This window comes from Miscanthus floridulus, unplaced genomic scaffold, assembly GCF_019320115.1.
Source record: "Miscanthus floridulus cultivar M001 unplaced genomic scaffold, ASM1932011v1 fs_799_2_3, whole genome shotgun sequence".
NCBI classification, from domain to species: Eukaryota; Viridiplantae; Streptophyta; class Magnoliopsida; order Poales; family Poaceae; genus Miscanthus; species Miscanthus floridulus.
The window spans coordinates 1-60000 of NW_027097289.1; the positions used below are offsets into that span (position 1 = coordinate 1).

A 60000-nucleotide genomic window follows, 5' to 3' on the forward strand; every position below is an offset into this window, starting at 1 on the left:
GGAAGAGGAGTCTAGTAGAAGAGAGATGAGGTCAATACATGGAGGGGTGAGGGGGCTAGGAGGTCGGTGGAGAGGACTTATAGCAGAGAAAAGTGTGTATGCCGAGCTAAATATGCCCCCTCCGTCTCAAAATAAATAACTTTGAGGTTTTAATTTATCTAAAAAAATAACATTCTATAAAAACATGGGACATTGTTTTCTAATGCGGAACTAATTAATCATGGGTGCATAGAACCAGATCTAGCATATATCCTCTACAAAACAAAAGGAGATAAGGGTGTATATATGTGTGTCTTCTGCCAGCATTCCTTAGCCTGTCCGAAAATTTCGATAAAGTTATTTATTTCGAGACGGGGGAGTATGAGAAAGATATGGAGAGGTTAATTTGAAACTGAACTTAGGAGCATAGGAAAATATAAATATCTAGAGCTGGACTTTTTATTTGTGTTAAAATCTAGTAATAATAAGTATTCTTTTACATATTTTTGGGATATTACTTGGCCCGGCAGTGGATGCACGTGACGTAGCGGCGGAGACAAGGGGGGCAGACAGGGTCGTCCCCTCCCTTCTAAGGTTGCTTAGTACACACTAGTACTCCTCATTAGTTTACTAATCCTAGAAATTATAGGTAAAAATGACACCTCAACTAAGGTGACAAAAAGTTCAATTAGAAATAAAATACTTCTCTCAATTGTGTTTTTCTCAAGTTGTATCTTCTGATTGTATATATAATAACTCTATGTGGATATATAAGATAAATACAATGTGAACCGTTGGTTTTATGAACAACGTCGCTTTTTATCTTCAGTTTAAACAATTAGCACTTGTATGAAATGAAGGAAAAGAAAAGGATCAAAGATGATCTATAGTTTTTGAGCCAACATCGAGGTCAATAATTTTTTAAGGCAATATAAATGTTTGACGCTGGTATTCTAAAAATTTTTATTGACACTTAGGGACTGGCCCCTTATATTTGGATTATGTCTCTTCGGCCGCCCAGGAGTGACGTGCTGTGTGCTTTTCTCTATGGTGGCCAGGTGAGCGACTACGGGTTCATTTGTCGGCAGACATGCATGCATGCAACTTGATGCTGCAATCACACGGTGAGCTAGACTACTGGCAATCTATCCGGCCCGGACGTAACACACGTCGTCATCACCTGGAGGCTCGCTCGACCCGTGTGAGTCGTGACCAGCAGCACCTGTGTCTGTGTACGCACGTACTGTACGCAATACACGTGAGTCACGGGAAAATATCTACAAGTAGTAGCTGGTCCAGCCGGCCGGGCACGGGCAGATAGATAGATATATACTCCTACCTCACGAGTCGTACACCACCTGCTGCAGCTTGGTCGGCGCGGTCCTGCTGCACGTCTGCACCTCCTAGGATCCGTCATGTCGTCAGCACCTGATTTGTAACCACTCCCATTCACGGTCACGGGAGCCGGGAGGAGGAAACCGGTGTAGATCGATCGATCGATCGGCCGTGGGCCATCATCGGCCACTCATCCGTACGCACGTACGGCACACACTCAGACACGGCAATGAAGTCAATCAGCAGTGCTCAGGATTGCTATTTGATACTGTAATTAGTCATATACTATATATTTGGTCAGGTCAGGGTAGGTCGGCCATCAATCTCGCTCTGTTAATATGAGAGGCCTTGTGGTTTTGGATCTTGTGCTTCTGTCGTCGTCGGAGGAATAGCGTAATCTGAAGGACGATCTGCGACGCGATATCCTGCGGCATCCGGGGAGATGCTCCGCACTGTACGTACCACCTGCCCGGGTGGCGAGCTACTTCAACGACCGGGACAAATAATTGGGCCAGCCGATATATATACCAAATTAATGCTATAAATAGTTGTTGTTTACTAAGTCGCCAAATGTGCAGCAGTCGCAGCAACTGCTCATCGGCGTAAGCGGTGGAACACTAAAAAAGTTTTCGTGAAATGCGCCTCACTCTCAAGCGATTGCCAACACGACGACAACTTCTTTGTCCCGAGTTAGCATTTTCAAAGTCCTTTCGTAAAGGTTTTCTATACCTTCCTTTCCATGTCAGTCGATCTAAATATATCATGAGTTAGATTTCATCTAATGACACTATATATATATATATATATATAGGCCAACCCTATTTAGTACCCGGGTACTATTGAGTTATTCGGTACCCAGCGTCTTGTTCCAATAAAAAAAAGGATTCGGGCGTGCGCGCCTTCTTCCGAAAAAACACCACCGTGCGGTTGCTACTCCGAGCAGGAAGTCAATATCCCGGTTAAACACCACCGTGCGGTTGCTACGCCGTGCGGTTGCGGCCGCCCTGGCCTGACGAACGAGCGGGAGCCCTCGCCGTGCGCTCGCCGTGCCCCCTCCCGGCCTCGCGCGCCCACGCCGGCCTCACGCGCGCCATACCCGCGACCCAGCTGGCCTCCCGCGCCGCCGCGGAAGCCCGACGCCGCCACCGCTGCCGTCCCCTCCGGCCCTGCACGCGCCCGGCGGCCGGCACCCCCCGTTGGCCAGCGCCCGGTGCCCTCACCATCGGACAGCGAGGTCAGACCATGACCTTCTCTCTGTTTATCCTGTAGCTGCCCTGCTGCTGCGTTCATTTGCTTCATCTCTCCATCCTGGTTTCCTTTTTGCCTTACACGATCCTGTATGTTATCACTATGTAGTAGCATATACGTTCTTGATTAGTGCGAGATTCATTCGATGCATGAATAATCTGTGCTACCTTTGCTTTGGGGCCTAATATTGCACTGTAGAATCTTGGCTGTAGCAGTTGACCTGAGGATTTCGCTTCTCATTCATTCAAATCTTGCAACTTGATGTGCTTTTGATTGATTTCCAGTGACTAAATTTGTCACTCTATATATACGGATTGATTCACCAGTTTCCATGGATCAGCTATGAGGTCAAACTTTTGTCCTGATATTTTTTGTCAGTCGCTATCATACCATTAAGTTGCTTAAGGGAAAGAAAGCACCTTTCCGATACTAAATGCCACCATGGAGTCATACTGATAATCTTAGGTGAGGGGCACTTGCAGGGTAGTAAAGTCAGGGGAGGGTAATCACAGTTGATTGTTATTGACACTTTATATTTACTTTTGGGGTAGGGTAAATCACTGCTGGAAACCTTAGTCCTTGGATCTTCTCTGTTCAACATGTATGGGCAAGCTTTGAAAGAGATTGCAAGTCCAGTTTGGTTTTTCTGAATGTCACTGTCGCAAAAAGCGTCCATCAATTCAATAGGATTGAATGAACCGGCTCATTCAATAGGAGTGCATCCTGTACAATTTCTGGTCCATAATAACCTACATGATCATAAATTTGTTTTGGGGATTAGATTGTGGTATGAAAAATGAATTACATGTTCAGTGAATGGGACAGGCTCTTATCGATTCTTTTCCTGTTGATTGCATCCCCAATTTATAGATGCACTCTTATAGATTGTTGAACCAGTTCATTCAATGGGACTGATTGTTGACTAATTTGTGGAGATTAGTTTCTGCTCTGTGCATACACGTGCCATGTCTGAAATGACAACTGATCCCAATCAACCCAATTGAAGCCGGAGGTAGGAGCAAAGAAAGCAACATGGGAAAGAGAGATGGAAAATTAGATTTATAGAAACAATCCGATTGTTATGAAGGAAATTTATGAATCTGCATGCATCAATAGGCAAAAAAAATAATGAATTGCATAAGGAAAGAAAAATATAAGAGATTGAGACAAGGAAAGGAGAGGTGTAGGCTTCGAGAGTTTTTGTTTCCAAAATGTTTGACATTGAGTAATGATGAAAAATATGTACAATTGTCTTGAAGGGCCCTAGACATTTGTTGATCAGTGAATAAGGATGGCAACGAGAAGGCTGCAATTTGATGAAGTAGGAAAGAATAGATGTGTTGCAGAGATGAACGAAGAGGGTGTCGCTGTTGAAGAGGTGACAAGATGCAATATAGGGATGCAACAGGTTGACACTCCAGGCTGCAACTTTGTCTACCAAGGAATCCAAGGGAATGGTTCAAGTGAAAGAAGCACCGAAGGAAACCGCACACCGCAAGCATGCTGCCAAACCGAGGGTTAGTGTTTCAGATTTCAGTATTTTATTGTTTCAATTTTCAGTCTGAATATTTTCAGTCTTCAGTTGTGCTCCCTCTGAATTTTTCTCTCCACTATTTTGCTCTGTATTTCAGTCTGCAGTAATTTTCATTGCTGTCCAATCCTTCTTCGCAGTTGAATGTTACATTTTTTTTCCAAAGTAGACTAATCTGGGACCCACTTCAAGTGTTTCCTTGTGTTACTATGCTCCGTCATTGTCTACAGCAGATAACTTCAGTTCAGGTTATATGTACCACGAGTAATGCTAAAAGTTTCTGTTCTAGGCTTCTTGCAGCCAGAGCGCTCTTCCCTTTTCTGTCAGTGAACAAGAATCCATAATAGCAATATGGACAGTTCAGTTGTAATTCAAAAATCATTTTCCAGCACAGTATCTGTTGGCTACTATGTTTCTGGTGCCTTTTGACTGAAAAAGAAAGGAACCATCTCTGACTGCAAAGTTATTCAGATTCAGTAGCATGCATGTACCCAAGCTTTCAATTACACTGCAATTCTCTGGTTCAGAAATTGGTGCTCGATGGCCATAAATTATTAAATTTTTTAATTCTATCAATATTTATTTTATTGCTTGCATGATTTTTTTCAGTAATCGGTTCAATGATTTTGTGTCAGTGGTAAAAGGTGTGCTGGTTCTAAACTTTTGGTGTTTAGCAGCAGTATCTGTCTTTACAGTATTGCTTTTAGAATGTCCATTTCTGATCAGCAAATAGCACTTCTTTTCTTATCTTTGGCTCTATCTTCCTTCCTTTTATTCTTTTTTTATCTTGGCCTCCAAGATGATAAGTTTCAGTTAGCTTGCCAAAAGGAATCGGAGTGGTTGGATGTGTACAGAGGGCACGTGACTTTTCCTGTGAGTAGTTGCGTTTGGGCAGAGAGGGAGATTCTGGTTTGATTATTTTGTTACTTGTCAATCAGTTTTTTATTGCTCTGCATAGAAAATCTGGTTGATTTTATCATATTTTTCAAACATTGTTTCTGTGCCGTTTTATATACATATATCCTACCGATGACGTGTTTAATTATGATTGGCTAAAAAAGTGGATGATAACTGTATCAACTATCAACCGAGTGATGGGTAGTCACTCCCAATAATAATATGCAGTCTTTTTTTTAGAGGTGACAGATACAGATGCAGTTAGTGCTTGGTTATTCCATTTCAAGGTTTGTACAGCTTCATACATTTTAAGCTTTATTCTCATTCAGGTCAAGAAGGACGTAGCATAACTTTGTTCTCACCGCCTGAAACTGTTGACCCATCAGTGATTGTGACACCAGACGAAGAGCATAAATACAGCCATGTAAGTGTAATATTGGCCTTGCCGGTAATTTGAGTTGAGTAGATCTTAAAAACAGTCTATTTGTTTCAGTAGTGTAAATGGTAAGCATATAATTCTGAAATGGTTATGAGAATTATTTTTTTAGAACAGAAAGAAAACTTGGACCAAGCTTTGATTCCTAAAGTGGGTATGTGCTTCAAAACAGAGGATGAAGCACATAAATTCTACTGTACATATGCTGAGAGGGCAGGTTTCCAGCCAAAGAAGGCTAACAAAACAGATTATACTAGGTACTTAAGGTGCAATAATTATGGAATAGGTAAATACTACAAGGGGAACGAGGCAAAACGCGTCAGGGGCAAGACAACAAAGAAGACATCATGCCTGGCATTCATCAAGCTAAAGTTTAGATGTGACAAAGAAAATAGTGAAGAATTTGCAGAGATTACAGATGTCAGACTGAACCATAACCACGTGTTGCTCCCAAAACCTACAGAAACAAAACAGATGAGGGCGCACAAGTACAAGAATCCTTTGCTTCTAGAATATGTTGATGACTTACAATCAAATGATGTCCCTAACCATAGCATTAGAAACATATTAAGAGATATGCATGGAGGTGAGGAGAATATAGCGATGACAGATCGAGATTTGGAAAACCGGTGAGTGGCAAAACATAATATATTTTTCAATTCTTATCGATATGTGATGAGCTTATGTACGACTAACCTGCAGAAAGACGGCTAATATGAGGGCGGAGCATGCAAATGACGTCAACAAGCTGCTGGAATTCTTCAAAGACTGTGAGTTAGAAAACCCCCAATTCCGCTGGGAGGCAAAGGTTGACTTGAATGGATGTATACACACCATATTTTGGAGTCATGCCAGCATGCAAGGGGAATATGTAGATTTTGGAGATGCAATGTCATTTGATACAACCTATAAAACAAATGTTTATGATAAACCACTGGCTATGTTTGTTGGCTCTGACCATCACCTCCATAACACTGTTTTTGGATGTGCACTACTCGGAGATGAAACAACGGAAACATTCGAGTGGGTTTTCAGAGCATTTAAAAAATGCATGGGAAAAAACCGAACAAGATGCATTCTGACAGGTATCCAATTTTTTATATTTTGCATAAGTTTATTTATATGATAAATTTAGTTGCTTGGAATAACCAAGTGTAATGTGGTTTCGTGATATACTATCAATTTTCATGATTTAAATGAAAGCATGTGAAACAAAACTTGCAGACCAAGATTCAGCAATGGAAGCAGCAATCAAGAAGGAGTTTCCAGGGATAACTCACAAAATATGCAGGTGGCATGTAGTCAACAAGCTATCAGCCAACCTGAATGAATTGTATAGCATGTATGAGAAAGAAGACTTCAAGGAAAAATTTAATTCTGTGCTAAACCATCCACTAACACAAGGAGAGTTCGAGGAGGCATGGAAGGAACTAATAACAGAATTTAATCTAGAAAAAAATAGTGCACTTCAGAGCCTTTATGATCAACGCAGCAGGTATATCCCCGCGTATTTCAAAGGTGAATATTGTGGAAGAATGGCTTCTACACAGCGCAGCGAAAGCACTAATTTTATAATGAAAAAATGTTTTGTGGGAAAGAAAACAGCATTGCACCGGTTTGCAAAGCAAGTGCTGAATTTTGTGCATACAAGGAAGATGAAGGAATCTGCAGAGACTTACCAGGGAACGGTAAACAAATTTTGAACCCATAATATAAGAATGCATTATTGGTTTTAGTGAAATCTATAATGTAGGTGTGTTGTTTTCTGATGCAGAGCAAGACGCTTACGAAGAGCAAATGGGAATTTGAGATACAAATGGGAAGAATTTACACTAGAAATGTGTTTAAAGACTTTGAGAAGAAAGTAGTAGACTGCACTGCATATAAAATTGAGGACAACACTGAAGCAGGAAGGAATTGCTACCTAGTATGTCACACAAACAAGACTGCGAAGATAACATGGGGGCAACACAAATTCAAAGTAAGGGCAGACAAAGAGAAGGGTGATTTCAGTTGCGAGTGTAGAGAATGGGAACACACAGGTATCATAAATATTTGAACATTAGTTTTTGATCTCTTAATCTCGTACTGGTGTACTCTGCTAAGTCATAAGGATGTTGAAATCGTACCATGTAGGCCTATTTTGCGTGCATTTGCTGCGGACCTTCATTCACATTCAAGTTGATAAAATACCTGTGAAGTACATTTTTAAGCGATACACCAAGTTTGCAAGAAATGAATTGGCATTTAGCAGGGAAGACAAGCTTTTGACAGGAGCCGATGGCAACACAACAAGCTATAGAACAAAGTTGCTACTGACCAAGAGCACAAAAGTTGTGCAAGCAGGTACCATGTCGAATGCTGCGTTCCAAAGAGCAATTGAAGTAATGGATAGCCTGTTCAACGAAATAAAAGACGTCCCGCATGATATTGGGCCAAATTCAAATGCGACAGGAAGGAATACAACTGGACAGGTATTTGAATGGTGAATTGAGAGTGTATGGTAATGGTTCCAAGTTATAAAGTTTTTTACGAAAATTGTGGTAATGTTGGTGAAACACAGGAAACATTTAGGCAAGATGATAGGGAGAGGGGGGGTCAGCATGATGTGCGGGGGCACGAAGAGGGTACACAGGTAATTGATTTTTATTTGGGCCATCCAACAAGGTGGCATTGTTTGGCTAGATAATATGTTTTCAGTACCATTACATGTGAAATATGGTTTCAAGTTTCAGAGTCCGATCAGTTTTGAAAATTTATTTTGTTGTGAGTAATATCCTATTATTTCAGTTATTCAATATGCTATTCTATTTATTCTTGTTAATTGTTTGTTGTCTTATCTTGAACTTGGAAGGTTCAGTGTTTCATATTTCAGTATTTTATTGTTTCAATTTTCAGTCTGAATATTTTCAATCTTCAGTTGTGCTTCCTCTGAATTTTTCTCTCCACTATTTTGCTCTGGATTTCAGTCTACAGTAATTTTCATTGCTGTCAAATCCTTCTTCGCAGTTGAAAGTTGCAGGCTTCACTGGCCGTGACACACCAGCAACATTTCACAATTGAAATTGGGGATTAAATTTTCTTACATGGAAAAGGTCACCGTCCAGTAGTTGCAGCAACTAGTTGGCAAATTTGACTTGAAATCTCCCGCTCGTTCGTTTCTTTTTTAAAGCTTCATCAAGCTATTTTTTGTTTTCTGATCTTTGCTCGTGCTTGCTGCTAGGAGAGACTGAACAACCGTTTTTCAGCAGTGACCCATCCGTCAACAGCTTGTTTGGTTTTTTAGAACTGTAGATAGCTGCTGCTCAATCAGTTTTCAGTTGGGGTGTTTTTTTTTTCGTTTAGCACCGTGTCTGAAGAAATGCCAATGCTGACTTGCCCAGAACTCAAACATGGTCCATTTCTTCACACACGAACTCCTCTGTTGTTGCTGCGTGTGTTGGTTGTGCTTTCGTTTGTACAAGTGTGAACCGTTTCATTTCTTTTTTGCTGACCCACTTCAAGTGTTTCCTTGTGTTACTATGCTCCGTCATTGTCTCCAGCAGATAACTTCAGTTCAGGTTATATGTACCACAAGTAATGATAAAAGTTTCTGTTCTAGGCTTCTTGCAGCCAGAGCGCTCTTCCCTTTTCTGTCAGTGAACAAGAATCCATAATAGCAATATGGACAGTTCAGTTGTACTTCAAAAATCATTTTCCAGCACAGTATCTGTTGGCTACTATGTTTCTGGTGCCTTTTGACTGAAAAAGAAAGGAACCATCTCTGACTGCAAAGTTATTCAGATTCAGTAGCCTGCATATACCCAAGCTTTCAATTACACTGCAATTCTCTGGTTCAGAAATTGGTGCTCGATGGCCATAAATTATTAAATTTTTTAATTCTATCAATATTTATTTTATTGCTTGCATGATTTTTTCAGTAATCAGTTCAATGATTTTTTGTCAGTGGTATACGTGTGTGCTGGTTCTAAACTTTTGGTGTTTAGCAGCAGTATCTGTCTTTACAGTATTGCTTTTAGAATGTCCATTTCTGATCAGCAAATAGCACTTCTTTTCTTATCTTTGGCTCTATCTTCCTTCCTTTTATTTTTTTTTTCTTGGCCTCCAAGATGATAAGTTTCAGTTAGCTTGCCAAAAGGAATCGGAGTGGTTGGATGTGAACAGAGGGCACGTGACTTTTCCTGTGAGTAGTTGCGTTTGGGCAGAGAGGGAGAATCTGGTTTGATTATTTTGTTACTTGTCAATCAGTTTTTATTGCTCTGCATAGAAAATCTGGTTGATTTTATCATATTTTTCAATCATTGTTTCTGTGTCGTTTTATATACATATATCATACCGATGACGTGTTTAATTATGATTGGCTCAAAAAGTGGATGATAACTGTATCAACTATCAACCGAGTGATGGGTAGTCACTCCCAATAATAATATGCAGTCTTTTTTTTAGAGGTGACAGATACAGATGCAGTTAGTGCTTGGTTATTCCATTTTCAAGGTTTGTACAGCTAACTCTTCTGTCGTTGCTGCGTGTGTTGGTTGTGCTTTCGTTTGTACGAGTGTGAACCATTTCAGTTCTTTTTTGCTGAATCTCAGTTCAGATTAATAGAACCATGATGTGTCCTATACCTTGCGTCTCCGTACAATAGGCTTATTGCATACTGCAGAGGCCATCACCTCTGTCTCCATTTGATTTTTTTGAAGGACCTGCTTGGATAGGGTCTTGTTTGTTCCGTAAAAGACTGCAAAGTAAATAAGCTGATTAAATGGTGCCATAGATATATGGATGCTGTCAGTCTCTAGGATTTTCACTGGCTTGGTGAACCGCAGACACCAAGACCGAACTAGTACTTTGCATCCTTTGGAAGAGAGTAAAGTTATTCAAAATGTCATCTAGAGATTGTCAGTTATTTAAAATGTCTTTTTTTAGTTTGTTCCGGATATTAGTGTGTTTCAGTTTTTTTGTATTGTGAGTATGCTGTTATTTCCATGGTTTTCAGTATGCTATTCTATTGATTACAGGGGAGCAGGCAAACAAATAATGCACTTGGCACAGTAATTGACATATGTCATGATCATGTTGATAGAGTATCAGCAGAGGTAAATTCAAATTGGATGAAACTTGGAATTGGAGTGCATATAATAATTGTATGTGTCAAATTTTAACTGACAATGAGTAAATGATTATTGAACTGCAGGGAGTTGGAAAAGGAAGATGGGATGGGAGAGAGAATAGGGAGTCCAGTGTCCAGAACACTATAGGAGCACACAATGTGAGATAATCTGGGCAGTCACTAAAGAACTAATATTATATTATGGTTGAGCAAATTTTTATGATAAAAACATGGACAGGTCGGTGTAACACAGGAGACGGGGATTTCAATGGATCGACCACCTCAAGCAAAGACAAAGGGACGTTGCAAGACATCATCAGAAAAGAATAAAGTCACTCTTGGAGCACAAGGAGAGAAGAAGGGAAACAGAAGATGCAGCGTTTGTCACCTCTATTCAACACATAACTCAGTGACATGCCCAACGTTGGAAAAGAATAAAGACCGCCTTGAAGCGAAAAAGAATAAAAAGAGGGGCAGACCTGCAGGAGCAAATAACAAGAAAAACAAGTCTGATCATGGAAATGATAGAAACATGCAGGAGGAAAGGCCGATGGAAAGGAGGAGGCAGTTGGAAGACCGTTCTTACATAGAAAAACATAGAAATTCAGATGATGATGATGAATATGTTGATGATGAATATGTTGATGAGGCTGACCTAGTTTGAAAGTTAGTCACAATATGAACAGTAATTACATGCATACAATTGTGTATTGTTAAAGTAAACAACACGCCTTTCCATCTCCATCTTATAATCAATTACATGCATGAGTATTTATCTAACACTTATAATTAATTACATGCATGAGTATTTCACCCTTAAAAATTGTGTGGTCCGCAACCATCTGTGGTCCTTGAATGCAAATATTCTTTTTTACCATGCCTATTTCTGGCACTTCGCAACTGGATTTGGCACCCCCACGAGGCGATGACGATGATATTGACCGGGCGATTGGCGGATGGCGTCGGCGGCCACAACATTTACCTTTCAGTACATCAATGCACTTATTGGTCAAATTGTTTTGTCTATTTTATCTATTCTTCCGATTCTTACTTGTTGCCTCTTCCCCTTCCTCCTCTACTTCATCCTGCATGATTTTAATCAGCACCTACTGTTACCTCTCACGACCTCTATATAATATTCCCTTTAACTAACTAAAGCCTTGAGGATCACCACTCACCTTGGTTATCTGACCCTTGGTTGATCCATTCCGTGCCAAGAGTGGTGGTAACTCGCCGTCTACCAGGCATAGGTCCTCATAAATTTGTATTCCATGCCAGTTCCGCCAGTTGAATACATCTTTTTTCTTTATGATTTGAAACTTTGTTAGTATACTCATCACAAAACTCACAATCAAAACAAAACAAAATGGATTCATGCAAGCTATTACCTTCCCATCCTTTCCCTTGCCGATGCCCATTCCATTTTGCATTTTGTCTGCAATTTCATCCTTACAAGATTCCTTTCTAATACCCTCCATATCGTGTTGTCTGTGTACGAATGACTAACCAGGAAGTAGCAATGAAGTAATGTGATATGGATGCGTACTTGCAACCATTTGGTCTTGTTCATGCCTTCTTATAAGCACTCTGTAACATCTTGTTCGCACTCGCGCTGCTTCCACAGGCCCATGCAGGGGCGCAAGACCATGTCCGCGTGCTCATTCTCGTGCATGCCATGTCTTGATATCATGCATTGGCATAGGACCAAGCCATGGTCACACCGGCACAGGACCAAGGCGGGCTATAAAGGTGGATAAATTTCTATTCAAAGTACCATAAATAATTTTTTTAGGTAGATCCATTGCATGTGCTTTATTCCCAAGAGTTTGCATGGCTTGGTTCACTAGTGACAAAACATTTCCGGTTATTTCCCAAGAGTTATTTTCCCTAATTATTTTAAATAAAGAAGACCTAAATTGCCTTAACATTCTCTATACAGGAGTGGTAGTTAACTTAATTGCCAAAGGGTAAAACTGCTTAGCAAAGAGTTATCCGAGCTTCCCTGGAGGCATTTTTCTTATTCATGGTGCTATTAATTTCCATGTAAATTAAAGACGTCTGCAATAATGGGCATGCTGTATTAAGACGAGTTTGACTCGTTACATGTGATATATTCACTCGTTACTACTTGAAGCGAACCATATAAATGTGGGTCCTCACATTTTTCATTACAATATTTCCATATACAATTTCACATAATCCATCTGCCGAGACATGAACAATCCTTGTCTGATGTTTGTTTCCAACCATGTATTCTTTATACAATAAACACATCTGCATGGAAAAATTTTATTGCTTTTCCATTGATCAATCCATAATCAAAACAACAAAAATCTAGAAATTTTAAAATCAGATTTTGTGTGTGTCTATTACTCACATGACACATGTAGACACCTTCAAACACGTAACTCACATTATAGCACAAAAATATCTATTATTTCAAACACAAATGCCTACATTATCCAGACAAATTCTCAAACATGTGTTTGCACACACCGACTAACTCCATAAGCATCTTCCCTGGAGACTAACAATTTGCTGACTCATTGTCTTCGTTTCATCTCCATTTGGTAATTTCTTCATCTTCATTTGTCATTTCAAATCCTGCAAGTATGATACAAATTTACTCCCTTTGTGATAAAATTTTAGATTAAACTATTCGGATTGCTAATCAACTCACCTTTCCATCCGTGTGTGCATCATCCTTGTATTTAGGCCCATCCAAGGAAGTTATCTTTTGTAGGTCACCCATGCATTTCCTATAGTTATTTTTGGACTTACTTGCTTTGTTGACGATTTTCATGGCTTTTTCCATGAGCTTCCTTGCACGTGAATTCTTCACGTCATAATCAACCTCCTCCTCCCTGTAAGGCTCTACTTTTTTTCCTTTGTCACCCTCGCTTCTTCCTGCCATGTTGCCCCTCTTTTCTGCTTTTGACAAATGAATACGCTCCACCCACGAATATATATTCTTCTCTAAGCTGTACATGCAGCCATTCACTATTCTTTGCTATTTATAGACACCAAAACTTGGTGGTCTTGTTCGCACCCGCGTTGCTTGTACAGGAACATGCAACTGCACAGGACCAGCGTGCCCATTCTCACGCCCATGTAGCGGCTCAGGACCAAGCCACGCTCACGTCGGTACAGGACCAAGCCTTGATCACGCCATCTCTGGAAAACATGCAGCGGCAAAGGACCAAGCAAAAGGCAGGGCATCTCTGGAGCCCATGCAAAGGCATAGACCAAGCAGAGGATAGCTCTTTCTATATTTACCTCCCTCCTTTATTTGCTAACTCACCTTTCATCCGTATATTTGTTGCTTTCAACCACAAATTCAACCATGCCCAAGCCCCCTGGTATGTCTAACGAGGAGTACTGGGAGTACTATCGAAACCGTATGGCATTACATGAGCATGGAGCTAGGGATGCAACCTCATCGAATTCAAGGTACACAATGAGGAATCACAACAATTCAATTAACCCACCACCTAAAGGGCAGGTGAATCCTTCTCGCACGGAGGTAAATATAAACCCTCTTGCCGCTCCTAGGGAGAAAAATTTAGATCCTTTGACCATTGACAAGATCATCAAGAAACCTAAAAGGATCGACAATGATCCTTATGGTGATAGTAGTGATGAAGATTTTCCGACCCCTGAAGTGTCGGAAGAGTCTTCTGGCACCGAAGATGAAGGACAAGGCTCAAATGAAGTTAAGGGTCCAGTTCGCAAAGAGCCTAACAATGAGTCACATGAAAACGACGACACATCTAAACCTAAAGCCAAGAAGAAGTTGTTGTTCTAGTTCATTTGTTGTTTAGCATTATTGATTTATGCATTATATTCAAATAAGCTGAGTAGTGAAATGTTTGTTTGTTTACCATGCTCACGTTGGTTCCACACTACCATCAAATGTTATCATTCTTGTCTTGGACAATATAATTTTTTTTCATTATTTGTAAAGAGGAGCACATGAATTTAGTCATTTTTGTATGTTTTGATGCACTTATATGTGGTTATACAGCCCCTGTGCACGGGAAGACATCACTCTCAGTGAATACTATGCTTGGGGCCTCCACACAGCTTTGTTTTGGTTTCTGGTCTTTATTCTATTTAGGTTGGGTTGCTGTGCAGTACAAGTCTCCATGGCCTTGTCCACTTGTACTGTCCAGGCAGAGTAGCGGAAGCATGGTGCAAATCTTCATGTGGCCAATCCTTATGCATGAGATTTCAGGTGCTAATATGGATCATTTTCTAGTTTTAATTCAGGATAAGGGCCAATTGTTCACTCTTGATGCAATTTTCTCCAGCTTTTCAGTGGCCTTTTTGTTTTCCTAAATTTCAATGGATGCAGCAAGAAGCATATGCTATCTGTTATGCTGATAATGACCAATCATATTCTATCCTGCATAGTCCTAAATGAGCTAGGGCTGGGTGGTAATGTATCTATCTTTGAATCTAGTGACATGTCCTTGTGGCCATCATGGGTGCAGGGAGTCAAACAAAACCAACCATGGCCGACACCTGACGAACTAAGGTCGAAGAGTTGTGATGCTGAGTTACAGCCTACACCATGGCCGTCTTTCAACTTGGTAGAGAGGTGCTCTGTCAGGTGTTACACAAGATGGTGATAACTGATAGCAGAGTGGAGACTCCATGTGCTCAGTCAGGAAGAAAGGCAGCGAGAGTGTAGTGGGAATTGTGGGCAGTGTGTGCAAGGTATAGGTTTCCAAAAGCAATGTTGTGCTGCCCATGTTCTGGGGATGACAACAGTTAATAACAGTAGAAGTTGCTGCAACTTCTTTGATGGCATGTCCTTGTGGCCATCATGGGTGCAGGGAGTGAAACAAAACCAACCATGGCCGACACCTGACGAACTAAGGTCGAAGAGTTGTGATGCTGAGTTACAGCCTACACCATGGCCGTCTTTCAACTTGGTTGAGAGGTGCTCTGTCAGGTGTTACACAAGACGGTGATAACTGATAGCAGAGTGGAGACTCCATGTGCTCAGTCAGGAAGAAAGGCAGCGAGAGTGTAGTGGGAATTGTGGGCAGTGTGTGCAAGGCATAGGTTTCCTAAAGCAATGTTGTGCTGCCCATGTTCTGGGGATGACAACAGTTAATAACAGTAGAAGTTGCTGCAACTTCTTTGATGGCATGTCCTTGTGGCCATCATGGGTGCAGGGAGTGAAACAAAACCAACCATGGCCGACACCTGACGAACTAAGGTCGAAGAGTTGTGATGCTGAGTTACAGCCTACACCATGGCCGTCTTTCAACTTGGTTGAGAGGTGCTCTGTCAGGTGTTACACAAGACGGTGATAACTGATAGCAGAGTGGAGACTCGATGTGCTCAGTCAGGAAGAAAGGCAGCGAGAGTGTAGTGGAAATTGTGGGCAGTGTGTGCAAGGTATAGGTTTCCTAAAGCAATGTTGTGCTGCCCATGTTCTGGGGATGACAACAGTTAATAACAGTAGAAGTTGCTGCAACTTCTTTGATGGAGTGTCAACTTCTTTGATGGTGTCATTATTTCAGCTCCAGACATTATTAGTTGATGTATTACTTGTGCAGCTGAAAGTACTATCCATGATCCATTGTTGCTTGGTGCCACTAGAAGCTAGCAGTCTGATAAATTGTTTCAGTTTGTGAGAGATACTACACTTGCAATAGCCATAAGCAGATAGAAGTAAATGCATGAGTGGCAACAGTCAGAAGCTATGATGTGGTGCCGAATGAATATGGTACCTACTACTAAAAAGCGGTCGACCATAGCTAGCTAGCAGGGCCTTCATATAATTCAATAATTCAACATACACCAATTTGAGTAAGATTCAACTGCCAAATAGCTAATAAATCTGTAATTTTAAACAACAATTATCAGCTTTGGGATTCAAGAGCATATGAGCATCAGGTGCTCAGACATGCAATTGTCAAAAGCATACCACAATGATTAACAATAAGAAACCTTAAATCTATAATATGAACAAGTGCCTACATAGATCAAGATAGATAAATCATAAAAACAATACAAAATTTATGACTGGTGGAGACAGTGATAAGTCCAAGAAAGTGTAGGGCATTGTCCAGCATACCATTTTCATGCTATCGGCATGCCACTGTTGCTGATGGAGTGCAGAAGAAGAAGACGTCTCGTACTGGTGGAAAGCTAACTAAAATAACAAAAATCAGAAATAACTAGTGTTAATGGTTTCGAAGCTACAGCCGCCATAAACTAAATGTGTAAAATTGGAAAATTAGCAAGGCAGAAAAAGAAGTTAATTTCCAAAGGAATCAAATGCAATATTTATACTCTTGTAAATCTTCAACCATAATTAAGCACACAAACAAATCAGTAGAAGTAGAAGAAACTACCTATGTGAGTAATCATGGGGAGTAGATGGAGGATGCTTTGATGGCGAGCGCCTGAGATCTGCATAAAAAACAAAGAGTGAGAAAAGAGGATAAATAAGTTCTCCTAGCCTCTGTATTAGCTGAATGGATTACAATTAAACAGGATTCCATCCAATTTTTTTTGATGCATCAAACCTGATAAGCACAACATAGCATGTATATTGTTTTGATGCTTCTAAATTTACAAAAGCTGCTGATATGAACAAAAAGGCAAGACAGAACTACTCAATGCCTTGCTCAAAAGCTACATAGTGTAATGCAGTGTCCAAAAGTGTGACCAGCTAATTTTGTTGCATCTAAAATAACTTGGCTTCATCCTTAGAGTTTCATGTTGCTTCTTCACTTGCCACCTTGGTCGTCTTGATCTCCTTATCTGCTGCTGCCCAACCAGGCTTGGAATTAGTTGCAGATGGACTTCTCTTCTTGGAAAAGTGATGTTGGACAAAATAAATGCACATTCTGGGAGTGGACCTTGAGGCTGTGAAGGATTACAATGACGAGCATCTTCAGGAATAAAGCTGCCTTCCACTAATAAAAGAGAGGATGGAAAGAAGGATGGAACTCTCCAATACGGAATTGAAGAAGCTCAGGAGGAGCATGGACTTTGTTGGCAGTATGAAAGGCTAGATATTGTAGCATTTCTGCCCTCATCTCCTTTGATCGATCCTGCAAGGAAAAAAGGTTAGATAGAACAAAAAATAAAATGAGGGATATATTAAGAAGAAAAAGGATTCGTACCGGATCTATAGTAGTTTGCAGAGAACCATGGCCCTCACCGTCATAGAACTCAATAAACTTCATGGAGAATATGCCAGAGTCGCATATATTATTTTGAAATGGAACCCGAATTGGTACACGTCTCCAGTTTGCAAATTGGGGGAATTTGCGGGGTGCAGCTAAAGATAGTGCAGCACAAAGGCGTTCCATGAGTATTTGGCCCATAGGTGAATGATATGTATCCCATGTGAGCTCATTGTTAGAAGTATAGTTCATTGAGTCTAGGACATCGACACGGGATTGGCCAAGATTGATACAATATACAGACCAGTGACTAAGATGAGAAACCGGAAGAAATATCTGCAAGATGTGTATACGAAAGAAATACGATTTTAGCAGTATACTACTGGGATGAAAGCAAGAAAGAAAAAAGAATGTACTCGTGATACACATACCATCTTTGCCTTTTGTAAGTCAGTCGTGGGGAGGCATCGCTTGATAGTTTCTAGTACAATGTCCTGGCTGCACTGAGGCTGAGTTTTGTGAATACTGAAGGAGTCTGACTTAAGAATATCCTGTACAGTATGATTGGATTGTTATCAATGTTGTAATCAAAAAATAAAATTTGAAATGATTAGTTTGAAAAATGAGGGAGACGTACCGAGACAAGAGGTTGTAGGAATATTCTGAACCCATGGCATTCAGGACGAACATTAAAGTCATCTTCAGCTATGCATTTGACAAATGCATCCATGAACACAGGGTCTATGAATTTCCCAATACCAAAGGAAAGTGTAATATCTCGGCCAGTCAATGACTCTGTCCCAAAGTGCATCAAAGTTTTCCTGAATGGAATTCAATAAGCATTCTGGAGTATGGAAGGAAAAGAATAAAAGCTTGAAAATGAAATCAGAATGAACCTTTTCAATGGAGAGTCATCTGCACAAAGGAAGGCATGCATACGCAAAGAAAACTGTAAATTGGGTGGAGGACGAGACAAAATGCCATGCTTGAAGGGTGAATAAAATTTGGATGGCTTCTTGGTTAGTCTCTTTCCAGGAAACTTGAACATAGGCAGATCATCTAGAATCGGCCACTTTAATGCAGAAGTGGTGTCTTTTCCGATTGTTTTGTTACTGCATGCTTCAGGAAGTTCAGGAGCATAAGGAGAGTTATGCTCAGAACGGGAATGGTGGGAGGCAGATGAAGTAGGAATAGTTTCAGTATAAGAGAAGCCTTGTGGCTAAAAGAAGAAAAAAAGATAAGATAAGATTCTTGATCAGTATAATATAAAACTTGAAATAAAAGACTTTAGATTTATTGAGAGAACAAGAAGCTAAGTCAGTAAAATAGCAATGAAATAATAGTGTGCATGAAAAAAATCAAAAGAGGGGCTGACATTGAAATTGGAATTGAGACATCCATGATTAACTGAATAACAAATAGGAAAATGAAATAAGGTATGGTGGACAAATAATTGAATGTTCAAATAAAAACAGTAGAATAGTATTAGAAAATTGTTTTACAAGTTCAAAATCAAATGAAGGGTGCTGTCGACATTGACATGTCAATGAAAATGACTGTGCAGTAAATACAAGACAAAAGGTATCCCTTTTCAGATGAATCAGAAAACCAGAGACTTGTGGCAGTAAAATGTTATCTAGCAGCATACAAGATGGTGCCAAAAACACAAGCATGTATACAAAACTAATGTTATTGAATTAACAGATAGGTGCACTTACATGAATAATTCGGCCTCTATGTAAAGGAGGATCATTTTGTACCAACTCAGTCTACCAAAAAGAGAAAAATCAGGAAATTAGAAACAGATGCCACCTCAGGAATATTGAAACTAAGGAAATGATAGATGCTGTATAAATGTAATTTAGTTGTTAATTTAAAAATAAGGGTGGAATTAGTTTTGGAATAACGTTAGACGGACTAACATCTGTACGGCTGGTCACAATAGACGATGATTGTTGATGGCTTGATTGGTCCATTGTTGACAGAAAAAGTGGGGAATAATCGAACCCATAGGCTGAAAGTACATAGGATGAAAAATAGCAGACATAAAATTGAGGGAAAAACTATGAAACAAAAAACCGTGTGGAGAAGGTGTTGGGCTGCCGTCTTCCGAGGTGGTGCTTCGAACTGGAGCCATAATCGGAGTGTGAACTGGACTGTTAGGATGAACAGTAGGATCATTTGTGACAATGAAGGAACCTGTGTGGACGAAAAGGAAATAAAATATATAATTTTAGTTTGCTGTAAGAACTAAATTGTAAACAAGAAAAGGAGGCCGTGGACATACCTGAGGTGGGAAAAGAGTTAGGAGCATGTGAGAAAACTGAAGTATCAGTCAAGAGAAATCATAATAAAGGATAGTAAAAAAGTGATGCAGTTAGCACAATGGAACAATAGTCGAAAATATGAGGAAAAACAAACTATGAGGGGTGCACCAGAAACATCTTTTGAAGAGGTGCGCAACGGTGCAGTTGATGGACGAGGTAAGTCCTCAGAAATGTGAGGGGGTGATACTACACAATGAACAGGGGAGCCAAATGGGCCTGTCGGTGAAGTGGGGTTAAATGAACTAGGACCTACAAATGTAGAAGACAAGAAACGTAACGAAAATGACATAACAAAAAAAATAGAAATAGCAAGGAATGGAGATAAAAAAGCATGCAATCGGGGAAGTAGACAATACCTGGAGTGTTGCGAACGGGTGATTGTTCATCAATCTGACTCCGAAGTAAAGTACCAGCAGAAACAAAGCTACCATGAGAATAAATCTCATGACCTGGGCATAAATGGAAAAATTGTGTGACTATATTTGATACGTAGCAATAAGACACAGTGTATGATAACAAATCTATCAACTAAAGCAAGAGTTTGCCTGGCATTGAAGGCGGGGTACAATGGGCTGATTCACGGGAACCATGATCGTTGCGTGTATGCATTGTCTTAGAAGTGTCACCTGGAATGTTGGTGTCCCGGGTTTGTGATGCCACGAGTTCATGAATGAATGGACGACATTGATCAGCTAACCGAAACTGGGCTCTCACAATGTTTGCAATAGAATTCTCAATGGACCTTTTGTTCTGAGAGAGTGTGTGATCAAACTCAGAAAAGAAACCCCGTACTCTGTCTCTATGCGAGCCAGTCAGATCATCTAGCGGCTCAAATAACAAATCCAGGAGGCGTGGGATATCTAAATTGGGTATTACTGCCGCAGGAACATTTATGTTATGACAGGGAGCACCACGGACATCTACAGCAGCATAGCAGGTGGTACTCCATGGCTTGAACTGTTAGAGATAGCATTGAAGTGAAGAAAACAAGCTTCTTAATAATATGGTTGTAAAAAAGAAAAGGAATATAACAGATAAGATAGCTGACTCACAGGTTGGACACCAAAAGCATGTGCACCCTGAGTGGTTATAGTTGTATCAGCAACAGTTAAGCGATCTATTAGAGCATTATCATAAAAGGTGAGGCGTGGAGTCGAAGTCCGGTCCACCAATGAGACAGGGTGGTCAATGTTGTCGAGATAGTATACCTGTTGACAAAAAAGAAGGGGTGAAAAAAATTGGCACAGCCATACATTGTTAGGTGGTAGGAAAGCTGCAAAAAATAAATAAAAAGATGGATGGATGAAAAGAAATTTACTAGCAGGAAAATGGCACAGCCATATATGTTTTGAGTGAGTTGATTTTTGTCACGATCGTGCCAGCTGCGAACAGCTATCTGGAGATCATTGAATACAGCCTGGGACCAGTCAACAACTCCGAACAATTGGTGATCCATTGTCCTCTTGATGTCAACTGAACCAATGGTGTTACTGCTGCTGGGAAGTAGAAACCTGTTGCAAAGTATCATGAAGAAGCATCTCTTCATGAGGGGGTTCACATTTCCCTTTAAGATCTCTTGTTGCAGGTTTGATATATGTATGTCACAATCTTCAGTGAGACTTTGGTTAAGATCAGAGATAAGCTGCTGGCGAAATATGATACCTTCCTTCCATGAGTATTGCTTGAAGGTTTCACTACGTATAGGCAAACCAAGAACCATGCTAATTATTTGTGGCGTGATCGGAAGGACCTTGCCTGCACCAATCCTAATTAGCATACGATCAGGGTCAGTGTGGTCTAATAGCCAGGTTAGCAGATTCTTGTTCTCTAGAGCATCGATCTTCATTCTCAGCAAATGACCAAACCCATCAGCTTCAATAGCAGCATATTGTTGTGGGTTCAACAAGTTAGTGGTGAAAATAACATCTCTGGGATTACACCGAACATTTACAATGGAAGAACGGCTGGTAGCTCTCTTTTTCCTTTGTCTTGCCTGGGACAAATAACAAGAATTTTAGAAATGGTAAGGACAAGAATGGATAAAAAAGAAGAGACACTCGGAATTCTGAGAAGCACTATAGAAATGATAAACTGATGCATGGGTAGTCAAGAAGAAGACAGATTTCTAAAAAAAACTAATAAATGTGGAAAGGGATGTAGGAATGATAAACTAATGCGGGGGTAGTGTAGTTGAAAAAAAATTAGAAGGGGTAGTAGAAAGCAAAACAGATATAGAAAAGTAGAGATTTGGCAACAAATACATGATAGTAGATTTGTGGTATATTGAAGGAAAAAACAAACTAGTGATACATACGAAGAGGAGCTTTAGAATGATAACTCTTATGAAAAGAAAGTGCAGAAGTAAATAAATGGTATACACCTCTGTACATGCACCGGTCGACAATCCTGCTCGTGTTTGCCTAGTTTTCCTCGGACCAACATCCTTAGATTTGTCGATGTGTGAGGATGAACGGGTGTTGGGAATGGGCATGAAGTCGTCGTCATCACTGTCGTGACCAGCTGCAGAAGGCAACACATGCTCTGGTCGAATATGATGCTCAAACCTAAAAAAAGGCCACGAACAGATAAACTTTAACAACAGACTAAGAATTAACATTAATCGGTGATTCTCGGAAATAAATAGAATTATAATAAATTGAAATACATATGAACCTCTCCTGCGAGCTCTCAAAAACCACCCTCTTAAGGTTACACGGGACCCTATCCACAGTACGCTGAGCAGCATGAGTCCTACAAACAAATAGGAAAAAATGATCCATGAACTTTTGGGAAAAAAATAAAACCAGGGGTATAGTTAAATAGGAGATAGAAGGAGATTTTTGTGTAGCATGTTAGTACAGAATATACAAATTGGAAGAGTACACTGATATGCCTCAGACGATTATGATTGGTGGGAAATTTGGTACACAAGATTGTAAAGAAAACAATACCTTCTGTGAGAGTGGTCACGGGAATGAGGTGCTACCGCAGGGGTCTTAGAAGGGGAATGCCTTGCATCTGAATACCAAAAGGACCAGACAAGGAAAATAATAAACAACAAAGGTAGATGATTTTAAAGAATAGAAAATCTTGTGAGCTTTCAGAACAAGATTAAAAGTGTTAATTAACACAAGGACAAGCTGAAGTGGAATGAAAAGAATAATGGAAATTTAAGATAGCAAAATTTAAAATCCATGAAAATTAAATTATTCTCTAATTATGAGTACATACATCATATCATATAAATATAAATAAAAAATTCATAAACAAGATTAGATAAGCTGTAAATGAATATATGTAATATTATCTAGTCATTTGTAAAATACTAACTCCATATTGCAACAGATTAAAATTATAGTACATCCATTCCCCTTTGCACCTCTATTTGGTGGAGGCTAGCTTGGGTATATGCAGGCTACTGAATCTGAATAACTCTGCAGTCAGAGATGGTTCCTTTCTTTTTCAGTCAAAAGGCACCAGAAACATAGTAGCCAACAGATACTGTGCTGGAAAATGATTTTTGAAGTACAACTAAACTGTCTATATTGCTATTATGGATTCTTGTTCACTGACAGAAAAGGGAAGAGCGCTCTGGCTGCAAGAAGCCTAGAACAGAAACTTTTAGCATTACTCGTGGTACATATAACCTGAACAGAAAAGGGAGGCGATGCAGAGGTTGTACCAGGAGAGGAGGGTAATCTCTCGTCTTGTCGCAAAGGGACCTCATACCTAAATGGGCAATGATCACATTAGCATCATCGTACAGAAAAAAGCAGATACAACACATGAAAAAGGCCACTAAAATAAAAAAAGCATGTACTGACCGCTGTTGAGTGCTCTCAAACACAAGCCTTTTTGGGTTGTCAGGCATCTTATCAACTAGCTCCAACCGGAATCTGAAGACATTGAGTCAGAATCTAATTAGAATACTGCACTCATATAGTCTACAACTTAAAATTACAAACTCAATCCACATAACAATGTAGTTGCAAATGCTGACTCAATGTGAATGTCTAAAATAAGATAAGTAAAACATAATGGGGAAATGATAAAAAGAACCTTTTAGTTGACGAACCAGGGCCTTTTCCGGCATGGGCATCCTCTGCAAATGCAGAATAAATAGAATTGATTTATGAAACTATAATCACGCCATAAGTAAAAACATACGTGTATGATCTAAAAAACACAATGCAAAGCTGAATCAATGTGTATGGTTGTAAGAAACCAATTAGATCATCGCATAATGAATTAGTGAAGTACAACAGGATGTTCAAGAATTATATCTGCATAATGCTTACCAAAACTAAAATAAAAGGGAAATTAAAAAATGAAATGGAAACACATTAATCATTCTTTAACAAACAGTAACCATATCAGGGAATCTAAATAGTCAAGCAAATTTGACACTACCTTAATGGGGCATCAAAGCGAGATGCATGAATAAGGAGGGTAAAGGAAACCTGAGGGACCGGGCGGCTCCATCCAAAATGATGCAAGCTCGGCAATCAACGTGTGTGTTCGGTGGCACAGCGCTGTGGGGCGGCGTGGCGGGAGGCACGGCGGATAGATGGCCAGCGGCGCAGCAGCGGTGGTACGGAGAGGGAGCGACGGGCGGTGCCGGCAGAGGGAGGGAAGGAGACCGAGTGGACGGGAGAGGGAGCTGAAACTTAATATAGAAAAATCATATTGGGAGAAAAATTAAATATCATAGTTAAATGGCATGCTATTAACATGTACTAGAAACCAAGAAACAAAGATACCTTGCGTGTATAGAAACCTATTGAAGCCACAAATCACATTTCAAGCCACGAATCTTTTGTTGCAAAAAAAAAAAACATTGTAATTAGCCAGATGAAATTTGCAAGATCAAATCTTTTAGTTCAATAGACTGAGCAAATTTATCAACAAGCATAAATAATACATAATAAGTCAACACATCTGTCAAGTGCACAAAAGCATTCTACCATACAGAGAGCTGAAAGAGCAACAGCTGGCCGTGGCTAAGTGATGAAAAAACTCTATATAACATGAATGCTAGAATTTGAATGCAATGGAGCTGCTGCTCTCTTGCTGAAAAAGAACGGATATAATAAGGCTCCAGCTGGTATGCAAATGATCATATTAAATTGATGAGTCAATAGTAGGAGACAAACATCCCAATAGCTATTGGCGTCGTCGACATTGGGGAAGCTGGTGACCGACTGCTGGCTGCTGCAAAATCCATAGGGCACATCGTGAATGCAGCAAAAACTTGGTCCTCTCATGCGTCAACTTGATCACTGACCCATAGGTTATCTATCCACAAATGGGCTAAACAGTCATATCACCCGTCCAATTTACTAAGCACGACGGTGGTGAGGAAATCAGTTAAGCACCAAGTCCACCGTTCCCCAATCCGAAACGCGCAACACTTCCAAATCCCGCACGAACACAAAAATTAAAACACAGATGAGGAGGTGCAAAGGCGAGGCCGCTCACCTCGACGACGGTGTCCGGGTCGGCGGCGTAGGACTGCGCAGGCGTAGGCTCGGGTAGGACGAGGACGGGGTAGAGCGGAAGCGCGAGTGCAACTGACGCGATGGTTGTTGCCAGCAGCAGCGATAGTCGCCGGAAGGGCAAGACACCTCCTTCGGGGCCACGTCCGCGGTCCGCCTCGCCGCGACGCCTGATCCGCTCGCGGGCGAGGGCGATGGCGAGAAGGTGCTGGAGGAGGAGCTGGCGCTGAGAGCTGCCGCCGCCGAAATCCGAAACACCGAACCGGTGAGGCGAGGGGCGGGGGCAGCGCCGGTGACTGCAAAAACGTGGGCGGCTGGCCAGGAGCTCAGTTCAGATGCGGATTGGAAACAACTGCAAAAACGTGGGCGGCTGGCCAGGAGCTCGGTTCAGAACTTCAGATGCGGATTGGAAACAACTGCAAAATAACGTGGGCGGCTGGCCAGGAGCTCGGCAAGGAAAAAAAAAAGGCTGGGCCGGGCCTGGGAGGCTGAACGAAAGGGTGGGCCTGATAGCATGTACGGTGGTGGTGCTGGGTACTGAATAGCTATTTGGTACCCAGGTACCATATAGTAATACTATATATATATATATATATATATATATATATATAGTTATATGTTGATGAGTTCTGTTGGATTCAGGTACTGGGATGTGGTGTGGAACTATCCGGGCTCTGATCAGCCAAGAGGAATGATCGACATGTGAGTACTGATGATAATATTGTATACATTCCATTCAATCCCCCCATGATCTTTCACTGACCGCCCACCTCCTTGGTGTGCTAGCTGATGATCGATATGCATGCGTCCTGACATACAATTCTTAATTTGAAAACAAATGTATTTAGAAAGATCAAAACGTCTTATAATCTGAAATGGAGTGGCAGCTGCAGCTCACAAACATACACAAATTTAATTTACCGTTGTTTAAACACTCTTGACCTTGCACCGATCGACCAAATTTCTGCATGCATGCGTGTTAACTGACAGGACTCATGCGAGTGCCGTCACGACCATGACGCCGGCTAGGCAATGCAATGCAACAACGTAGTTAATCATGCATGCACTACCAGAAAAAGCTACCAGATCGATCACCTAGGTATGTGCTGTGTATAGTACTCTGCATGAACATAATGTGCACCGAAAAGATGCAGGCCTGGCTCCCTAATATAAGCGCAAGGACTAACCAAACCACCCCATCCATCCACACTGTAAAGTGCTCCTTCAGCTCTGTCAGAACTCTGAAATTCAGTGCTAGTGTTAAGCACCGTCACAAACAAATGAGCACTGAAAAAATATAATAGCACAGCATGCATAAATATTTTTTTTCGATCAATAGCATGCATAAATATTACTGTTGCTTGGTTCACATGATATCATATCTAATAAGAAACAAATTTTCAAACATACTAATGCATGATCTCCAAGGGCCAATAAGGCATGGTCGTACAGCTGGTACAGGCCAACTGGCCAAGAAATAAAGCACATTTGCGCATGTGCAGAAGCTGAATTTGGTCCTTTTGGATGCAACAAACTAAGTGCAGCGTCTGTACAGGTTGGACAGTACGGAGTTCAAGGTCGTGGTTTCAACTGAGGAGCAAGTGGAGCTCTCTTTCAGCAGCACATACACTCCGTCACGCCAAGACAGTGTTCGCCTAAATGTTGACAAGAGGTGCCGCGGTGTCCGACTTATTCGAATTCGTATTTTTCAGATTTCATATATTCATTCAGTGTTCAAAAGGATCATATTATTTTGTTGTTACAGTGACGAAATTACGTTCCCAGAAATGAAAATTGTCAATTTGTTATTCCTGCAGGCTTGTGATGCTGAAAGGCAGCTCCGGGTTCTACTGCTCTCAACGTCACGGAGGCCAGGCTCGCTTTCAAGCTCAACACGGACAAGTGAGAAATCAAAGAACCCGTTTCTTTCTTTCTTTCTTTTGCATGTCGATCAGCTGACCAAAATGACATTTTTCCCCTTCTTTTCTGCAACAAAACAAATTAAACATTTTTTGTGTATATATGTATCAATGTATGTCGGGTTCAACTACATGGCGATCTCAGACGACATACAGAGGTACATGCCGAGCGCGGCGGACAGGGACGAGCCACGTGGCACCCCGCTCGCCTACAAGGAGGCCGTGCTGCTGGTGAACCCGCAGGAGCCGCAGTTCAAGGGCGAGGTGGATGACAAGTACGAGTACTCTATGGACAACAAGGACAACGCCGTCCATGGCTGGATCACCGGCGGCGGCGGACACCCCAGCCCCATGGGCTTCTGGGTCATCACTCCCAGCAACGAGTTCAAGAGCGGTGGCCCCATGAAGCGGGAGCTCACCTCCCACGTCGGCCCCACCTCCCTCACTGTAAGATCTAAAGATCGATCCAGCTCCGATCCTTCTTCTTCAACCCCATCGACCAGTTTCCAAATCGAAACCCTGAACCTGAAAGAAACTGAAAACTTTAAATTCATATATATGTTTGAAATTATGAATGTACATCATATATTCATATGTATATATGCCAGATGTTTCTTGGCACACATTACGTCAGGAACGACATATGTGACGCTCGAGATTTTTCACGATCTTACTTACAGCCGGTCCAATCCCAGATCTATCGGAGCTACAACATATAAGGCATTGGGCGTTTCCAACCCAAAAGACTAATCTGATAGGTGGAGGTTCTTCCACCTTATATGTTGTGTTCCCCCACCATCGCTACACGATGTGGGAGTAAACCCCAATATATATCCGTCACCGGCAGGTTAGTGGTCAGGGACGACACGTTCACGTGCACCGACGACGACGTTCCCGCCCCGACGACGGCGTACGTCGGGCTCGCCGCGCCCGGGCAGGCTGGCTCGTGGCAGGCGGAGTGCAAGGGCTACCAGTTCTGGACGACGGCGGCGGCGGCGGACGCGTCCTGCGGCGGCGGCTTCAGCTTCACCATCGGCAACGTCCGGCCGGGGTATACAGCCTCTACGCGTGGGTTCCGGGGGTCCTCGGAGACTACGTGTCCGCTTCGTCTGTGACCGTGACGGCGGGCGGCGCCGTCGTCGACCTCGGCGACGTCGTGTTCCGGCCACCCAGGTCGGGCCCGACGGTGTGGGAGATCGGCGTCCCCGACCGTACCGCCGCGGAGTTTTTCGTCCCCGACGTGGATCCCAGATACGCTAACAGGCTGTTCCTGAGCAAGGACAGGTACAGGCAGTACGGCCTGTGGGCGAGGTACGCCGAGCTGTACTCTGACGGCGACCCCGTCTTCACCGTCGGCCAGAGCGACGCTTCCAAGGACTGGTTCTTCGCGCATGTCACCAGGAAGGTAGGCGACGGGCGGTACGCGGCGACGACGCTGGAGATCCGGTTCACGCTGGACCGCGTCGTGGCCGACGGCACGTACACGCTGCGCGTGGCGCTCGCGGCCGCGCAGATGTCGAGGCTGCAAGTGCGGGTGAACGGGAGGGGAGGTGGGGTGGCGGAGCTGATGACGCCGGAGTTCGGCGGCGGGAATGCCATCGCGCGGCACTGGATCCACGGCGTGCAGTGGAGCTTCGAGTTCCCCATCAGGGGGTACCTGCTGCAGGAGGGCGAGAACAGCGTTAGCATCACGAAGACGAAGGCCGCCGGCGAGTTCCTGGGGGTCTTGTACGACTACGTCCGCTTCGAGGCACCTCCCGGGTCCTGCCGAGACCCCACGACGGCGGCGGCGGCGACGACGCGGCGTGCATGACCAATGCATGGTCACCGTCGCCTAGGGACTGTATTGTTTCCTTGTTACAGGGTATACACACACAGGCAGCAGTAGTAGGATGATTGAGCAAAACACTTGAAAGATTGTTGGAGCAGTGAGAGGGCAGAGGGAGAATTATTTCTGAATGTAGAAGTAAAATACTAGCAGTAGAGGAACCCATGAAGTTAAAACACTAGAGAGTGAAATGAGATACAATTTTGGGAGATTTTGCAGAAATGCGCTAATATTCTGCTCTCTTTTCGCATAGTCATAGGATGTTTGGTTTGAGGAATTAAAACATTTTTAGATGCGGTGGAATATGATGAGCTCATTCCTTAAATTTATTGGAATGACTTCATTTCTCAAATTAACTTGATAGGAATAAAGTTACGATGCATCAACCCATTCTATTTCACAACAAAATAAAAAAAATAAAGAATAAAAAGACGATAGACTAATCCATTCCTCAAACCAAACACCCTACCTTGCTAATGTATAGAATAAATACTCCCTCTAGTCAAATTTGTATAGTACTTTACATTTTAGAAGTGGCACGATCTTTAATAGAGATGTATACTTACATTTCACCATTTTTTTCCTATATAGTTATAGTATGGTCATAATGTATATTCAATAAAATGCAACAAATTTCTGAGATTACAAAAATGCCTTTAGGACAAATCTATGCATGTGTGTCGCGTTCCCAAATAAATAGAATATTTCAAAAGTTATCAATATAAGACTTTAAAAAGATTCATCACTGAATATTTTTTCGAAGCTAGTACACAAATAAGAGCTTAGTTGGTTTGGTTTTTCTATGGCGAAACGTTTTCACTAGTTAAATCATCAAATTGACACCGGTGCTTGTAGATTTACCGATTACTGGCTTGTATTTTTTTTAGAAATACGTGGCTCACTAAACTATAAATGTACACCTAAAAGTTAGTATTTTGCTCATGTGTTTTCGACAGAGCAATCAATCCTATTACATCTTAGATTGTTTTTAATTTGAAGAGTATGTAGCAAATACCCTTAGTTTCTTTTTAAATTAAAGGACAATGTTATTAATCAATGACAAATCTATAGACCAGGAATACTCCCTCCCTCACAAAGCATTTCTGGTTGAGTAAATTGCACGGCCGGTCCTTAAAGTATTTGGTTGATTTCGTCTGGATCCCCAAACTATGAAATCGCACTGTTGGCTCCCCAATCTACTTAATTTAGTACATGTACGTCCTAAACAGCTCAGGTGGTGTCAAGCAGTCGACGTGGTTGTCCACGTACGCACGATCTCATCTTCTCCACCTCACTCCTTTCCTTTCTCTCGAACGGACCTCGGGCACGTCTGCCACTGCCTGGAGCCGCGGGACAACTGGTGGGCGCACGCCGCCGCGGCCACGCACGGCGCCGACTGCGTGGAGCAGCACATGCACAGCCTGCTCTGGAGCGTCGCCGTGGTGCTGGAGGCCGTTGAGCTTGTCTCAGAGGTCACGGGGTCCGACCCGGACGAGCTCGCCCGACGGCGGCTGCTGTTCGCCAAGGACTACGACAGGGACATGCTGGAGCCGAGGCTGTTCCGGCAGAGGCTCGACGCACGGTACCTGGCGACGCGTGAGCTCGCCGCCAGGATGGACGCGGCGTGGAAGGAGGACCGGTGGCTCCTGTCGCAGTACCTTGACGAACGGAGGAGCCCGGGCTCGCCGGAGCCGCTGACGCGGAGCGAGCACCGGCTGGCCGACCTCCTGATTGCGCCGCGCGGGAAGGTGCACCCGGCGTCCGTGCTCCTGCAGGGCGACTTCCACATTCGGAGGCGGCTGGTGGGCAACCCCAAGGAGGTGCAATGGATGGGGGAGGCCTTCGCGGTGAAGCACTTCGTCGGCGCCGACGCCGTGGGCGCCGAGGCCGCGCTGCTCACCTCTGTGGCGCACCCGAACGTGACGCACTGCTGGTACTGCTTCCACGACGAGGACAAGTGCGAGTTCTTCCTCGTCATGGACCAGCTCATGACCAAGGACCTGGCCAGCCATGTCAAGGAGGCGAACAGTGCCAAGCGGCCGGTGCCCTTCCCGCTCGCCGTCGCCGTCGACGTGATGTTGTAGATCGCGCGCGGCATGGAGTACCTGCACTCGAGGAAGATCTACCATGGCGATCTGAACCCATCCAACGTGCTCGTCAGGACGCGGCACGGCAACGTGCCCCTCCACGTCAAGGTCGCCGGGTTCGGGCAGCCCGCGGCGACCGTGGCCACCGCCAACCCTAGGCCCAGCCCTAGGGCGTCGGCGGAAGCAGCAAACACCATCAACGCCGTCGTTGCCGCCTCCAACCCTTGCATCTGGTACACCCCAGAGGTGCTGGAGCAGGAGGCGGCCAAGTGCATGGAGAAGGCAGACGTGTACAACTTCGGGATGGTCTGCTTCGAGCTGCTGACAGGGAAGATCCCATTCGAGGACAACCACCTGCAGGGGGAACACATGAGCAAGAACATCCGCGGCGGCGAGCGGCTGTTGTTCCCGTTCCAGGCACCCAAGTACCTGACCAGCCTCACCAAGCGGTGCTGGCATGGGGACCCGGCGCAGCGGCCGGCGTTCGCGTCCGTCTGCTGCGTCCTCCGCTACGTGAAGCGGTTCGTGGTCATGAACCCGGCCCCCGCGGAGCAGCCAGACGCGGCGCCTTCGCCTCCCATGCCGCCGGTGGATTACCTGGACATCGAGGCGAGCCGGCAAAGGAGCCCGGCATGGCAGTCCAGGTCCGGAAACGCGGAGCTGCGGGTCTCCGACGTGCCGTTCCAGATGTTCGCGTACAGGGTGGTGGAGAAGGAGAGGAGCCGGGCGGCCATCCTACACATCGGCGGTGGCGGCGGCGGCAGGGACAAGGCCTCCGACTCCAGTAGCGACGGCAACTCGCTGTGCGGGGATGAGAGCGGCAGCGCGACGCTGTCGGACGCCGATGCTCCCGAGGTGCCCGAGGTCCGTCCGAGAGAAAGGAAAGGAGTGAGGTGGAGAAGATGAGATCGTGCGGGTTTTTTTTTTTTTGCTAAAAAGCCAGTACCTGCCGAGGGTCACGTGTGCCTCACGTGCGTACGTGGACAGCCACGTCAACTGCTTGACACCGCCTGGGCTGTTTAGGACCTACATGGACCGAATTAAGTAGATTGGGGAGCCAACAGTGCGATTTCATAGTTTAGGGACCCAGACGAAATCAGCCTAATACTTTCAGGACCGGCCGTGTAATTTACTCTTTCTGGTTTATTTTATTTAGGATAGGTTAATAAGAGGAAGGGAAATTACTATAATACCCATCAATATATCACCTACTCCCTTCATCCTGTAATATAAAGGATCTAGAGTTCAAAATTTATAACAAAAATAGAAGGTATTCTGGGTTCTGAGCCTCCTCTCTCCTTTGTCTTTTGTGGTAGGAAATATTGAGTTAAAACTTTTAGTGTTAACCAAAACAAACAACATTAATTAAAAAACAACAACTAAACTACTCTGTCCATCCTAATTAGTGAGGGGTAAATTGATCTTTTGCCACATTACATGACGGAGGAGCACAACAAATGGTAGGTGGTATCTAAATTTTTAAATATCAAGACTACACTAACAAAAGTTAATTAAAATGACAAGAACTAATTAGTTTTATTTTAATGATGGGATGACATGGGTTTAGATTATGTTAAAAATGGGTACATTTATGGACAATTTTTGAATGCTAAGAGCATCTCCATGACTTTTGTAAAATAACACTGTATTTTTGGTTTTTTAGCAAAAAGAAAAAAAAATCCCCCTCCAACAATTTGGTAAAGGGAAGCACTTATATATGGATACTGGGAGTATTACTATGAATGAATGAGTACATGTGGCGGCTAATTTAGCTAGATCACCATCATGACATCTCAACATTAGAAATGCATGGCCCGGCCCTGTCCTTCATGACGAAATATTGGCGTATGCAAAAAGCTTTGGTAGATGTATGAGTATTGTTTGCCAAATGATCGAGCATCTCTAAGAGACTCTCTATATCCTTCCTAAATGCTAGGAATAGAGATTTTGGTGAAAAACTATCCTCCAACAGCTTCTATAAATGGTTATCCAAATATGGCCATCTTCCATTCCGGATTTTTCGCTAGCTAAATATAAAATACGAGAATGGCTCTCTAGAATGCGCATGAGATATAGAAGAACTGTTGGAGAATAAAAAGATATAGAAAACGATTTTTATGTAAATGACTCTCTAAATGATGATTTAGAGAGTAAAATTTATAAAGGCTCTTGGAGATGCTCTTAAGGAGTCATCAAGGTACTGACTAACTCAGTACACAGATCTATCTATCCCTTTGTAATCGGATCGGCCAATGAACATCAAACGGAAGCAAAATAAAGCGACCATTACCACTTGAAAATTGATCCATCTCATACGTGGCCATGGCCGCCGCCGCCGCCTGTGCTCTCCTCCTAGCCCTGTACCTAGCACCAGTACTTCCCTTGTACCTGTCGTCGGTCGGAGCCGTCGTCGGAGAACAGCAACCACTCCTCGGCGAGGCGCGCGCGCCCGGGTTCGCCGCGTGGCTCCGCGGCGTGCGGCGCCGCATCCACCAGCGGCCCGAGCTGGCCTTCCAGGAGCACCGCACTAGCGAGCTCGTGCGCGCCGAGCTCGACGCGATCGGCGTGCCCTACAGGTGGCCCGTCGCACAGACCGGCGTTGTGGCCACCATTGCTGGCGGCGGCGGCGCCGGGCCCACGGTCGCTCTCCGGGCTGACATGGACGCGCTCCCCATACAGGTATGTTTATGGATTATGATATTTCTTGCCTAGAGAAAGAATTGTTTATACTTCCGTGTTTTCTAATTCTCCAAAAAAAAAGAACTTCGATCTAATTCTCTCCAAAGAAGAGAGATTAATTTGAGTTTCAGTCAACTACTTTGTACAAGATGATGCATTATTTTCATGAAATAGGATCTGGCATGATGATCGATAAAGGCTGCATTGGTTCCATGGAGAATATTGGCCAATGCAGCGAGGGAATTATGAACATTTTAATCAATAAATAACGCAAGTTATTTCTGGGGAGGATGCCCGAGATTAACATGGACAACCATGAACCATCTCTTCAGTGTTTAGTTAACAAGGACATGTCCGAGATTATAGAAGCTAGTTATAGCCAGCTTTGTTGATAATTGATTATAAGTCATATGAAAGTTTGTTATCTGACACTAGTAATTTCCACTTCTTTTTTTGTGCTTGAGGTATCTATCACATTATCTCTATATGATTTTTAGTTCACTAAGATTTTACCAATTGTGTATCAGATAGAACACCATACCCAATTTTCGCACAACTAAATGCATCAGCCGAACAAGATTCTTTCCAAGTATACTGTTTTGTCATTTAAATTCTGCAATGAATGAACATGTTAGAGGATTTGGTAAGGTAGTGAAAGCAACACAAATGCCAACGTAATGTAGTTTGCCAGCAAGTTACGAAGAAAAAATAACTTCACAATTGGTATTATTGTTTGCACCACAATCATGAATTGGATGTGGTCATGGCTAGTCAGTGCCATATTTTCCATGTATACCCCTGTAATGCTAACAACAATACTCAGTACTTTAATTGGTATTAATTGTCCTTTTGCAGGAAATGGTAGATTGGGCATACAAGAGCCAAGAAAGTGGGAAAATGCATGCTTGTGGACATGATGCGCACACCACAATGCTCCTAGGAGCTGCTAAGCTACTTCAAGATCGGAAGGGTGACTTCAAGGTATCATATCTGCAACTGAAACAATCTGAATTTCTAAATATCATAGACCATCAGCGAATCGATGACCTTTATGATCAAGAAAGAACTGTCGGTGTAATTATGGGTTTTTTTTTCCTTCTAGTGGCTTGCTTTCAATAGATAATTTTTTGCATTCAAGGCTCACAACTCATGCGGTTATCATTATTTCGTTCATTAGGGTATTGTAAAGCTTGTGTTCCAACCATCAGAGGAGGGCTATGGAGGAGCCTACTATGTCTTGCAAGAAGGTGCCCTTGCCGACGCGTCAGCCATATTTGGCTTGCATGTGGACCCAGCACTTCCAGTAGGTGTTGTTGCATCTAAGCCAGGACCCGTCACTGCAACAGCAGGTCGATTCTTGGCAACCATTCATGGGAAAGGTGGTCATGCTGCAATGCCCCATCAATCCATTGATCCTGTTGTGGTTGCATCCACGGCAATCCTCAATCTTCAGCAAATTGTTGCTCGTGAAGTCCATCCCCTCCATGGCGCAGTAAGTGATGTTAAGCTTACTACACTGCGTTGCAAAAAAAAAATTATGTGTGTATGTGTATGGGTTGCGTAGAAATGCTGAAAGATTGATGCCTCTTTGTTGCTACTGAATAATCTTCCAGGTGGTATCTATCACTTTTGTGAAAGGAGGAGAAGCTTTCAATGTTATTCCAGAGTCTGTGACCTTTGGTGGCACCATGAGGAGCATTTCAGATGAAGGTTTATCATATCTCATGAAGAGGATTAAAGAGGTAATTAACTTCCTCTAAAACTTGAACCTATATAAACATACCACAGTCTCTACTACTACAATTGAGAAGTGCTTCTATGCATGTAAGATTGTAGAAGGACAGTCTTCGGCACATCACTGCACTGCTTCTGTGGACTTCATGAAGGAGAAGATGCGGCCTTATCCTGCTGTGAACAATGATGAGAGAATGTATGCTCATGCAAAGGCAGTGGCTGAGAGCTTGCTAGGGGCAAATAACGTCAAGGTTGCTCCTCAAGTGATGGGTGCGGAGGATTTTGGGTTCTATGCACAGAAAATGGCCGGTGCCTTCTTCACCATTGGAGTTGGCAACGAAAGCACAATGGTGGCAGTAAAGCAACCCCACTCCCCATACTTTGTGATCGATGAGGATGCGCTTCCCGTCGGAGCTGCATTCCATGCCGCAGTGGCAATTGATTTCTTGAAGAAACATGCATCAGTATGAACTTAAATGGAGAGTAGTAGCTTGTTTGAATTTTTTGGGGGGCGTTAGATATGTTTTTCATCACCTCTCCTATATTTTAGGTGCTTGATTTTTTATTGTTGTTTAGGCAACATGTATTTTTTTTATTGTTTGACTATAGAAAAATTGTTAATTATGTATCTTTTTAATTTTACTAATTGGTTGTCTAAAATTATTTTTGTCTAAAAATTCAGTCACTTGAAATATATAGCAACTCTCATATTTCATTTTGTGGAAGTGAGATGATTACTCTCATTTTTCATTGTGTGGAAGTGAGTTAAGTTTTTTCTTTTGTTTCGTTGTCCTACAGCCTTGTGGAGTAACAATGTCCTTCGTTTATTTCATCCAAAACTTCGATTTATGTTCTTCAAGGATATTGAGACGTAGATATATCATCGAAGCTTTAGCCTTTTAAAGAATATAAACAGCAAAACATATTTGGATTTTATTAAAAAAATAATGGTATTCTCCTGGTTCCAAATCAAGTTACTAAGTCAAAGCTATCCAGCTTTAATCAACTTTATAGAAAAATGCACAAACATGCATAATGTTAAGATTCATTAGATACACCATATAATATATCTTGACAATGCGTTCGTTTAATATTGTACATGTTTATACGTTTTTCTATAAACCTAGTCAAAATTAAACAAATTTAACTTTATAACAATGATAAATAAAATAGCTTACAATTTGAAGCAGGTGCACTGCTCCTGCTCCTTCGCCGCCCGCCACACTACTCCTGTTGTAGCTCCGTGCGCCCGCATGTAGACGGCGGAGGAGGTCGTACCGGGATACGCTGCATGTTACGAGCTTATATTTTAGATGTATGTTGTAAACGTTTTATACGGATGCTACAAAAGTAGATCGGGATGTTGCATATGTTGCAATATTTGTACACGTATATTGCAAGAGTCTGTCTTCAATGTTTGTATGTTGCTAGCGTGTTTATTTGAATGTTGCATATGTTTTTACACATATGTTGCAAGTATTTTATCCGGATATTATGTATGTTTTACTATGATTTTCAAGTGTTTCAGACGCATGTTTCAAGTGTTTCATCTGCCTTTTTTATATGTTGCAAATATTGCATCCGAATAAGATCAGGTTTTACGCATAGGGTGCGCGTGGGAAGCTGGAGGGACGCGACGCAGGCGCCGTCGGGCAACGCCCGACCAATGCGTGGACACGGAAAAACGGACCGCAGCCGTAAACGTCCGGGCATGGATGTCCGTTCATACCTCCGGACGCTAACGGTGCGAATTGTAGAGCCAGAGCTGACGAGGATGTAGCTGCCTTGCTTAACAACGATGCCTCCGTTATGATCCACGTCACGTCGATCATAACGATGAATGAATCAAATTATTTATTTAAATAATAAGACGACCAAGAAAAACAAGAAAACGCCATCACCATCTGTAATCTCGATCCCCGCCGCACAAGCTTGATCGGACGGTCAGCACTCACCAGACTGTCAGAGACACGAACACTCGCGTCCGCCGCCACCTGCCCGCCAGCCCGTCGGCCCCTCTCTCTCTCCCTCCCTCCCTCGCCGGTCGCCGCTCCAGTCGAATTCGAAGGGAGACCGATGGCGGCCGCGGCGGCGGTGTACCGGCGGGTGCTGAAGGCGGTGCAGAAGCACGTCGGCGGGGGCGCCACCAAGCAGCACTTCCGCGACTTCGTGGCGGCCGAGTTCCGCGCCCCCGCCGGCACGGAGGCCGACGCCAGGGCCAGGCTACGGCTCGCCGGGGACTACGCCTACCTCCTCACCAGTGTCCACCACCATAAGGTATTGGAGATTGCGTTCTATGATGATCCGGTGCGCAGTATTTGGTTTCTGTTGTGCCTCTGATAACGGCATGATCTACACCCTTTTCTACGAGGGAGGTCACGTGTTCGATGAAATGCCAAGGAGGGGTTACGTTGCTTAGAGAATTTGGTATAACTTAACAAGAGTTCGCTATCACGAGAATCTTGGGTTAGAGTCGATAGCGGTTGGCTGATCCAAACCCAATCCCCAATCGTTACTTTGGTAATTAGTAGCGTAGTATGGTTCATAATCATGCAATGAGTTGGATAACACATGGCACTATGTGTTTCCCCATTTCAGTCTGAGTGTGGACGCATGGTGGTTTAATTGCTCATTTCCATGATTTGACCTGATTAAATACATCTTTCTACACCGAGCGTGTTCTCAATAGCACTATACTGTGAGCTTATCATGCACTATGGACTCCATTAACTCTACATCATGCTTGATTGTCCAGGACCTGCTGTTCTCGTACAACATAGCTGTGGACCGATCTGATGAAATGAAGAAGATATTGAACAAGTCTGCCGCCAGTGTAGGCCTCCAGCTTCCTGATGTCTACCAGCCATGAGGGCTTCTTTTCTTCACGTATGTGTGATCCATGATACTGCCATTTAGCTATGGAACTTCGTTTTGTGCCCTACATTCCATTTACCTTGGAAAATTTGGTTTCCAATTTTACTGTACTCACAATAATTAGAAATGGCGTTGGTTTATTAATGATGTCATTCAACGATGTGTGAATTCCTTCTACAAAAATCAATTGCTCCTGTGGTGTAATTCACACAATATCTAGATTGTATTACATCTCTGGTCATCCCTATCCACTGTCCCTTCCATTTTATCAATCTCACCTGGCATACGAAAACAAGCAAGCAGTCAACTTATACATCCAACATGCTCGGAAAGACTAAAATGCGAAAACATTAGGAACAATGCATGAAAAATGTACAAATAGATGAACACAAAACATTTTCAATTTTCTTCAGAATCTTGTATGTTGCCTACCCCAACTTGCTTGGGATAAGAAGGCTCTGTTATTGTGTTGTATGTATCCTATATGTTATAAATAATCATGTCAACTGACAAATCACAATGCCCATATCTACAAACAAGTCCCCAAATATACACAGGTAAAACAAAGCTAGTTTCTCATTCCTTCGGAGACTTGGCAGTTCTATTCGAACTATTAGTTTCTTTAGCATCACCCTCACCTGGTGGTTCTGTGTTAACTTTTGCAGATGCTTGAGTTGTAGTTGTATTCGGACTGCCAATTTCATTAAACTCATCCTCGCTTGTTTCATCGTTTAATGCTGTGGCAGCTCCTCTAGATGTTCCAGCATCTCCATTTCCTTGTGCCCAAGCTATAGGAAAATGCACTGATTTTTCGCCAGCATTTCTGTTCTTGTCATCTGAACTATCTTCAAAAGAACCATAGTCTATGTTCTGAAGTACCGTTGGAATCTGCATACCCCCAACAAGTACTTCTTTGCTTTCCATGTCTAGATCAATCTTTTCCCTTGGGTTTGTCACATCCAGCCCAATGTATGGAGTGTAGAATCCAGCTTCAAGTGCGCCTTCACCTACCCATGAACGAAAATTGTTCATCGGAGGTGGTATCTTGGTAAAGAACACTTCTGCAAAGTTTGCTGCAATGCTCTTCCGGTAGGGATTGTCCTTCTTGTCATAATGGTATCTGAAGTTTTCATATGTTGTCTGCAAAATATGAGGTAGTAATTAATATCAATTAAAAGTATTGGAGGCTGTAAGTACTAACAGTAGGCATTGCAACTTATGGAAACTTTGCACTACTTTGCATTCTGCAGATCGTAATCAACTTAATATTTTGGATAACATACTGTTCACAACCTTCATAAGGAGGTTTATACATGTACTACATGTTGTAAAAATACATTTTCCCCTTTATTTTCGTTATGTATGTAGCTTGTACAGCCTTTGCATTTTAATGAAATTTTAAGTAGAGATTTCCGGAAATCCAATTAAAATATTTGGTCAGTACAAATCCCTGTTGCTTTTACTATATCCTATTATCTACCAGTCCCAGAGCAAATTTCCCTATTTGGATTACCATCTTAATCTGTGGAGCAGCTAGTTCAAGATATCAAAACTGTCTTGATATATCATATAGTCCTGTCAAGTGCACTGCTCCATTTCTGGTATAATAAGATCAGAGTTTGTAACAGTATTCTAAAAACTATATGCAACCAAAGGAAGTGCAATCACCTGATTAGTCCCGATTAGATAGAGATGAAACACTGTGAGGCCTCCGACAAACCAAACAACAATGGAAGTATATATGATTAGCGCGAACGAGTATGCTTCCTTGCGCAAAGCCTTCCAGATAAAGCCTCCATTGTCTTTCATTTGGCTATAGACACTCAGCCATGAAAAAATAAAGACAAATATGCACAGGAAAGTCGACGTTGCTGTGAACAGAAAGAAGAAGCGGTAGTTCCTCTGCAAGAAGCATTGAAAAAACGGTGATTATTGTTTATTAAAGGACAATGGAAACTATTTAAGAATGAAATATTGATAGGAATGCGACATTTTTAAAACTTACTGTTTATTTCTAAGGTATTATTGCATTTCTGAAATATGACTTTGGATTATGCTTGGCTAATCAGTTTTTAATGCAAACTATGACACTATGTCCTCGAAGCCTATATGTTAGGTGTGGTTCAGTACTCCTATTATAAGTTTGGAAGATCACTTTCCTAGTTAGGTGTCTAATCTGATCAACAAATCCAATCAGAGTTAACAACTTTCCCTGGTTTATTTAGTGAAAAGTTAAGTTGCCACTAGTTGTTTGGTCAAGCACAACTAATTGGATCAGTTTTTTTGGTTAATAGTACAACTAGATGCATGCATAAGTCCAAGTTGCTTAATCTCTTTAGATTCAGCGACAGGTTTAAATATAGATAAATACTAGAGACATTACAAGAAAGTAAGCTAGGTTTGATCTGATTCTGTCTCTTACTGAAACTAATCACTGTTTGATGTCAATGATATGCATAGCAGTAATGAAATAAGTGGACTGACACATGGTCTTCCAGTGGAGGCCTGGAGCTAGAATTTGGTAATTTCAACATTCAAATTACTGTGTAGCAGAGTCGGTTACTTACAAGTCCAATGCACTGGCCAACCCATGGGCAGTGGTGGTCAAACTTGTGGACACAGTTGTTGCAGATGGAGCAGTGCGAGGATCGTGGTGGACGGTACCTCAGGCAGGTCTCGCAAAACTTCACCTTCACCGTGAAGCCATTTATGATGACGTCCTTGGTCCGACGGAACCTCATCCGTGGGGTTCTCCCGCCGCTCCAGTCCATAGATGGTGTGTTGGAGCCGAGAAACTCGTCAGCTTCAGGAGGCGCTCTCGTGTTCCTTGGCACGATTCCTGGGTCTCTGGTGGATGTCATGGATAGGAAGACGAGGTCCTGCATTTGAAGGCATGGTTCAGTTTCGGGCTCTAGTGGGAATTGGAATGTTTTACCCTTGATTGGAAGTCCTGGATGACCACACTTTCAGATATCTAGGCAGAAACCATTATGGAATTCATGATGATTGCTGGGAGAAGATGGTAGATACACTGACCATGATTGTTGTGATGGTGACTATCAGTGCTGCTGCTTGTTGCATTTGCCGCTGCCCACCAGAGCCGTAGAACTTGGATTTCATCTGGTAGCAGAAGATGATGGTTGGGGCGACGATGAGGAACGTCGTGAGCAGGAGGGACGCGGCATCGGGTCCGAATATCAGCCGCCCACCACACAGGAATATCTGCAGATGGTTGGTGGAAGCTGCTCTGTCAGTAAAACTCTGGTCTGTTTCTGGCTGGCAACGTTTGTTTGAAGAGTTCTCAAACCATTCGAAGAACAGATCACTACTGGTAATAAAGGAGCTAGAGAAGGAGATGGAAGCTCACGTTGTTTCCCTTCCAAGCCTGGTAGATCCTCCTGGGCTTGGCCTCCTGCTCCTGCTCCTGCTCATCCTCAGCAGGCTCTGATGGCTTCATGACGACGCCCTCTAGTCCTGGCTGCTGCTGCTGCTGGTGATGCTCCTCCTGATGCTGCATGATGCTTGTTCTGATTCTCTCACGAGTCACGCCATGGTGATGGCGAGATGGACATCTGTGCCTGCCTTGCTTTCAACGGAAGGCCCAGAGCAGAAGCATTGTTGTTGCCGTAGGAGCTTGCTCACAGTCAAGCTGTACTGCAGGCCAATAACTGGATTACCCTTTTTAATTTAAGGAGTCTCCAAGGACAGGCAGGGAGGAGTGGTGACAGCGAGCATGCAGATGCAAAGAGAAGCATAGGGATTAGCGTGCCTGGGTTTTGTCATGTCCTGCCCTGCCCTGCTGTATTTTTAGGCTGGGTTAGGTGTGTCGTGTTGACAAATCAGGCAGAAGGAGGTGGATGCGATGCCAGTGCGTTATTACATTCTTATTTAACCTTATCCTTATCCTGCCGCGATCCCCGCTGGGAATTGGAACGCCTGTTAGCATATCCTACTGTGTACTCTGCTGTGTCTAGTAACTATAAACTACTATAGCAGCATTTAACTTTGTCTGCTGGGTTTGCTGGAATCATCTTGGAATTTTGCATGCTGAGTGTGGTCTAGGTTTGCAACAAGGCCGACGATGGCGCAATGGTATACGCCAGCCGCCGGTCCCTTGTCTTAGTAAGTTTTGTTGTTGTCACTGACGACAGTAAGTTTTGGATATGTACGAATGTTTAAGACAAGGTAGTTAGCTACGTCATTTGGGACAGGCTAGCGTCGTCTGCTGTACCGTACAGCCCTAGGTGTGCCCTGTTCGCTGGCCCTCGGCCATGACCCCATCACTCGCGTGCACCGTGACTCTCCGAGCATATCTTTGAAACATAAAACACTTACAAACATGATTACATGAAACACTTGAATGCAACGTACGTCTGAAAACAAATAAAACGTTTGAAACATATACTTGCAACATCAAGATAAAACATATGCAACATCCAGATAAAAACACTTGCAACATACGTCTGAAACAGATGAAATATTTTTGTATACGTATTGCAACATATATAACATGTAGATGTATTTTCGCAACATCCAGATAAACAACTTGCAACATTCGTCTGAAACAGTTGAAACACCTGGACATACACTTGCAACATGCTTGGGTGGGTGGATACTGGTCGTTGAGGACCTCGACGCCGGCGTGGTCAGCAGCGGCGCGTGGAGCTCGCCGGTGCGGCAACGGCGCGGGCAACTCACCGATGGGGCGGCGTTACACGAAGCTCCTCCCCTCGCCTGCTTGCTGGAGCATCCATTGTGGAGGCTCGTCGGCAGCACAGTGGAGGTGACCGCGGTGGACAGATGGCGTGGTGGAGGCGGCCGCGGAGGACGGATGGCACGGTGGCGGCGGCCGCTGCGGTCGGAGCGAAGTAGGGAATGTTTTGATGAGTGGATGATTGATGCGCAACAGAGTGTAGAAGGTAGGCCGGTCGCCTAGGCCAGTGGGCAGGCCCAGCAAGTGAGCGCCCTAACCCAATCATTATCGAGGTCATTTTGAACTAATTAGGTTGTGCTAAACAAACAAACACCATGTATATAAGGAAAAAACAAAAGGAGAGTACAGGAGGACTTTTTTAAGTCGTCCGATTCAGATCATCCGGCCCAAATGTTTCGTGTACCAGCAGTCCTTTGTCCAAGTCAAAATATCCTAAATCGGCCGTTTATATATACATAAAAACCATAATATTACAATATGAATATGAAATGAGCATAATTAGATCTATTGTAAAACATACTTACTCCGTGAAAATATGGGGTTGTTTCATTTTTATGAAAACTTCTACATGTCATGTTGGTCAAATTTAAGAGCTTCCGTTTCAAATTATAAGACGTTTCAAATGGCAAGACGTTTTGGCTTTTCTAAATACATTATTTTTAGTATGTATTTAGACATAGTGTATATCTATGTGCATAGCAAAAGTTACATATCTAGAAAAGCTAAAATATCTTATAATTTAGAATGGATTGGGTACATGTACAGCAGTAGAATGGAGTATCATGGAACCACGTTCGTGTCGATGCTGGATTAGGACTGAGCTTTGGTTGCAGGTGAACTTGTGCAGTTGTGCTGCTGTTTTTCTGTCGTGTTTTTTTTTCAAACGCTGTTGTTTTCCGGTCAACGTTGGTATGCTAATTGGGGTGCAGACGTGCGGTGAAGTTGCACGCGTTTTCGCTTTAGCCCGTGGCTTGTCGTAAACGATCGTAAATTTTTAGTTAAAATAGTATTTTTCTCTCATATAAGCTAACTAACAGTATTTTTTCACGAACCAGCGACCATACGAACCAGGCAACCGAACGGACGACGTGGCGTTCCCTTCGAAAGTTGGAAACTAACCAAGTGGCCTGCCCGGCCCGGCCCAGGTCGCAAACCCACCGTGCATGTGGTGAGGCAGAGGCAGGCCCAGCTGTCAGCTGGCCGTGGCTGACCGCCGGACGCCGACCGGCGACCGCACACAGCCCGGGCAACGTGGTCCAGCCAATCGCATCGCTCCACATCCACCTCCAGCCCTGGCTGCGTCAGATCTCCTACTGGTCCACGGGTGTTTATTCCACTGCTCTACTTACATTCCAAATTGTATGTTATTCTATTTTTTTTCTAGATTTGTATGATTTTTACTACTACTCCCGTCTCAAAAGAAAACTTGACGTTTTAAATTTCTTCTAAGTCAAACTCGCATAAGTTTAAGCTAGCGTTTGGTTCCATGACAATGTGAAATGGGATAATCTTATCTCTTATTCCTAGGCTAGCACTATTCCACTTCGCCCGTTCGCTGATTGGTTTCTGGGCTGGTTTGGGCTGGATGGTGCTGGTTTGTTGTGAGAGAAAAATACTGTTGGCTGGCTGATTTGGGCTGGCTGAAACCAACAAGTGAACAGGCTGAATGTTTGGTTGTGGGAATGTGATCGTTATAGTTTTATGTGTGATTGGCTGAATGGACGGGCTGGAACCATCTTACTTTGGTTATAGGAATGGGGTTTGGTTAGGTGGTCGGAGAGGGTGGGATGATTTTTTTTACACCCTTAGGTACCAGCTGTCTAGGCCCACTTGTTTTTCATGGCCCCTATCTGTCCTCCTCCTATTTTTTTCCGCAATCGACTGTATCTTCTCCACCAATCTAGCCATGCCAACCATCGCTATCGCCCGGTTACCACCTCCTCCCCCACTGCCCATGTTTATCCCGCCGCCCACATCCACAATGCCCAAAGCCAGAGGTCGAGCTCTGCGGGAGCTCGTCGGAGATCTCCCGCCCACTTTCGTCACCCCGGACGCCTACCTCATCATCGTCTGCTGCGTTGGAGAGCTCACCCCGCATCATCGACATTCGTCCGCCCGCCGGGAAGTATGAGGACATATGATATGTTTTAGCCCAAATTTTTTTGAAGGGACAAGCTCATCCCTATACGAAATATTTTTAGGGGGATGTCTTTGACTCTTCTTGTCCGCCAACCAAATACCATGAGAAATGGGTCCATGAGCTAAAGACCCATGATGTACGAGGACATATGATATGCTTTAGTCTTGTGTGGTCGCCACCTTTGCATGACTTTAACAGAAATATATAAGAAAAAATTAATATCTATGATGCATAATATATATCATTAAATAGATCGCTAAATATATTTTCATATAGTAAACTTATTCGGGATATAAATGTTGCTACTTTTTCTATAAGATCTAATCGAAGTTAAGAAAATTTGATCAGTATGAATCTTTTCTATATAGTAGTACTTTTTTAAGGACGAAGGGCTCTTACAAAATATTGTTTTTCTATGAGTCTGAACAAATTTGTCTTGATTAATAGAAAAACACTTTTTTTTTGAGAGAGTACTCCCTCCATCCACAAAAGAATGCAATTCTCATATTTCGAGAAGTCAAACATCTTAAACTTTGACTAAAATTATATGAAAAAGTACTAACACTCATGAGACAAAATAAATACCATTATATTAGTTATAAAATATATTTTTATAATAAATTTATTTAGAGACATAAATACTAATACTATTTACTATAAAACTTTAACTAGTTTGATCGGCACATTTACCATAATTGTATTATTTTGTGGACGGAGGGGAGTTGCCGGCTTGCATTTGGCACGTGTGAAAATTCAGCTGTGCAAATTTACTCCTGTTCTATCTTCTGCAATCTGCATCCATGGATTGGTTTGTTTGACCCCGTCGCCGTCGGTCGGCCATCGAAGCCACGCGGCTTCTTCTTCTTCTTCTTCTGCCCGTTTCTTCTCCCTCCTCGCACACGCACTGCACACCCGTCCGTCGTCTTCTTCCCCGCTCCCGGACTGGACGGAACGGGCCCTCTCACCCTCTCCCTCCCTCCTTATAACCGAACCCAGCCCAGCCAAAGCCGTTTCGCTTTGTACGGTCTCGGCTACTAGCATACGAGCTCCCCATTGTTTGTCCTTATCCCCCGCTCGGCGGCCGCCGCCGCCACCCGGGGTCAGGAAGGATGTGCGGGATCTTCGCCTACCTCAACTACAACGTCTCGCGGGAGCGCCGCTACATCCTCGAGGTTCTCTTCAACGGCCTCCGCCGCCTCGAGTACCGCGGCTACGACTCCTCCGGGATCGCGCTCGATGCCGACGGCGGCCAGGTCCCCTCCCCCGCTTCGCCGTACGCCGGGGCGCCGCCGCTCGTGTTCCGCCAGGAGGGCAAGATCGAGAACCTCGTGCGATCCGTCTACTCCGGTCAGTCCTGTTCCGTTTCAAATCTGTCTTTGTTCCTGCCGCAAAGCTGGGATATTTTTCTCGCCTTTTTTTTTGTTTTGTTTTGGGACCGACTTCTCTATCGGAAAGCTTCGATTTTGACCGGGAGTTTGGGTCACAATTTCGGGGGGATTTTGTTACCTGCTGTCAGTGATTCTGGGTGATTCTATTGTACTGTTACCGCGTGGCATTTCTTTCATCATCATATACTGGAACCGCCGACTCCCAAAATTCAGGATCTCTGTTTTCAGCAATAATTCTCGAATTCTAATTTCTACATATTACTAGCTCTTGGAAAATCCTGAATGAATGTAGAATTGCTCATTCAGATCAAGTAGAGTTCTTTCGTTTATGCCATTTGTCGACATCTTATGCAAGTATAGGCACTTGAAGCTCCCCATTTTGCATTCCCTCGCAAGTTAATGCTATACAACTTTCCATGGCACTCCTTCCTGTAGTAGTCATCCTGTAATGCGTGCAACCCATGAACTATAGGAGTAGCTCAGAAGCTAAATCTTACTCCATCTTCTGTGATTGTGTTCCTTTTTTTCAGAGGTTGATGAGAAGGATGTGAACCTGGATACTGCGTTCAGTGTGCATGCTGGGATTGCCCACACCAGGTGGGCCACGCACGGTGTGCCTGCTCCAAGGAACAGCCACCCCCAATCGTCCGGTGCCGGTGATGAGTTCTTGGTCGTCCACAATGGCATCATCACCAACTATGAGGTCTGCTTACTCTGCCATTGTGATGTTGTATATAATATAATACAGTTCTTGCATGTTCTTCGTTTCATATGGTGAAGTACTTGTTATTGTGACATTGTTTGGTGGAATCCTTGCGGCATCGTATTGTTTGTTTTGTTCTATATGGTCTTTACAGTTGTGTGTGCACATGGATCATTGAAACCACATGCCTGTAGCCCTGTACCAACATTTGCTTTGAGCTCCCTTCACATGGGATGTCTCCTTATCTTCCCTCCAAATTTTTAAGCAGAGAATCTGCTCTTTAGTTTCGAAGATCATATATAATACTTATGATGAATGGTTTACTGTGGTGCATCATTTATTGTTTAACAAATGGAATATCAAGAACTGTCTTTTCAGTTCTGCAGGTTATCCACCACAATCCTGAATTTCCTTTTTCTAGTTATGTAAATTTTCTGCAGTACTTAATGTTAGATTTCAAAAGTTCATCTTGTGTTTATGGACATTTATGACACTCAAGTCTGATGTATTTGATCATAGTGCATCCTCCTGATTCCGTTGTAACTAACGTGCCACCATATGATAACAAGGTAAATTACAAGTCTAACTTGAATTTTCTCTCATATCTGTTCAGGTCTTGAAAGAGACACTAACTAGGCACGGGTTCACCTTTGAGTCTGATACAGACACAGAAGTCATTCCTAAGCTAGCAAAGTTCGTTTTTGATAAATCTCATGATGAAGAAGGTAGTGTGTTTATATACTTGAAATTGCAATATTGCTGTCGTAGACAAAAGCTGAAAATATAATACCCTCTGATATTTTATTTGGACCATTTAATCTGTAGTTTCATGTAAGTTAGTATATCCTTTGGGCATTGCATGATGGTTAAATCATTGATGATGTCTCCTAGGAAGCAGATGCGGCAATATTCAATACACATCTATGCTATTTATATTTATGCTAAACGCTTTCTATTAGCATGTAGAGATGTGCAGACTACTACAAACTTGGAATAATAGTTATTGTATTACAAAATAATTCATGCTGACTGAACCCATCGTGACTTCTAGTTATGGCAGTTCCTTACATTATTTATCATTTCCTCAGGTGATGTGACGTTTAGCCAAGTTGTTATGGAAGTCATGAGGCAGCTTGAAGGTGCCTACGCACTTATCTTTAAAAGTCCACACTATCCCAATGAATTGATTGCATGCAAACGAGGCAGCCAACTGATACTTGGTGTCAATGTGAGTGAAATAACATCCTTATACCCTTTAGGCTTTTGGGCAGATTTAATATGAGCAAATTCAAATAATCTTTTTGAGAACGGCGATTAGACCGGCTATGTTGTATGGAGCAGAATGTTGGCATACAAAGATTCGTCATGTTCAACAACTGAGTGTTGCAGAAATGCGTATGTTGCGATGGATTTGTGGTCACACAAGAATGGCCGAGTTAGGAACGATGATATACGTGACCGCCTAGGGGTAGCACCAATTGAAGAAAAGCTTATCCAACATCGGTTGAGGTGGTTTGGCCATGTCCAAAAGAGATCTTCAGAGGCACCAGTGCATTGTGGAGTCCTAAGCGAAGCTAATAATGTGAGGAGAGGTAGAGGTAGACCGAAATTGACATGGGGGGAGGCAATAAAAAGAGATTTGAAAGCTTGTGATATACCTAGAGATCTATGTTTGAATAGGAGTGCTTGGAAAGCAGCTATTGATGTGCCTGAACCGTGACTTGGGGCTCTTGGTGGGTTTCAACTCTAGCCTACCCCAACTTGCTTGGGACTGACAAGCTTTGTTGTTGTTGTTGTTGTGTGTTTGTACTGAGCTACACTTTCCATTACAATGGGACCTAAGTTATTTTTTTTTCTTGCTGTCATCTAATTCAAAAATATTTGACACGGGGAAACAGCATAGTTGTAACTTGTAAACATAATGCACTAATAAAGAAGATGTTAGTTCCACTATTTGCATTGAGCCATCGGATAGTACCCTATAAGTCTATAACTGCCTTTTGATATCATATGTTTTCTCTCATCAAGGGAAAGTCTTAAGAAGATCCACACTCAAGTATTCATATAGTAACAAACTTTTTAATTGCCACATGTTTTGCTCTGCACTGTTTGACCATAAGAACCATGGGGTTAGGTAATTCAAGATTGATATCGTTTACGAGCAACCTTTTTTTAGTAATATATATTTTACATTACCATACTTCATCTTTTCCCCAACTTGTTTGGGACTTAAAGGCTTTGTTGTTGTTGTTGTATACTTCATCTTTTGTTATTGCGCTCCATGAATCTTACAGTCCTCTTTTTGGAATCTGAACCCTTTCGTATAGAATGTAAAAATCCTGACCGTTATCTCTTGTGTTTCAGGAATTGAGTGGTCAACAGAATGGGAAATCATTTCATGATGTCAAAACCTTGACAACAAATGGAAAGCCCAAAGAATTATTCTTCTCCAGTGATCTATGTGCTATTGTAGAGCATACGAAGAACTATTTAGCGCTTGAAGATAATGAAATTTGTCATATTAAGGTATTGTTATTTTACATGCATTTGCTGGTTTGTGTTACCAGTATATATTTTGAAGGTTCATCTATTACAATTTTACGAAGGGCGGGCCTGGTGCAAGCGGTAGAGTCTTACCGCCTGTGACCGGAAGGTCCCGGGTTCGAGTCGCGGTCTCCTTGCATTGCATAGGCGAGGGTAAGGCTTGCCACTGACACCCTTCCCCAGACTCCGCACAGAGCGGAAGCTCTCTGCACTGGGTACGCATCTATTACAATTTTACAATTTCTAGGCCTTGATAATCATTGATTTAGCTCTGTCTTCCCTGTCAACAACTCACCATGATGTTGTGTCAAAGAAATATAATCTCCAACCTTCTATGCCTAATTGGTTTAAGCATTGTAGGATGGTAGTGTCTCAATCCTCAAGTTTGACCCTCACAAAGAGAAGCCAGCATCTGTGCAACGAGCATTGTCTGTTCTTGAGATGGAAGTTGAGCAAATAAAGAAAGGAAGTTATGACCACTTCATGCAAAAAGAAATCCATGAACAGCCACATTCGTTGAAAACAACAATGAGGGGTAGACTGAAGGATGGTGGGGTTCTTCTAGGTGGACTGAAGGAATATCTCAAAACAATTAGGCGCTGTAGAAGGGTGGTTTTTATTGGTTGTGGAACAAGTTACAATGCTGCCTTAGCTGCAAGACCTTTTGTGGAAGAACTGACTGGTAAACCCAATCAATTACTCCAGCTGTATTGTCTTTACCAAGAAAAGTTTGGAATTTGTCAAAGCAATCAGAATTTAGTTAATGATCCTTTAAGTTTTGCCTTTCTCCTTGCTTTATCTGATGGATAAGTCTCATGTGTGGCTGGTCTTTGTGGGGCTATGATGCTCACATGGTCATGGTCCTTGTGGCTGTTTTTCTGTTTTTAGGACAGCATCTTAGACTAGAGGACAGCATCTTAGACTAGAGGACAACATCTTAGCTAGGACAGCATATTAGCATCTTAGACTAGCATCTTAGACTAGCATCTTGGCATATGCTTGGCTGACTAGCAGCCTATAAATATGTAACCCCAACCCCTCAGGTTGGTATGGCATTTGTGTGAGCTTGTGTGAGAAATAGACAAGAAAATTGCTCCAACTCCTAGTGTCATCCTCTCTCGATGAGAGTAAGAATTCTCCTACTACCAAGAGTGAGAATTCAGCGACTAACAACTAGTATTAGAGCCGTATTATCCTGTAGCCTGAGCATCTCTTGCTGATCTTCTCTCCCAGCCCCACAACAGCCCCAGCTGTTGGCAGCAGCAGCTCCTCCGGCCGCTCCTGTTCACTCCTCTCCTAGCTCGTCTGAAGCAGCCCTCTCCCCACGCAGCAGCCCCCCGGTAGCGCGTCATGTCCGCAGGGCAGTCTCAGCGCTCGGTCGCCTCGAGCACGCGGCGTCGGCAGGAGGCCGAACTTGCCGCGGCAGAGGAACGCGAACGAGCGGCGGCAGAGACCGCTGCGGTGGCGGCAAGGGCGTCGAGGCTGGCAGCGGCGGAGCTGGCAGCAGCCAGAGCGGAGGCGGAGGCAGCGGCGGTGGCGAATGCAGCGCGTGCGGCGGCAGCGGAGGTCGAGGCTCTGCGCGGCAGCATCGGCAGCTCCATTTCCGCTGACGACACCGCCGACGCGGACCTCGAGCTGCTAGGGAGGGAGGCAGCGCGAGCGCGGGCGACGCAGTGGGCAGCCGCGCACGTCCACGAGCGTGGCGGTAGCCCAGACAGGCGCGGACGCGCCGGCGGCGCTCCTGGAGGAGGCGCGCACGGCGGTGGCGCTCCTGGGGCAGCCGCGCACGCCCACGAGCGCGGCGGCAGCCCAGACAGGCGCGGACGCGCCAGTGGCGCTCCTGGAGGAGGCGCGCACGGCAGCGGCGCTCCTGGAGGAGGCGCGCACGGCAACGGTGGCGGACGGGTCGATGGAGAGCGCGGCCTTCACAGGCAGCGTGGCTCTCTCTCCCTGGATCGGTACCGACGGGTCGATGGAGAGCGCGACCTTCACAGGCAGCGTGGCTCTCTCTCCCCGGATCGGTACCGTGGTTACCACGGGCTCCAGGCTGTTGTCAGGGACGTCGGTCCCGGCGGTGGGTGGCCTACCCTCACCAAGACCAACTACGTCGAGTGGGCTGCGGTGATGAGGGTAAAGCTCCAGGTGCGGCACATGTGGGAGGCAGTCCGGTATGGCGACGTCGACTACGACCTAGATCGACGGGCGCTGGATGCTCTCATCGCTGCAGTCCCGCCCGAGATGCAGTTCTCGTTTACCAGCAAGCGGACTGCCAAGGAGGCTTGGGACGCCATCGCTGCGGCACGCATCGGTAGCGACCGCGCCCGCAAGTCCACACTGCAGGCACTTCGCAAGGAGTGGGAGAACCTGGCCTTCAAGCCAGGTGAGGACGTTGATGACTTTGCTCTCCGTCTCAACACTCTGTTGCAGAAGATGGTGCAGTTCGGCGACAACACTTACAGCGAGGAGAGAGCTGCCGAAAAGCTCTTCCGTTGCGTCCCCGAGAAGTACAAGCAGATGGCTCGCTCGATTGAGTCTCTGCTGGATCTCTCCACGATGTCGATCGAGGAGGCGATAGGTCGCCTCAAGGTCGTCGACAGCGATGAGCCACAGTCCCTCTCGGGGCCCATCACCACTGGCGGGAAGCTCCTCCTCACTCGGGAGCAGTGGCTTGCCAGCCAAGGTGACCGGAGGAAGGGGGAGCCTTCTTCCGCGACAGGCGGCCGCAAGCGTGGCAAGCCACGCAAGGCGCGCAGAGACGCCCAGGCCGGGGCACGAGGACGTGCCGAGGGTGATGCCCGCGGAGGCGCCCAGGGCGGCGCCGCCGGCAGGCACAAGCCGGCACGAGACGACGCCTGCCGCAACTGCGCTTGGCCATTGGGCCAAGGACTGTCGACAGCCACGACGCGGCCAGGCCTACGTCGCACAGGCGGAGGAGGAGCCGGCTCTGTTCATGGCACATGCCAGCATCGAGCTACCTCCAGCGGCACCGGCCGCAGCGGCTCTCCTCCACCTTGACGAGCCAAAAGCACACGCCCTCCTCGGCGACAGCTCCGGCAACGACAAGACTGACGGGTGGTGCCTCGACACCGGCGCCACCCATCACATGACCGGTCGACGGGAGTTCTTCACCGAGCTTGACTCTAGCGTCCGAGGCTCCGTCAAGTTTGGGGATGCCTCCGGCATGGAGATCAAGGGCGTCGGCTCCATCATCTTCACCGCCGTGTCTGGTGAGCACAGGCTGCTCACCGGAGTCTACTACATCCCCGCGTTGAGGAACTCCATCATCAGCTTGGGACAGCTGGATGAGAACGGATCGCGCGTGGTGGTTGAGGACGGAGTCATGAGGATTTGGGATCGTCGTCGTCGCCTTCTTGCCAAGGTATCCAGAAGCGCAAATCGACTCTACGTCCTTAACGTGCAGGTGGCACAACCCCTCTGTCTCGCTGCTCGTCGGGACGACGAGGCGTGGCAGTGGCACGAGCGTTTCGGGCACCTTCACTTTGAGGCCCTGAAGCGGCTCAGTGCCACGGAGATGGTGCGAGGCCTATCGTGCCTCGACCATGTGGAGCAGCTCTGCGACGTCTGCGTGTTGACGAAGCAGAGGCGACTCCCTTTTCCCCAGCGGGCGAGCTTTCGAGCTAAGGAGAGGCTCGAGCTCGTGCACGGGGACTTGTGTGGCCCGGTGACACCGGCCACACCGGGAGGACGACGCTACTTCCTGCTGCTCGTCGACGACCTCTCCCGCTACATGTGGGTGATGGTCCTCGGCAGCAAGGGAGAGGCTGCGGACGCCATCAGACGCGCGCAGGCTGCTGCGGAGGCGGAGTGCGGCCGCAAGCTGCGCGTGCTGCGCACCGACAACGGCGGCGAATTCACGGCGGCTGAATTCGCGTCGTACTGCGCTGACGAGGGCATTCAGCGCCACTACTCCGCGCCGTACAGCCCGCAGCAGAACGGCGTCGTCGAGCGGCGCAACCAGACGGTTGTGGGGATGGCTCGGGCCCTCCTCAAGCAGAGGGGGATGCGGCTGTCTTCTGGGGAGAGGCGGTGGTGACGGCCGTCTACATCCTCAACTGCTCGCCTACCAAGGCGCTCGACGGCAGGACGCTGTACGAGGCTTGGCATGGGCGCAAGCCGGCGGTCTCCCACTTGCGGGTCTTCGGCTGCCTCGCGTTCGCCAAGGAGCTTGGCCACATCAGCAAGCTCGACGACAGGAGCACTCTGGGAGTGTTCATCGGCTACGCGGAGGGCTCGAAGGCCTACCGCATCCTCGACCCGAAGACACAGCGTGTGCGCACGGCGCGCGACGTTGTGTTCGACGAAGGGCGAGGATGGGCGTGGGACAAGGCAGTGGACGACGGCTCGGCTCCGACGTACGACGACTTCACTGTCGAGTACGTCCACTTCGAGGGAGCTGGGGGAGTAGGCAGTTCTTCTTCGGCGAGCGCGTCTACCCCAGTCTCCGAGCCTCCACCGACCCCGGCACCTGCTACTCCGACAGCACCACGCTCTCCAGCCAGGACCTCGGCTGCGATGAGCTCTTCGTCGGCTCCACCACAGTCGGCAACACCACGCACTCCAGCACCGACAGGCACCACTCCGGGCACGTCTACTCCACCACCAGCTCGTGTCGAGCACGGCCCGGTTGAGCTCGCTACTCCACTCTCTCACGACGAGGAGCGCGTCGACGCGTACCACGACGGCGAGCCGTTGCGGTACCGTACGGTGGAGAACCTTCTCGGCGACCAGCCGGTGCCGGGACCGGTGCCTCACGACCTGGAGGCGCAGTTGCACCTTGCGTGTGACGACGGCGAGTCTCGGTCGTTTGCAGAGGCTGAGAGACGCGGCATGGCGCGCCGCGATGCAGTTGGAGATGGATGCGGTTGAGAAGAACCGCACCTGGGAGCTTGCTGACCTTCCTCGTGGTCACCGCGCGATCACCCTTAAGTGGGTGTACAAGTTGAAGAGGGATGAAGCCGGCGCCATCGTCAAGCACAAGGCTCGCTTGGTGGCACGAGGTTTCGTGCAGCAGGAGGGGGTCGACTTCGACGACGCCTTTGCTCCCGTGGCACGGATGGAGTCCGTGCGACTCCTCCTTGCGCTAGCTGCCCAGGAGGGCTGGCGTGTTCATCACATGGACGTCAAGTCGGCGTTCCTTAACGGCGACTTGAAGAAGGAGGTCTACGTGCACCAGCCGCCGGGATTTGCGATCCTCGGCAAGGAGGGCAAGGTGCTCCGCCTGCGCAAGGCCCTCTATGGCTTGCGGCAGGCACCGAGGGCGTGGAATGCCAAGCTGGATTCCACGCTAAAGGGGATGGGCTTCGAGCAAAGCCCGCACGAGGCGGCCATCTACCGACGGGGCAATGGAGGTAATGCCCTGCTGGTGGGTGTCTACGTCGACGACTTGGTGATCACCGGCACCAAGGATGCGGAGGTGGCGGCATTCAAGGAAGAGATGAAGGCCACCTTCCAGATGAGTGACCTGGGGCCTCTCTCCTTCTACCTGGGAATCGAGGTACACCAGGATGACTCTGGGATCACGCTTCGACAGACCGCCTACGCCAAGCGCGTCGTTGAGCTAGCTGGGCTCACCGACTGCAACCCAACTCTCACTCCGATGGAGGAGAGGCTGAAGCTGAGCCGCGACAGCACGACGGAGGAGGTGGACGCTACGCAGTACCGGCGTCTTGTGGGGAGCCTTCGCTACCTCGCCCACACACGGCCGGACTTGGCATTCTCCGTCGGCTACGTTAGTCGGTTCATGCAGCGACCGACGACGGAGCACCAGCAGGCTGTGAAGAGGATCATCCGCTACGTTGCGGGGACTCTCGACCACGGCCTCTACTACCCGAGGTGCCCTGGGGCGGCACACTTCGTCGGGTACAGCGACAGCGACCACGCCGGCGACATCGACACCAGCAAGAGCACGAGCGGGATCCTCTTCTTCCTCGGCAAGTGCCTCGTTAGCTGGCAGTCGGTCAAGCAGCAGGTGGTGGCCCTGTCCAGCTGCGAGGCCGAGTACATAGCGGCCTCCACCGCTTTGACTCAGGCACTCTGGCTCGCTCGACTGCTTGGTGATCTCCTCGGCAGAGACACTAGAGCGGTGGAGCTCAGGGTGGACAATAAGTCCGCTCTGGCCCTGGCAAAGAACCCCGTGTTCCACGAACGCAGCAAGCACATCCGGGTGAGGTACCACTTCATCCGAGGCTGTTTGGAGGAAGGGAGCATCAAGGCGAGCTACATCAACACCAAGGACCAGCTTGCGGACCTGCTCACCAAGCCCCTTGGGAGGATCAAGTTCCTTGAGCTCTGCTCCAGGACTGGGATGGTTCAACTCTCCCACAAGACGACGCACAAGACTTAGGGGGAGAATGATGGATAAGTCTCATGTGTGGCTGGTCTTTGTGGGGCTATAATGCTCACATGGTCATGGTCCTTGTGGCTGTTTTTCTGTTTTTAGGACAGCATCTTAGACTAGAGGACAGCATCTTAGAGGACAGCATCTTAGACTAGAGGACAACATCTTAGCTAGGACAGCATATTAGCATCTTAGACTAGCATCTTAGACTAACATCTTGGCATATGCTTGGCTGGCTAGCAGCCTATAAATATGTAACCCCAACCCCTCAGGTTGGTATGGCATTTGTGTGAGCTTGTGTGAGAAATAGACAAGAAAATTGCCCCAACTCCTAGTGTCATCCTCTCTCGATGAGAGTAAGAATTCTCCTACTACCAAGAGTGAGAATTCAGCGACTAACATTATCTGGATGATAGGTATTCCTGTGACTATGGAGGTTGCAAGTGACTTGCTGGACAGACAAGGTCCCATCTACAGAGAAGACACTGCAGTTTTTGTTAGTCAGTCTGGGGAGACAGCAGATACCCTCATGGCTCTTGATTATGCACTAGAAAATGGAGCTCTCTGTGTTGGCATAACAAATACTGTTGGAAGCACACTGTCTAGAAAAACACACTGCGGAGTTCATATCAATGCTGGTTGTGAGATTGGTGTTGCCAGTACAAAGGTTGGTGTATATAAGTTTTCCCTTTGCAACGTGCTCCTCTTTTTAGCTACCCGTTTTCATCATAACTGAAAGAAGGTATTCAATTTTTTTCTGAAGTCCTAACAATACATGACAATCTTGCAGGCATATACAAGTCAAATAGTAGCCATGGCGATGATGGCGTTGGCTATTGGATCCGATCAAATATCTACTCAAGCTAGAAGGGAAACTATCATCAGTGGACTTACCAACCTTTCAAGTACGTTGAACTAGATCTTTGCGCTATGCAGTCAAGCAAAAGGGTTGTTTTGACTGACGTCTCCAAAATGTGCATGTATATTCTATGACGCAGGCAATGTTAGCGAAGTTCTCAGACTAGATGTTGAAATGAAGGAACTCGCCTCGTCACTGATTGATTCAGAGTCGCTGCTTGTGTTTGGAAGAGGCTACAACTATGCCACCGCACTGGAAGGTGCTCTGAAAGTCAAGGAGGTTGCGCTGATGCACAGCGAAGGCATGCTTGCTGGCGAGATGAAGCATGGGCCGCTGGCCCTGGTGGACGAGAACCTTCCCATCATTGTCATTGCGACTCGTGATGCATGCTTCAGGTAATGATTAATTAAGCAAAGTTTTCAAAAAGAACCAGGCCGGTTTTGGTTATGCTTGATAACAGGAAACGCCTGAGCTGGTTTTGGTTTTCCACCTCTTGCAGCAAGCAGCAGTCGGTGATTCAGCAGCTCCTTTCGCGCAAGGGGCGCCTGATAGTGATGTGCTCGAGGGGAGACGCCTCCGCTGTATGCCCTAGTGGATCCTGCAGAGTCATTGAAGTTCCACAGGTTGCAGATTGTCTCCAGCCAGTGATTAACATAATTCCATTACAGGTTTGTCTAAGATTTTTTTTCCTATTATTCTTTTAAAAATTTGCGTGGAGACATCCCTTTGCACCTTTCAAATGTTATTGTTATACTACTACTAGTGCAGTTTTCTGTTGACTTAACAAATTTTCGTTATTTTTGGTTCAGTTGCTCGCATACCATCTGACTGTTCTCCGGGGATTCGATGTGGACCAACCAAGGAATCTGGCTAAGAGTGTGACAACGCAGTAGGTAGAGAGAGGTGGATGAGATGTGCGAACGACTTGTATCCCTATGTTGTACTGGGTTCTATAGAGAGCATGCCGGCTATAGATGGTGTGAGTGTGTTGTGTTGGGTTAGCCATTTTTCTTTTGTGTAATTATTCTTATTCTTGAGGTGGCTAGTAGTGTTACGGTACGTTAAACAAGTGGTTGTGAAATGCATGATACAAAAGGTATTATTCGAGAAAGGAGAGTGTGTTGTTATATCTGTTCGGCGACAGAGATCTCTTTTATGGTGTCATGGCAATTTGGTTTCCCTGGGAACGTTTTTAAGAGGGAAACTGATTCTAATTCAATTGTGGAATAGTTTTCCTTTTTGCTACTTTTTTTTGCCAAAAAAAATCTGGAAAACGTTTCTGGTTCTTGTTATCTTTTCTCCGTTTGGTAGGAGAGTTGTCCTGATTCTAGAGAGAAACGGATTCCCTGCCAAACCCACGGGCCGCACGGCACGGCCCATCTCTATGCTTGTTCGTCGATGGATTCCGGTCAAGTCTTCCAATAGATTTGATTCTGCTTTCTGCTAAAAAAAAGATTTCTGCTAAAAAACTAGTCTTCCAATAGATAGATAGATTTCTGCTAAAAAACTAGTCTTCCAATAGATAGATAGGATCCCTTTCGAATCCTTTTTCTGGATAGGATCTAGTCTTGTATTAGAGATAGTGAGATAGAGTGAGGGGGAAGAGTCTTAGGAGTCCCGGCCTGTACCATGGCGGAAAAGTTCTTTTTGAGCTTGTTTTTGAGATTTATCTGGTAATTGACTTCTAATTCAAGTAAGCATCTTGTTCATATTGTTCTTCAGGTTTGCGACTCTCTTTTGAGTACTTTAATCTTTGTAGCTCCTAGGTTAAAGTAGTATTCGTAGTGTAAGCGTGGTGCTTAGACTCGGTTACTCGTGGATGTACCATATTTTCTGGATCGGTGGTAGCTCGCGAGGGTGACTCTTATAGCCTCGTTGAATCCTCTGTAGTCCACCTCCCATTAGTAGGCCTAGCAGGACTTTGTTACTATAGGAAATATACTTTGCCTGTGTTTTCTCTAGTAATATTCCTAGAATTGAACAATAGAAGACAAACCTTACTGAAGTTAGAACTAGAAGACCTCTGCGATCTTCTTTATGCTTCTATTATCTAGCCTTGATTGTGAAGTTGGGTTAAGTTAGATTTGGTTATTCTCACACACGTTTCCTCGAGTTCGATATAAAACTAGGTACTCCCGGTGAAGTGCTTGCGAATTATTCTGTGTGCATTAATTTATACCAATACTTGCCATGCTTGCAGAGGAAGTGGAAGAAAGAAAGAGAAAGATCAACTGTAAAATTTTGCTAAGTTCAGAGTGGGGAAAGTAACACACCGCACCCCCTTCTTACACGAAGCGAGGATGGGAAGAAAGGACTCTGTTTTGCAGCGAGGACTGTAGACTTTGCCGCGAAATTATTTTGTTTGGAAAGGCAATTGGAATAGGAAACTAATTGACTCTTTACATGTGAGTGTGAATTTGTTAGTTTTTGATTTTCTGTTGCGAGAGTGAATAGGAAACTAATTCAATATAAGTATTCTACTATAGCGTTTCTTCCTTCTTTATTGTCTCGTAGGCCTTAACTTCTTCCTCCTATCTGCGTATGAAACGGCCTCTAGGCTATCTAAAACTAACGCTAAATCACCATATGAAATGGCGACGAGAGCTGTCACACCACCGTACTCTTCGTGCTAGAGAAATAATCCAATTTGCAAACACAACAAAG

The 60000-nt window shown here is 44.7% G+C and overlaps 6 protein-coding genes, 1 long non-coding RNA gene and 2 pseudogenes across 15 annotated transcripts; 6 read left to right on the top strand and 3 right to left on the bottom strand.

The window, feature by feature from the left end:
* Nucleotides 1-2187: 2187 nt before the first annotated feature.
* Nucleotides 2188-11205, top strand: LOC136533176 (protein FAR1-RELATED SEQUENCE 4-like). The gene is made up of 12 exons (XM_066525742.1): nt 2188-2548; nt 3822-4079; nt 5320-5414; nt 5544-6055; nt 6129-6511; nt 6651-7114; nt 7201-7468; nt 7563-7900; nt 7990-8061; nt 10445-10522; nt 10621-10695; nt 10775-11205. Exons 2-12 carry the CDS (start codon nt 3854-3856, stop codon nt 11198-11200), a joined length of 2937 nt encoding a protein of 978 aa, XP_066381839.1. The 5' UTR covers nt 2188-2548; nt 3822-3853; the 3' UTR covers nt 11201-11205.
* A 278-nt stretch (nt 11206-11483) lies between these two features.
* LOC136533177 (uncharacterized) lies at nt 11484-12282 on the bottom strand. Its single transcript, XR_010778409.1, has 3 exons — nt 11925-12282; nt 11715-11840; nt 11484-11621 (listed from the first exon to the last, which is right to left on the bottom strand). It is a non-coding gene; the product is annotated as an uncharacterized lncRNA (long non-coding RNA).
* A 4803-nt stretch (nt 12283-17085) lies between these two features.
* Nucleotides 17086-25919, bottom strand: LOC136533178 (uncharacterized). Of its 8 annotated transcripts, none has more exons than XR_010778411.1 (24): nt 25493-25918; nt 24775-24827; nt 24475-24674; nt 24074-24116; nt 23839-23910; nt 23697-23743; nt 22966-23032; nt 22688-22765; nt 22395-22578; nt 21333-22007; nt 21067-21222; nt 20560-20971; nt 20371-20463; nt 20123-20263; nt 19975-20010; nt 19767-19886; nt 19610-19701; nt 19406-19456; nt 18584-18906; nt 18325-18508; nt 18119-18238; nt 17685-18023; nt 17418-17612; nt 17086-17319 (listed from the first exon to the last, which is right to left on the bottom strand). XR_010778411.1 is itself a non-coding variant. In XM_066525746.1 (23 exons), exons 3-23 carry the CDS (start codon nt 24494-24496, stop codon nt 17475-17477), a joined length of 3360 nt encoding a protein of 1119 aa, XP_066381843.1. In that variant the 5' UTR covers nt 24497-24674; nt 24775-24827; nt 25493-25918; the 3' UTR covers nt 17086-17474. The 8 variants fall into 8 exon arrangements, 5 of the variants coding, with proteins under 5 accessions (XP_066381843.1, XP_066381840.1, XP_066381841.1 ...); XR_010778410.1 differs by having other exon boundaries at nt 17086-17322; XM_066525746.1 differs by having other exon boundaries at nt 17086-17612; nt 20123-20230.
* LOC136533171 (probable rhamnogalacturonate lyase B) lies at nt 25593-29400 on the top strand (annotated as a pseudogene).
* Nucleotides 29401-30425: 1025 nt separating this feature from the next.
* Nucleotides 30426-32249, top strand: LOC136533172 (uncharacterized; annotated as a pseudogene).
* Nucleotides 32250-33553: 1304 nt separating this feature from the next.
* On the top strand, nt 33554-36444 carry LOC136533179 (IAA-amino acid hydrolase ILR1-like 9). 2 transcript variants are annotated; one of them, XM_066525750.1, is made up of 5 exons: nt 33554-34022; nt 34878-35003; nt 35200-35514; nt 35636-35764; nt 35859-36054. In XM_066525750.1, the coding sequence occupies exons 1-5, from the start codon at nt 33666-33668 to the stop codon at nt 35904-35906; spliced, it is 975 nt and encodes a 324-aa protein (XP_066381847.1). In that variant the 5' UTR covers nt 33554-33665; the 3' UTR covers nt 35907-36054. The 2 variants fall into 2 exon arrangements, with proteins under 2 accessions (XP_066381847.1, XP_066381846.1); XM_066525749.1 differs by having other exon boundaries at nt 33560-34022; nt 35852-36444.
* Nucleotides 36445-37692: 1248 nt separating this feature from the next.
* Nucleotides 37693-38817, top strand: LOC136533175 (uncharacterized). The gene is made up of 2 exons (XM_066525741.1): nt 37693-38033; nt 38512-38817. The coding sequence occupies exons 1-2, from the start codon at nt 37833-37835 to the stop codon at nt 38623-38625; spliced, it is 315 nt and encodes a 104-aa protein (XP_066381838.1). The 5' UTR covers nt 37693-37832; the 3' UTR covers nt 38626-38817.
* LOC136533174 (probable protein S-acyltransferase 1) lies at nt 38812-42572 on the bottom strand. The gene is made up of 6 exons (XM_066525740.1): nt 41998-42572; nt 41667-41852; nt 41198-41509; nt 40299-40532; nt 39269-39770; nt 38812-38908 (listed from the first exon to the last, which is right to left on the bottom strand). The coding sequence occupies exons 1-6, from the start codon at nt 42145-42147 to the stop codon at nt 38847-38849; spliced, it is 1446 nt and encodes a 481-aa protein (XP_066381837.1). The 5' UTR covers nt 42148-42572; the 3' UTR covers nt 38812-38846.
* A 3788-nt stretch (nt 42573-46360) lies between these two features.
* On the top strand, nt 46361-58461 carry LOC136533173 (glutamine--fructose-6-phosphate aminotransferase [isomerizing] 1-like). The gene is made up of 11 exons (XM_066525739.1): nt 46361-46831; nt 47403-47575; nt 48189-48300; nt 48664-48803; nt 49940-50101; nt 50480-50801; nt 56894-57144; nt 57268-57382; nt 57476-57731; nt 57836-58004; nt 58146-58461. Exons 1-11 carry the CDS (start codon nt 46594-46596, stop codon nt 58227-58229), a joined length of 2022 nt encoding a protein of 673 aa, XP_066381836.1. The 5' UTR covers nt 46361-46593; the 3' UTR covers nt 58230-58461.
* Nucleotides 58462-60000: the final 1539 nt, after the last annotated feature.

Excerpts from the sequence above, each read along its gene's own strand:
- LOC136533176 (XM_066525742.1), top strand. The coding sequence starts at position 3,854 with ATGGCAACGAGAAGGCTGCAATTTGATGAAGTAGGAAAGAATAGATGT. Across the intron at positions 6,056-6,128 it reads GATCGAGATTTGGAAAACCG|AAAGACGGCTAATATGAGGG; the intron begins GTGAGTGGCAAA and ends ACTAACCTGCAG. Across the intron at positions 7,469-7,562 it reads TAGAGAATGGGAACACACAG|GCCTATTTTGCGTGCATTTG; the intron begins GTATCATAAATA and ends CGTACCATGTAG.
- LOC136533178 (XM_066525743.1), bottom strand. The coding sequence starts at position 24,496 with ATGGAGCCGCCCGGTCCCTCAG. Across the intron at positions 22,008-22,394 it reads CGACCGGTGCATGTACAGAG|GCAAGACAAAGGAAAAAGAG; the intron begins GTGTATACCATT and ends TATTTGTCCCAG. Across the intron at positions 17,613-17,684 it reads TGCAAACTACTATAGATCCG|GATCGATCAAAGGAGATGAG; the intron begins GTACGAATCCTT and ends TTTTCCTTGCAG.
- LOC136533179 (XM_066525749.1), top strand. The coding sequence starts at position 33,666 with ATGGCCGCCGCCGCCGCCTGTGCTCTCCTCCTAGCCCTGTACCTAGCA. Across the intron at positions 35,004-35,199 it reads ATCGGAAGGGTGACTTCAAG|GGTATTGTAAAGCTTGTGTT; the intron begins GTATCATATCTG and ends TTCGTTCATTAG. Across the intron at positions 35,765-35,851 it reads TCATGAAGAGGATTAAAGAG|ATTGTAGAAGGACAGTCTTC; the intron begins GTAATTAACTTC and ends TATGCATGTAAG.
- LOC136533175 (XM_066525741.1), top strand. The coding sequence starts at position 37,833 with ATGGCGGCCGCGGCGGCGGTGTACCGGCGGGTGCTGAAGGCGGTGCAG. Across the intron at positions 38,034-38,511 it reads CCAGTGTCCACCACCATAAG|GACCTGCTGTTCTCGTACAA; the intron begins GTATTGGAGATT and ends TTGATTGTCCAG.
- LOC136533174 (XM_066525740.1), bottom strand. The coding sequence starts at position 42,147 with ATGCAGCATCAGGAGGAGCATCACCAGCAGCAGCAGCAGCCAGGACTA. Across the intron at positions 41,853-41,997 it reads AGGCTTGGAAGGGAAACAAC|ATATTCCTGTGTGGTGGGCG; the intron begins GTGAGCTTCCAT and ends AACCATCTGCAG. Across the intron at positions 41,510-41,666 it reads TCACCATCACAACAATCATG|GACCTCGTCTTCCTATCCAT; the intron begins GTCAGTGTATCT and ends CTTCAAATGCAG.
- LOC136533173 (XM_066525739.1), top strand. The coding sequence starts at position 46,594 with ATGTGCGGGATCTTCGCCTACCTCAACTACAACGTCTCGCGGGAGCGC. Across the intron at positions 50,802-56,893 it reads TTTTGTGGAAGAACTGACTG|GTATTCCTGTGACTATGGAG; the intron begins GTAAACCCAATC and ends TCTGGATGATAG. Across the intron at positions 57,383-57,475 it reads TGGACTTACCAACCTTTCAA|GCAATGTTAGCGAAGTTCTC; the intron begins GTACGTTGAACT and ends TCTATGACGCAG.